The sequence below is a fragment of the Primulina tabacum genome, chromosome 12 (genome assembly GCF_025594145.1).
Source record: "Primulina tabacum isolate GXHZ01 chromosome 12, ASM2559414v2, whole genome shotgun sequence".
Lineage (NCBI taxonomy): Eukaryota > Viridiplantae > Streptophyta > Magnoliopsida > Lamiales > Gesneriaceae > Primulina > Primulina tabacum.
The window spans coordinates 32218928-32291016 of NC_134561.1; the positions used below are offsets into that span (position 1 = coordinate 32218928).

The following is a 72089-nucleotide window of genomic DNA, read 5'->3' on the forward strand; positions in this document are numbered from 1 at the left end:
GACATTGACACTATTTTTACTTGCTAAAAAATTTAGTTTGAAAGTTGATAATACACAAGTAAAAGTTTTCTTGAAAAATAGAATAGAATCTAAACTTGAGAATGAAATATTATAAAGATGACAAGCTTTGTGTCAAAATTATATTTTTTATATCGTTATTATTAAATCTTATGAAAATATTCTTGCAAATTTCTTGACAAGAGTTTGGCAAAATTGATGTCGATGTTCTCATGAAAATACAAAGATATTTGAAGGAACAGTTTGAAATGCTTCAAAAAGAGTTTAACATGCTTGCCCTAAATGTAGAAGTTGAGGGTAGACTACAACAAATATATAAGAGCACTATCTGTGATCGAATTACAGGATGTTTGTAGGTTTTATTCTTAGTTATGATTTATATCGTAAAAGCATATCCTCCATGCTATTAAGAAATCATTGGCTTCTCAAAAGAAGTGTTTTCGAGTATATGGCTATACAAATGGAGAAGAGGATTCAAGCACCCCTAGCACAAGTACTAAGACAAGAATATCTTTAGATGAATCGGCCCAAGAAAAATTCGAGGGTCTGAATCCTTAACTCGAGCCATCAAGTCAACCCTTCTCCTTGGAGATTGAGAGAGAGAGATCTACTTTAGACCTTAAACTGACAAGGAAAAAACTAAGGTTGATATTAAAAAAAAATTACAATTACTTCATTTCAGATATACCAACAAAATTGGGAGAAATTAAAAACTAGAATATGAATCAACCCAGCCACAATACGATTTGATAAAGCAAGAAAGTACCTGAGGGTATGGATGAAACTAAATTCATATCCCAAGGATGTCAATGCATGGTATGAATTTGGGGTTTTTGCCTCGGTCTATACTATATCATCAGCTTCCCAGAAATCTCAACACTACCAAAGTGGATCGAGGAAGCTGTTCATGAAACTTGGGCAAACTCTCTTCATTTTATTTCAAAACAAATTTTGTGATATTTCTTTCAGTTTATGTGTGTCGTAATTCCAACTAAATAAGTTGTTAAACAAGTTTTTCCTCCTCTACATAAGGTTACTATGTAATAATATTTTGTATGTTTGAATAAAAGAACCAAGAATTTCTACCCCTCTCGTGAATTATTTTTGAATTATCCATTTTTAGGTTCTATTCCAATATTTTGGAATATTTAAAACAAGAAAATCTAACCAAAGTTAGATACCAGAAACAACTAAGAATGAATAAAATTACTGAGATAAAATTATGGTTCAGAATAGTATAATCCTAGAAATAGTATTGTATTCCTATAAACTCTTAGAAGATCTTAGAGAGATTCAAAAGACGGTACAAAATTATGTCAATCAACTAAAACAATATAAAACGTAAAATTGAAGAAATCCTCGAAAAACAAGAAAATTTTGGAACTTTAAAAGACATTCAAACAATAATCCAAAACTTATAACAATAATCCAGCTCTAGTTATAGGATTTCACGTGGAAGGTTACTCCATCATTTGGTATTGAACTCTTATTACATCAAAGAAGGAAGTCCAAAGTAGTGGAAAAACCACTAACCTCTGATAAGAAAATTATCGGTCTTATAAAAAATTTCTCAGAAATGAAAATTGTAACGTCTACTAGTTTTAAAAAGTGCGGAAATAATTTTTTTTTTTAAAAAAAGAACTCATTTTGAAAATAACCATTTAATTAAATCGCATGCATGCAATCCTACTTAAAAACATCATTTAAAAATTATCACGAGCAATTACCAATAAAATATAACGGGGTAAAGACGAGTAAACTCCTAACATCGAATGTAAAATAAAACAGCGTATAAAATCATCGTATCCCCTCCAAGACAAAAAATCATGATGTGTCGAAAAATCATAGGTCCTCGGGTCGTGTCGTCCACCAGGTCTGCTGACTCAGAGTCCAGCACCTCCAGTCTCCTCGACATCAAACTCACATGCATCACATATGGCTAGTGAGTCTAAATACTCAACACATATGTACCATAAATATCAAATACCTATACATAGTACACAACAGTGAAAAATATCATATTCAACATAGCTTTCATGAACTTTAAAAGCATAATGTAAACGTGTCATATGCAGTAGTGACGTGTAAAAACAGCTCATTGTTAATCATCATTCATCATTCAGTTCATTAGAGGTGACTATCGTACATCATCATTTACGATGGATCCATCATACATAGAACTGCGGTATCCGGCAGCTGTCGGACATCAGTGACAGGATTACCCATCCACTGCGCCTAGGCCTCATCATCATCATTTACATATACATCTTGAACATTTACATATACTTCGATAGTCACAACTAATTCCCATCATTCAAGACTTCATCATTTACATTAGTTATAAAAATCATGCACAAATATAGTTTTCTTTAAATTCAAGCATGCAACGTATATTCTCATAAACTCTTAAAAATCGTGAATCATGATGGATGAACATTTAATATATCATAGATTTGTGCTCAGGGCGCTGCCAGAACCAAAATCTCACATCGGGTGCAAAATGACCATTTTGCCCCTGGAAACCCAAAAATTACCATTTTACCCCTGGAACTCTAAAATTGACCCGAAGGTTATTAAACTCCTTAAAATGTTCCAAAACACTTTTAAAAAAATTCCTAGACGTAAACTCGAGCTAAAATCACAACTTAATCGATTCTTTTTAAAACTTGGACCGGGGTCCCGGTTTTAACCCGAATCGACCCGAAACTTAACCAAAATTTTCCCAACTTTTTACCATACCTTAAAAACACCATAAAGCTCCTAAACATAATCACTAGACCCAAGATCTCGCTACTGATAATTCCAGAAGTTCCCAAATTCTCGGCCCTTCCTTGTTTTGCATCCTATTACCCTCAACTTCCCAACACTCGCTCCATCAGCCTAACCCCGACGTACCAGCCTGAACCAGCCCACCATTGACCTATACCAGACCCTAAAGAACCCACTTTAACCACTCAACCGGCCCCATGCAGCTTATGCAAGCCACAAAAGCTAGAAACCCAAAACGCACACCACCCGAGCCCCACTCTTCATAGCGTGCAGTCGGCTCTTCGATGGTCCAAGCGGTGGTTGGCCCTTCCAGGACCGTGACTCAGACCCATCAGGGTCAGATCCCAGCCTTGGTCCAATCCACACACCGCTCGTTCCACCCCAAGCCTGTGCACAGCCCCATCCGACCAAAAACCAAAACACCCCTCTCGATCTCTCCTCCTACAGCAATGCCGAACTGATTTCCTCTCTAGTCTCCATCGTGACACCACCATCAGACTCTGGACATCCCTAAGCCGCAGCCCCCTTGCACCTCAATTTAGAAAAAACGTGAGTGACAATACAAGAATGCATTACATGAAAAAAACTGAAAATCCTTTATGTTCTTGGTTGGATCAAAAGTTTTCTTACATTCCTACACATACATCAATAATATGAACGTGAATGATGCAAAAAGGGATGTTACAAGCGTGCCTTATGAGTTTGATGATAAAAAACGAGAAGAAGGAGACTTTCTTTGCATGAACAAGAGACCACCGAAGTTTTTCCTCAATGAACAGCTCTGAATCCGAGGGAGAATGCAGCTGGGGGAGGGTGTCGCCTGTTGAGGATGATTAGGTTTAGGTTAATGATAGGTTAGGTGCTTAATATAAGGTTTAAGATTAAATAAATGGGCCCCAAATGTTAATTAAAAGTTTAAAAAGATATTTAAGCCCAATAAGCTTAAAAGTAGAAACATTAAATCAAAACACACTCCCGAAAAATACTTCGTGTTGGAAAGATTTTGAAAATATTAACCGAATGCTCAAAAAGTCCCCCGATTCGATAAAATTTGCGTACCGTATAAAAATAAAATCATGCGGGTAAAAATACCCAATAAAATCCTATTTTTTAAAAAAAAATACTTAAATCACATTATATTAATTTAAAAAAATAAATCGTGTAATAAAAATAAATTTCCTTAAAATTCTCCGTCTCCGTTCCTCGTTCGAGCGTGAAATGCATCTAGAAACCCTATTGCATGAACTTCTAAAATTTCATGAATTAAATTCTATCATGCATGAATTATGCATAAAATAATTAAGCACAAAAAATCTAGATTGAATGTTTTCAGGTTACGTGAATTAAATTCTTGGACCTTACAACTCCCCCCTTAAACAAAATTTCGTCCTCGAAATTTTGAATGTACCGAATAACTCCGGGTAGCGACTCCTCATCTCAGTCTCGGTCTCCCAAGTAGCCTCCTCCTCGGAATGATTCAGCCACTTGACCCTGACCATCTGGATCACCTTGTTCCGGAGTCTCTTCTCCTGTCTGTCCAGAATCTGCGTAGGTCTCTCCTCAAAATATAGGTGCGGTTTCAGCTGAAGTGGCTCATAGTTAAGCACATGTGAAGGATTCGACATGTACTTACGCAGCATAAAGACGTGGAACACATTATGAACTCCCGCCAGATTCGACGGTAAAGCAACTCTGTATGCGAGTGTCCCAACTCTCTCTAGGATCTCAAATGGTCCGATGAATCTAGGGCAGAGCTTGCCCTTCTTCCCGAACCTCATCACACCCTTCATAGGTGCGACCTCCACGAAAACATGATCCCCTACTGCGAACTCAAGATCTCGCCATCTCTGATCAGTATAACTCTTCTGACGGCTCTGCGCAGTCCTCATCCTGTCCCTAATCCTGGCCACTAAATCCGATGTCTGTCTGACAATATCCGGACCCAACTCTGCTCGCCCACCTACCTCATCCCAATAAACTGGAGACCTACACTTTCTCCCGTAAAGTGCCTCGTATGGAGCCATACCTATCGATGCCTGATAACTGTTGTTGTATGTGAACTCCACAATAGATATATTTGGCTCCCAGCTGCCCTGGAAGTCGATCATGCATGCTCAGAATAGGTCCTCCAGAATTTGAATCACCCTCTCTGACTGACCGTCTGTCTGAGGATAAAAAGCGGTACTGAATAGTAGCTTCGTACCCAAAGCCTGGTGAAGACTCTTCCAGAACGTAGATGTGAACCTCGGATCCCTGTCTGACACTATGGACACTGGAATCCCGTGTAGTCTGACTATCTCTGATATACAGCTCTGCGTACTGAGTCATGGTGAATGTCTTCCTGATCGGTAAGAAATGAGCTGACTTAGTGAGCCGATCAACAATCACCAAAATGGCATTGTATCCCCCAGTAGTCCTCGAAAGCCCTGTCACGAAGTCTATAGTAATATTCTCCTATTTCCACTCAGGAATAGGGAGTGGTCTTAGCTTCCCTGCAGGTCTCTGATACTCTGCCTTAACCTGCTGACAAGTCAAACAGTCGGAGACGAAACGCAGAATATCCCTCTTCATGTCCAGCCACCAATACAGAGTCTGCAGATCCTTAAACATCTTTGTACTCCCTGGATGGATGGAGTACGGGGTGCTGTGGGCCTCGCTCAAGATATCTGCTCGGAGGAAATCACTGTCAGGAACCCATAGGTGGTCTCTGTATCTGACTATGCAGTCCACAACTGTATACAGTCTCTAGCTCTTAACCTCGTCCCTCTGTCTCCACTTCTGTAACTGCTCATCAGAAGTCTGTCTTGCTCGAATTCTGTCTCTCAGAGTCGGCTGTACTGTCAGAGTAGCAAGATTCGAGGCCTCGCCCCTGGCATAAACTGCAAGCTCAAATCTCTGAATCTCAGCCTGTAGTGGTCTCTTAACTGAAAGATGAGCAATCACTGCGTGCTTCCTACTCAGAGCTTCTGCAATTACATTAGCCTTACCGGATGGTAGCTAATGTCACAATCATAATCCTTAACCAGCTCAAGCCATCTCCTCTGACGCATGTTCAGTTCCGTTTGTGTGAAGAAGTACTTCAAGCTCTTATGATCTGTGAAAATCCTGCACTTCTCCTCATACAAATAGTGTCTCCAAATCTTCAGCGCAAATACCACTACTGCTAGCTCTAGATCATGAGTCGGGTAATTCTTCTCATGAACCTTCAGCTGTCTGGACGCATAGGCTATCACTCTGTCCTGCTTCATCAGAACTGTGCCCAACCATAGCTTAGATGCATCTGTATAAACCACAAACTCTCCTTGCCCTGATGGCATAGCTAGCAATGGTTCTGTGGTCAAGGCCTGCTTCAACCTGTCAAAACTCTCATGACACTCAGATCCCCAGATGAACTTGACATTCTTCTTCGTCAAGGCGGTTATAGGTACCGCAATAGAAGAGAAGCCCTGAATAAACTTCCTATAATAACCTGCCAGTCCCAAGAAGCTACGGATCTCTGTCACACTCTTCGGAACTGGCCAATCTCTGACTGCCACTACTTTACTGGGGTCGACCTCTATGCCATCCTGAGATACAATGTGGCCTAAGAACGCCACCCTGTCGAGCCAGAACTCACACTTTCTGAATTTGGCAAAAAGTCGTCAATCCTGTAGAGTCTGCACTACTGTCCTTAGATGACAACTATACTCCTCCCTGCTCTTCGAATAGATCAGGATATCGTCAATGAAGACTATGACGAACTGATCCAAGTACGGCTGGAATACACGATTCATGAGATCCATGAAGATTGATGGCACCTTCGTCAGACCGAAGGGCATCACCAAGAATTCATAGTGCCCGTAACGTGTCCGGAAGGCTGTCTTATTCACATCTGACTCTCTCACCTTCAGTTGATGGTATCCGAATCGAAAGTCTATCTTGGAGAACACTGAGGCTCCCTGAAGCTGATCAAACAAATCCTCAATCCTTCGCATCGGATACTTATTCTTGACTGTGACTCTGTTCAGCTCTCGGTAGTCAATGCACAGATGCATGATGCCATCCTTCTTTTTAACAAACAGAACTGGTGCGCCCCAAGGAGAAAAGCTAAGGTGAATGAAACCCTTATCTAGAAGATCCTAAATCTAATCCTTGAGCTCTTTCATCTCTTCAGGTGCTAATCGGTAGGGTGCCTTAGATATCGGCACTGACCCTGGCATGAGCTCAATAGGGAAGTCCACCTCTCTGTCTGGTGGAATGCCTGAAACATCGTAAGGGAACACGCTGGAGAACTTGCTGACCACATCTACATCCTCCTGCCTTTGACTGACTGGCTCTGCCACTGACACAATGCTGGCTAAGAATGCCTGGCAGCCTCTCTTGATAAGGTTCCTTGCACACAAGCAGGAAATGACGTACGGGAACAGCTGATGTCTAGCTGCCTCAAAAATAAACGGCTTCCCACTAGGCGGTCTGACGGAAACTGACCTCTGTCGGAAATCTATGACTGCACCGTGAGAAGCGAGTCAGTCCATACCCAGAATGATATCGAACTCCAGTAGTGATAACACTATCAAATCTGCGTGCACCGCATATTTCTGCAACCGAAGCTCCAATCTCTTCACTATCTATGAAGTGAACATCTGATCCCCGGATGGGATCAATACTCTGAAACCCAAAACCATCGCTACTGGTATGATTCCTAGTCGCTTCACGAAAGATTCAGATATAAAAGAATGTGTAGCCCCTGAATCTAGCAATGCATGCGTGGCTACACCTGCAATACATATCCTCCCTGCGACAAAACATACCATCAAATCTGGTAGAGTTGAACTTAAGGAACTTCTTATCGGCAATTAACCCAAAATCCTCGAAAAATCATTGAATTAACCCAAATATCAATCCCCAAAAGTTCGAAATTCAACCTCAGATAAATCACAAATTGCAATTTCACCCCTTAAAGTTCGAAAATTTCATTATGGTCCTTAAATTATCTGTTATTACAATTAGGTCCCTAAAATTCTCAGATCAAACAATAAATTCTTAATTCCCACCAAGTAGAACATGCATCCTAAATCTTTATAAGTTATAAACTCCACGATTAAGTCCTCACACAAGCATAAAATCCATGCAATTGTACATTAAATTAAAATCTTAAACCAAAAGGGTCACCAGTAATCAATGTCGAGTCTGATGCTGACTCAGCCTCCTCGGCATGCATCACATATGCCTTGCTGGTAGTGGAGCCCTTGATTTTAGGGCAATCCATTGGAGTGCCACAAACAAAACACCTGTAGGTCTCCCATAAGCACTTGCCGATATGGAATTTGTTGCACTGCTGGCAAGACTGACTCTCATCTGGCTTAGACGCCCCTGATGCTTGAGGAGGTCTCTGTTGCTGCTGCTGCTGTTGTGGCCTCCTAAACTGCCATTGGAGCTTCTGCTGCCCCTGCTGTCTCGGCGGTCCGGTAAAATGTTTCTTCTGAGGCTGGGAACCGGACTGAGCCTGATGCTGCTTCCGCTGCATCTCAAAATCTATATCCCGCAGAGCCTGTTCCACCTGAAAAGCACAGGCGGTGGCCTCATCATAACCTGCCGGCCTCATCAACATGACATCCGACGGAGGGTAGGTCTCAATCCATCCAAAAAGTGTCGCAGCTTCTGATCAGCATCCCTCGCTATCATGGGCACAAAGAGACAACCCCTATCGAACTTGTGGATGAACTCCGCCACAGATGAATCCCCCTGGCGGAGACTCATGAACTCCCTCGTCAGGCGGCCCCTGACGTCAGCTGGAAAATACTTCCAGTAGAATAGCTCCTTGAACCTGGTCCAGGTAAGGGTGGCCAAGTCCACAGCATGTGCGGCTCCCTCCCACCATAGAGATGCATCATCTCTCAGCATATAGATGGCGCACCTGGCCCGGTCGCCATCCCTCATCTGAAGGTAATCAAAGTGAAGCTCCAGTGATCTGATCCACCCCTCAGCTACGAATGGATCAGTGGTACCCCTAAACTCCTTCGGATTGAGCCTACGGAACTGCTCAAAAATATCTGTCTCCTGGCGAGGCGCCTGCTGGGCCTACTCCATGAGCCTCGCTATCCCCTCAAGTACTCGGGTAGCGTGGTCTCCCGGTGGTGGTGGTGGAGGAGGGCCCCTGCCACCCTCAGGAATATCATCCACTCTGGCCATCCTGGGCTTGCGTCTAAGGGGCATATCTGAATACAGTCCAGTTAAAACGTAACCCATCATGCAATTAATCTAGTCTTGAAAATATTGGATCTTAAATTGTAAAAATAGTTAAACATAAGAAGTAAATCATGAAATCATGCAGGTCACAACAATAAATCATTTAAAACATTTAAATCGTAAAAGCTTACAGACTTGAGGCTTTAAAGACTGAGCCGCAGAAGCTGGCGGCGGCACAACCCTATACAGGACCCTTGCTCTGATACCAACTGTAACGTCTACTAGTTTTATAAAGTGCGGAAATATATATATTTTTTAAAAAAGCTCTCATTTTGAAAATAACCATTTAATTAAATCGCATGCATGCAACCTACTTAAAAACATCATTTAAAAATTATCACGAGCAATTACCAATAAAATATAACGGGGTAAAGACAAGTAAACTCCTAACACCAACTGTAAAATAAAACAGCATATAAAATCATTGTATCCCCTCCAAGACATAAAATCATGATGTGCGGAAAAATCATAGGTCATCGGGTCGTGTCATCCACCAGGTCCGCTGACTCAGAGTCCAGCACCTCCAGTCTCCTCAACATCGAACTCACCTGCATCACACACGGCTAGTGAGTCTAAAGACTCAACACATGTACCATAAATATCAAATACCTATACATAGCACACAGCAGTGAAAAATATCATATTCAACATAGCTTTCATGAACTTTAAAAGCATAATGTAAACGTGTCATATGCAGTAGTGACGTGTAAAAACAGCTCATTGTTAATCATCATTCATCATTTAGTTCATTAGAGGTGACTATCGTATATCATCATTTACGATAGATCCATCATACATAGAACCGCGGTACCCGGCAGCTGTCGGACATCAGTGACAGGATTACCCATCCACTGCGTCTAGGCCTCATCATCATCATTTACATATACATCTTGAACATCTACATATACTTCGATAGTCACAACTAATTCCCATCATTCAAGACTTCATCATTTACATTAGTTATAAAAATCACGCACAGATGTAGTTTTCTTTAAATTAAAGCATGCAACGTATATTCTCATAAACTCTTAAAAATTGTGAATCATGATGGATGAACATTTAATATATCATAGATTTGTGCTCAGGGCGCTGCCAGAACAAAAATCTCATTTGGGGTGCAAAATTACCATTTTGCCCCTGGACCTCTAAAATTGACCCGAAGCTTATCAAACTCCTTAATATGTTCCAAAACGTTTTTAAAAACATTCCTAGACGTAAACTCGAGCCAAAATCACAACTTAACCGATTCGTTTTAAAACTTGGACTGAGGTCCCGGTTTTAACCCGAATCGACCCGAAACTTAACCAAAGTTTTCCCAACTTTTTACCATACTTTAAAAACACCATAAAGCTCCTAAACATAATCACCAGACCCAAGATCTTGCTGCTGATAATTCCAGAAGTTCCCAATGCAGCCTATGCAACCCGAGCCCCACTCTTCATAGCGTGCGGTCGGCTCTTCGATGGTCCAGCGGCGGTTGGCCCTTCCAGGACCATGACTCAGACCCATCAGGGTCTGGTCCCAGCCTTGGTCCAGCCCTCACACTGCTCGTTCCACCCCAAGCCCGTGCACAGCCCCATCCAACCAAAAACCAAGACAGCCCTCTCGATCTCTCCTCCTACAACAACGCCGACCTGATTTCCTTCCTAGACTCCATCATGACACCACCATCAGACTCTGGACAGCCCTAAGCCGCAGCCCCCTTGCACCTCAATTCAGAAAAAACGTGAGTGACAATACAAGAATGCATTACATGAACAAAAACTGAAAATCCTTTATGTTCTTGGTTGGATCGAAAGTTTTCTTACATGCCTACACATACATCAGTAATATGAACGTGAATGATGCAAAAAGGGATGTTACAAGCGTGCCTTATGAGTTTGATGATAAAAATCGAGAAGAGGGAGACTTTCTTTGGAAGAACAAGAGACCACCGAAGTTTTTCCTCGATGAACAGCTCTGAATCCAAGGGAGAATGCAGATGGGGGAGGGTGTCGGCTGTTGAGGATGATTAAGTTTAGGTTAATGATAGGTTAGGTGCTTAATATATGGTTTAGGATTAAATAAATGGGCCTTAAATGTTAATTAAAAGTTTAAAAAGGTATTTAAGCCAAATAAGCTTAAAATTAGGCCCATTAAATCAAAACACACTCCCGAAAAATACTTCGTGTTGGAAAGATTTTGAAAATATTAACCGAATCCTTAAAAAGTCCCCCGATTCGATAAAATTTGCGTACCGTATAAAAATAAAATCATGCGGGTAAAAATACCCAATAAAAAAAATACTTAAATCACCTTATATTAATTTATAAAATAAATCGTGTAATAAAAATAATTTTCCTGAAAATTCTCCGGTCTCCGTTCCTCGTTCGAGCGTGAAATGCATCTAGCAAGAAACCCTAATGCATGAACCTCTAAAATTTCATGAATTAAATCCTATCATGCATGAATTATGCATAAAATGCATAAAATAATTAAGCACCAAAATCCTAGATTGCATGCATTCAGGTTACGTGAATTAAATTCCTGGACCTTACAAAAATAATCTGATGACAACCATATTAATTATTGCTTTATAGGATCTCAATAATTTTATTCATCTTAGTTGTTTCTGATATCTAACATTGGTTAGATTTTCTTGTTGTAAATATTCCAAAATATTGGAATAAAACCTAAAATTGGATAATTCTCGAACATAGGTTTGAATCCATAATTTTCTGAAAATATCTCTTTCTTAGACATTTAATTACACAATAATAATAATATAGTATGTCAAGGATATTTTTTTATCACTTCTGTCAAGATTAATTTTGATGAGCTGTCAATCTGTCTTGAATGGCCTTGGTCCCAAATACTACCATATCTATCATGAACTCCAGGCCTGGGATGCTCATGTTATCTTTGAAGAGTTGTTTGAACAACTTCTAAGTTATGAGGCTCAATTAAAAAGCTTCACTTCGGTGCTGCCTACGACTCACGCCACCGCCCTTTTGGCCCCTACTCAAAGTGGCTTTCTATGCTATGATATGGAATTACACTTTTTTTTTTCTCCCGACATGTCAAGATTGTAGAACAAATGTTTCCGCTTGCACCGCACTCTTCTCCCGATCCACCTGTAGTAGACATCGACTCTATTTCTTTGGTATGGTCAGCCGATTCGTGGGACTCATCAGTGCTGGTACCGTGCCCATACATTCCACTTGCACCCTCTCTGCCCTTCGCCTATCCCGCCGCCTGACTTAGCTGGTTCGCCAGCGTCCACCGACGTCGTTACACCACCCATCCAGCTCCACGTGTTCTGCCCCTTCGCTCCTTAAACACTCACCAGATAAAAACTCGGTCCAAAAATTACATCCACAAGCCCAACCCAAAATACGGCTTGCACACTAGCCTACCTGCACAATGTGAGCCGTCCTCTCTCACGGTGTCACCCATGCACTGAAGGATTTGAATTGTGTCAAAGCCATGCGTGATGATTATGATTCTCTTCTGTGTTATCACGCTTGGAACCTATTTTCTCTATCCCAGGGCAAAATCTTGTGGGAAACAAGTGGGTGTTTCACTTCAACCGCAAACCTGATGGATCTTTTGACAGTTATTAGGCTCTTTTCGTTGCCAAGGGTTTTTCATCAACAACCTGCTGTAGACTTCCATGAGATTCTTAGTCGTGTGACTAATCCGGTTGCTGTTCTTCTTGTTCTTGGTCTGGCACGGGAAGTGGGGTCTTCATCAGTTCGATGTAAATAATGTCATTCTTAATGGTCGTTGATGCGATCCTGGTGAAATAAGTGCACAGGGTCGGGTGCTTCACTGGATCTGCTATCAAAATGATGAAAGAAATAAGAGCAATGTAGATATCTGAACCAGAAGCTTCTTCCCCGGTCGGAGAGGATTTTCTGCACTCAAGAAGGTAACCATGTGAATGGGCGCCGGAGGGGTGTCCGACGTGGCCACACCGATGCTTAAGTCAGTGAATGATTCAAGCCAAAAACCAATGTAACCAAGTGATGGTTGTGATATTGGTGTGTATGAATGAATGTAAATATAAAGAGAGAACCTGGTATTTATAGTAGGAGAAGTAATGATGACCTCGTTCTCCGTGCTACCTACAAGTTATAGTAGGACGGCTGAGCACACCCTATATTCTGACATGTCAAATCTCATACTGGTCACATCCAGCCCATCTGATTTTGTCAACCCATTGGCCTGGTGTCAGAGATGGGACAGTCGCCCACATCCTATTCTGCTAGTATACTCGAGTGCGGTGCTCATATCGAGGTGGCCCGGGTAGAAAGTTCCCGGGAGTTTGAACGAGAGCCCGGGCGTCCGGTGGCCCGGGGCCGGGAGTTTGAACGAGAGCCCAGGCGTCCGGTGGCCCGGGGAGGAGATGTCCCGGGCTTTCACAAGCCCGGCTCCTGATGAACCCTTCCTGCCGACTTGTCCTGATTCTGGCCATCCATCCAGTATCCTGGGTCGTCCATGCCCCGGGCACAAGAATCGTCCATGACTCGGGCACAACCCGGGCTATCCCGAGGGTATCATCACTCCCTCCTTAAATAATCGGGCTGGAGTCATACTCGTTGTCCCGATTAGTCTTGTGTGCCCGATCATGGAAAATATTTAATTTCTCTGTAAAAGCATCGGGGGCTTCATGTATCCCAGAGATGGGATGAAATGCCGGAGTCTCGTGTCTTATGGACTTGAGATAAGATGCAGGGACCTCACGTCCCCGGGCTTTAAAATAGATTGTCGGGGCCTCATATCTCCCGGACTTAGAAATGGTCGAGGTGCGGAGCCCCGAGTCAGGTTTGAGAACCCTGGGCTTATGAATAACCAAGGTGCGGAGCCTTGGGCCGGGGAGCATGTCCCGGGTCTTGGGAGTGGTCGAGGTACGGAGCCCCGAGCCAGGGTACGGATCCCTTGACTTAATAGACGATGTACGGGTTCCCGGGCCACGGTACGGGTCCCTGGACTTAAAAGATGACCAGGGTGAGGAGCCCTGACCTTCAAGAATGGTCGAGGTACGGAGCCTCGAGCCAGGGTACGGATCCCTGGACTTAATAGATAACGAGGGTGCGGAGCCCTGACCTTCATAAATGGTCGAGGTACGGAGCCCCGAGCCAGGGTACGGATCCCTGGACTTAATAGATGACCGAGGTACGGGTCCCCGGGCCAGGGTACGGGTCCCTGGACTAAAAAGATGACCGAGGTACGAGTCCACGGGCCAGGGTACGGGTCCCTGGACTTAAAAGATGACCGAGGTACGGGTCCCTGGGCCAGGGTACGGGTCCCTTGACTTAAAAGATGACCGAGGTACGGGTCCCCGGGCCAGGGTACGGGTCCCTGGACTTAAAAGATGACCGAGGTACGGGTCCCCGGGCCAGGGTACGGGTCCCTGGACTTAAAAGATAACCAGGGTGCGGAGTCCTGGCCTTCATGAATGGTCGATGTACGGAGCCCTGAGCCAGGGTCCGGATCTCTGGACTTAATAGATAACCCAGGTCCGGAGCCCTGGCCTTCATAAATGGTCGAGGTACGGAGCCCCGAGCCAGGGTACGGATCCCCGGACTTTCAAAAATATGCCGGGGCCTCATACCTCCTGGGCTTAAGAGAATGTGCCTGGGCCTCGTACCTCCCGGACTTTAGATAATGTGCCGGGGCCTTGTACCTCCCAGACTTTAGATAATGTGCCGGGGCCTCCTACCTCCCGGATGTGCCGGGGCCTCCTACCTCCGGGACTTTAGATAATGTTCCGGAGCCTCGTACCTCCCAGACTTTTAGAGAATGTGCCGGGGCCTCATACCTCCCGGGCTTTTAACTTTTTTGTTCCTCCTGCTATATTAGTTTTATTAAAAATAAAATCAGTAACATGGAAATATTGAATCCGAATTTATTTTCGGTAGAGTGAAACTTCCCTGGTTGAGCTAAATTAGGTGACTAATATAGATGTATGCTACTAAGTGCATAACAAATGCTCTTCATGCCAATCCGGGATAACTGCTGAGCTTTGAGCCCATATGAAATCCACATATAAGATCTGAGTGCCGAGCTGGTCGGACTTGTATGTTTGCCAAGCAGAGTTGGGCTTATTTTTGAATGGAAACCATATCTACGTCTTGAACTCAATTTCCCACAGATGGCGCCAATGATGCGATCTTGGTGAAATGAGTGAGCAAGGTCGGGTGCTCCACCGGATCTGCTATCAAAATGATGAAAGAAATAAGAGCAATGTAGATATCTGAACCAGAAGCTTCTTCCCCAGGCGAAGAGGATTTCCTGCACTCAAGAAGGTAACCACGTGAATGGCGCCGGAGGGGTGTTCGGCGTGGCCACTCCGATGCTTAAGTCAGTGAATGATTCAAGCCAAGAACCAATGTAACCAAGTGATGGTTGTGATATTGGTGTGTATGAATGAATGTAAATATAAAGAGAGAACCTGGTATTTATAGTAGGAGAAGTAATGATGACCTCGTTCTCCGTGCTACCTACTAGTTATAGTAGGACGGCTGAGCACACCCTATATTCCGACATGTCAAATCTCATACTGGTCACATCCAGCCCATCTGATTTTGTCAACCCATCGGCCTGGTGTCAGAGATGGGACAGTCGCCCACATCCTATTCTGCTAGTATACTCGAGTGCGGTGCTCATATCGAGGTGACCCGGGTAGAAAGTTCTCGGGAGTTTTAACGAGAGCCCGGGCGTCCGGTGGCCCGGGGCCGGGAGTTTGAACGAGAGCCCGGGCGTCCGGTGGCCCAGGGAGGAGACGTCCCGGGCATTCACAAGCCCGGCTCCTGATGAACCCTTCCTGCCGACTTGTCCTGATTCTGGCCATCCATCCAGTATCCTGGGTCGTCCATGCCCCGGGCACAAGAATCGTCCATGACTCGGGCACAACCCGAGTTATCCCGAGGGTATCATCACTCCCTCCTTAAATAGTCGGGCTGGAGTCATACTCGCTGTCCCGATTAGTCTTGTGTGCTCGATCATGGAAAATATTTAATTTCTCTGTAAAAGCATCGGGGGCTTCATGTATCCCAGAGATGGGATGAAATGCCGGAGTCTCGTGTCTTATGGACTTGAGATAAGATGCCGGGACCTCATGTCCCCGGGCTTTAAAATAGATTGTCGGGGCCTCATATCTCCCGGACTTAGAAATGGTCGAGGTGCGGAGCCCCGAGTCAGGTTTGAGAACCCTGGGCTTATGAATAACCAAGGTGCGGAGCCTTGGGCCGGGGAGCATGTCCCGGGTCTTGGGAGTGGTCGAGGTACGGAGCCCCGAGCCAGGGTACGGATCCCTTGACTTAATAGACGACGTACGGGTTCCCGGGCCAGGGTACGGGTCCCTAGACTTAGAAGATGACTGAGGTACAGGTCCCCGGGCCAGGGTACGGGTCCCTGGACTTAAAAGATGACTAGGGTGCGGAACCCTCACCTTCAAGAATGGTCGAGTTACGGAGCCCCGAGCCAGGGTACGGATCCTTGGACTTAATAAATAACCAGGGTGGGAGCCCTGACCATCATAAATGGTCGAGGTATGGAGCCCCGAGCCAGGGTACGGATCCCTGGACTTAATAGATGACCGAGGTACGGGTCCCCGGGCCAGGGTACGGGTCCCTGGACTAAAAAGATGACCGAGGTACGAGTCCACGGGCCAAGGTACGGGTCCCTGGACTTAAAAGATTGCCGAGGTACGGGTCCCCGGGCCAGGGTACGGGTCCCTGGACTTAAAAGATAACCAGGGTGCGGAGTCCTGGCCTTCATGAATGGTCGAGGTACGGAGCCCCGAGCCAGGGTACGAATCCCTGGACTTAATAGATAACCAGGGTCCGGAGCCCTGGCCTTCATAAATGGTCGAGGTACGGATCCCCGAGCCAGGGTACGGATCCCCGGACTTTCAAGAATGTGCCGGGACCTCATACCTCCCGGGCTTAAGAGAATGTGCCGGGGCCTCGTACCTTCCGGACTTTAGATAATGTGCCGGGGCCTCGTACCTCCCGGACTTTAGATAATGTGTCGGGGCCTCCTACCTCCCGGATGTGCCGGGGCCTCCTACCTCCCGGACTTTAGATAATGTGCCGGGGCCTCGTACCTCCCGGACTTTAGAGAATGTGTCGGGGCCTCATACCTGCCGGGCTTTTAACTTTTTTGTTCCTCCTGCTATATTAGTTTTATTAAAAATAAAATCACTAACCTGGAAATATTGAATCCGAATTTATTTTCGGTAGAGTGAAACTTCTCTTGTTGATCTAAATTAGGTGACTAATATAGCTGTATGCTACTGAGTGCATAGCAAATGCTCTTCATGCCAATCCGGGATAACTACTGAGCTTTGAACCCATATGAAATCCACATATAAGAACTGAGTGCCGAGCTGGTCGGACTTGTATGTTTGCCAAGCAGAGTTGGGCTTATTTTTGAATGGAAACCATATCTACGTCTTGAGCTCAATTTCCCACAGACGGCGCCAATGATGCGATCTTGGTGAAATGAGTGAGCAGGGTCGGGTGCTCCACCGGATCTGCTATCAAAATGATGAAGGAAATAAGAGCAATGTAGATATCTGAACAAGAAGTTTCTTCCCCAGGCGGAGAGGATTTCCTGCACTCAAGAAGGTAACCACGTGAATGGGCGCCGGAGGGGTGTCCGACGTGGCCACTCCGATGCTTAAGTCAGTGAATGATTCAAGCCAAGAACCAATGTAACCAAGTGATGGTTGTGATATTGGTGTGTATGAATGAATGTAAATATAAAGAGAGAACCTGATATTTATAATAGGAGAAGTAATGATGACCTCGTTCTCCGTGCTACCTACTAGTTATAGTAGGACGGCTGAGCACACCCTATATTCTGACATGTCAAATCTCATACTGGTCACATCCAGCCCATCTGATTTTGTCAACCCATCGGCCTGGTGTCAGAGATGTGACAGTCGCCCACATCCTATTCTGCTAGTATACTCGAGTGCGGTGCTCATATCGAGGTGGCCCGGGGCCGGGAGTTTGAACGAGAGCCCGGGCATCCGGTGGCCCGGGGCCGGGAGTTTGAACGAGAGCCCGGGCATCCGGTGGCCCGGGGAGGAGACGTCTCGGGCATTCACCTGCCCTGTTCCGGATGAACCCTTCCTGCCGACTTGTCCTGAATCTGGCCATCCATCCAGTATCTTGGGTCGTCCATGCCCAGGCACAAGAATCGTCCATGACTCGGGCACAACTCGAACTATCCCGAAGGTATCAGTCGTCTTACTGAAGTGGTTTTTATGTCACAACCTTCGGCTATACGTAGTGATGAATTTCTAGATCATGTGTGTTACTTGAACAAGGCAATCTATATATGGATTGAATCAGGCCCAGCTCCCTTGATATCTAGAGCTTCTTGCCTTCTTGGTTTTGTAACCTCTCGAGTTGACACCTCTATTTTTATATTGTCGGGATAGTTTCTTATTTATTTTCTGTTTATGTTGATCATCTAATCATTACATGTAATGATGTCTCTTTTGTTGACACCATAGTTCGCAAACTTGATGGAAAATTCGTGACTAAGGATCTTGGGGAACTTTCATTTTTCTCTGGTGTTGAGGTTCAGGCGACCTCTACTCGTCTTCTTCTTTCTCAACAGAAGTAGATTATCGTTCTCCTATCCAAGCATAACATGCTTGATTCAAAGCCAATGTCGACACCTCTCATTGTTGGCTCCTATCTGACCATGGTTCGCCGAAATGGGAACGGAACGGCCGGAACGGGCGTTCCGGAACCGGAACGTCAGCAACCTTGACGAGGTTCCGGGGTGTGTAGGTTGATGGCTTGTATCGGCGTTTCATATACCGAAAACGGGGATATAACGGTGGAACGGAACCGGAACGCAATTCGCGACGGTTTTGTTTCTAACTGTCGCTACTAGCGACGGTTTTATGTATGTAGCGACGGTTTTTATTCAACCATCGCCGATTTAACATCGGCGACGGGTTTCATAAAACCGTCGCTAACCGTCGCCAAATTAAAATCGGCGACGGTTGAATAAAAACCGTCGCTAAATTTAGCGACGATTTTTCATAAAACCGTCGCAAATTCGAATCAGCGACGGATTTAATATACATAAAACCGTCGCTACCATAGTCGTGACGATACATTATTAAATTCTCCCTCATTACACCATATACATTCAGTTTCAAATCCACTATTCAATGCATATCCACTAGGACAATTTAACACTGGTTTATATCAGCAACCATATGGGGGAGATCAATTTTCTCAACTGAATCCCGAAGAAGAATACACTAATGATTTTGTTCCTCCACGTCATTCCTCACGGTGTTAGTCTCGATGATATATAACATTTACAGGTACCTTTCTATATAAATGTTTGTTTTCATCAACTTATATTTCATTCTTAATTGTTATTATATTATCATATGATATGAGTAATTTAATAAGCTTAACATTAATTTCACTAGGAACATTGGAAAGCAAAGCACATCGGTTGATGTGAGATGGTAAATCTTGAGTCTTCTTCCCGCTGCATCCATCAATGAAAGACTAATAAAGAAGAGACCGCAAATCAACTATTTCTATTGAGAAATTTTCATTACAAAGTGTGAAAAAAAACTAAGTTAATTATAAAATATTTCTATTTTAATTGATGTCAAATAATTTGTAACATCACTTTATATAAGATTTGATGCTTATTATTAGTCCATCACTCTAAATTGATTCAAATTTGTGCGAACTTATATATATCCAATCGAAAATATTTTAAAGTTTTAATTAATTAAATACAAATAATTTTTAATAGTATATTTAATTTTTGATATGGTTGGAAATATTTTAAATATAATGACGATATAAATTGTGTTCAATAAATTGTTAATAAAATTTTAAAAATATTTAAATTTCTTATTTACATCAAATAATCTATTTAAATGATATTTATTTTAATTTTTATATTTCTAAATATTTTCCAAAATTTGTAATTTTTATATATTTATAATATTTTTTTTAAATACCCGTTCCGCGACCGTTCCGCGAAATTTCATTGTAACTGGAGCGATAGCATTCGTTCCGATCTTCGCGACCGCGACAGCGAACCATGTATCTGACCCTGCACGACGGTTCCGTGCATGCTGATGCAACTAAGTTCCACCAGGTGTTGGGAGGTTTACAACATCTCCGCATGACTCGTCCTGACAATTCCTTTTACGTGAATAAACTAACCCAATTTATGCATGTACCGTCTAAGAACCACTGGGAGCCGTGAAGCGTCTGCTTCGCTAGTTGCATTTGTAATTTTTCTGGGTTTATCTCATGGAAATCCACTAAACAACGCACTGTTCCCGCTCTTCCACTGAGGCCTAATAGTGCGCGATTGCATCTGCTGCTACTGAGATTCAATGGATCCAGTAGCTTTTCGTGGAACTGTGTTTTCCTATTCTAGTCTTGTTCTCTGGTATTAGATATACCACTTAATCAATAATAATCTAGGTTACTGATCCGCAACAATATCGATTCAAAATTAATATTTTCATAGAGCGAGAACGAATATAAAAGTTACTGCAAATGACATGCCGTCACGAGCGGAGCCACATGCATATAAGTGGCCCAAATTTTTTTAAAAAAAAATTATATTTAAATTTTGTATAATTTTAGAATAATATGATATTAGTCCGGGAAGATCAATTTTAAATATTAAAAGATTCTAGAATTTAAAATTATAGTCCGGACAGAATCATATTTCTGGTTCCGCGACTCATATCGTGCCGTTGTTTTTGGGCATGGTAAGTAAAGCGTAAAACCAAACGGGGTAAAAAAATCCGATTTTGTCTTAATTTGGATAGTCAAGGTCAATATTATTAATATTATTATTTTAGTCATTTCATTTGGAAAATAAGTACCACAGATCTGGAAGATGATGGACGACGTTTTTTTCAATTTTTAAAATAATAATAGTAACAAAACCATTTAAGACAGGGGAAAAAATCCGATTGTGGAAAATATTAGAAAATAAATTATATGGTCAAATTTTCTTCTTTATTACTATTGTGAAAAAGTAAAAATTTATGGTAAAAAGTAAAAATCTCAAACTCTCAAAATTTACCAAACTACACACTTTATAATATTTTTCTCTCTATTCAATTGTGATTTTATTCACAAATGAGAGATCTATTTATAGGAAATCTTTACAAATAATCCAAAAATAAAATACAGCATTACCTACATCATCACACACTAATTTTCAATATTTACAACTCTTATTTTCAACATTCAAATATTCAACATTCAAATATTCAATACACACATTTTAAATATATTTTTCAACACTCCCCCTTGTGATGATGATCATAATGATTGTCTTCAATACGTGTTTTTATACTGCCTCGTTAAAAACCTTACTAGGAAAAACCCATTGGGATAAAAACCATAGCAAGGGAAAAAGAGTGCAGTTACGTAAACTCCCCCTCATGTTGACACGAACAATTCTTCACAAATTTCGTAGATTGTGCATCCCAATATTATATATATGATTTCTGAATATTGACGTAGGAAGCGCCTTTGTGAAGAGATCTGATGAATTTTCACTTGATTGAATGTGACGAACATCAATACATTTATTCTTCTCAAGCTCCTTGGTGAATGCGAAGAACTTAGGAGGAATATGTTTAGTTCTGTCCCTTTTTATGTATCCTTCTTTCATTTGAGCAACATATGCAGCATTATCTTCATATAGTATCACAGGCTTCTCGTCGAATGATAATCCGCATGAGATTTGGATATGTTGGGTCATTGATTTTAACCACACACATTCACGACTTGCTTCATGTAGTGCAATAATCTCGGCATGATTTGATGAAGTTGTTACGAGCGTTTGTTTCTGTGAACGCCAAGAAATTGCAGTGCCTCCACGAGTAAAAACATATCCAGTTTGGGAACGTGCCTTGTGTGGATCAGATAAGTATCCAGCATCGGCATAACCAATTATACTTGGATTAGCATCTTTTGAATACAAAAGTCCCAAGTCTGTCGTTCCTCGTAGATAACGGAATATATGTTTAATTATGTTCCAGTGTCTCTTTGTTGGATATGTGCTAAATCTTGCCAACAAATTTACGGCAAAAGATATATCAGGCCTTGTACAATTTGTAAGATACATAAGGGCACCGATAGCACTTAGATATGGTACTTCTGGACCAAGAATATCTTCATCTTCTTCACATGGACGGAATGGATCCTTTTCTATGTTTAATGATCTAACAACCATTGGAGTACTTAAAGGATTTGATTTATCCATATTAAAACGTTTAAGGATCTTTTCTGTATAATTTGTCTGGTGAACAAACATTCCACATTCTTTTTGTTCAATTTGTAAACCCAGACAATACTTGGTTTTTCCAAGATCCTTCATTTCAAATTCTTCCTTCAAGTATGACACAACTTCTTGAATTTCCTTATTCGTTCCAATGATGTTTAAATCATCAACATATACAACAATAATTACGCATCCGGATGTTGTTTTCTTAATGAAAACACAAGGGCATATTGAATTATTTACATATCCCTTTTTCATCAAGTGATCACTTAGTCGATTATACCACATTCGACCAGATTGCTTTAACCCATATAATGATCTTTGTAATTTCACAGAATAACATTCTCTGGGTTTTGAACTTTGTGCTTCAGGCATCTTAAATCCTTCAGGGATTTTCATATATATATTACTATCAAGTGATCCATATAAGTAAGCTGTAACAACATCCATAAGACGCATTTCTAAATTTTCAGATACCGCCAAGCTAATCAAATACCGAAACGTAATTGCATCCATCACGGGAGAATACGTTTCTTCATAATCAATTCTAGGCCTTTGAGAAAAACCTTGTGCAACAAGTCGAGCTTTATATCTCACTATTTCATTTTTCTCATTTCGCTTTCGAATAAAAACCCATTTGTATCCAACAGGTTTTACACCTTCAGGTGTAAGGACTATAGGTCCAAAAACATTACGTTTATTTAGCGAATCCAATTCAACCTGGATGGCTTCTTTCCATTTTATCCAATTCTGCCGATTTTTACATTCACCAACAGATTTTGGTTCATGATCTTCATTATCATTTATGATGTCGATTGCCACATTATAAGAAAATATATCATCAATTTCTTCTATATCTTTTCGGTTCCATATTTTTTCAGTATTAATGTAATTGATAGAGATTTCATGATTCTCGTCAGTTTGTGGTTCTGACAGAATATTTTCATCATCATGTGTTTCTTCAGGACCACCATTCTCTATTTTGTGATCATCATGTGTTTCTTCAGGAACATCATTCTCTATTTTGTGATAATCGTGTTTTTCTATAAATTTTCTTTTTCGAGGATTTTTATCCTTGGAACCGACTGGCCTTCCACGCTTCAGGCGTTTAATGACATCATGAGTATCTTCAATTTGTTTCTTTGGAATTTCAATTCGATCAGGGGCATTTGCAGCATGTATATATGATTTAGTTACCCCTTTTGTGTCAGCAAATGCATCTGGTATTTGATTGGCTATTCTTTGCAAGTGTACAATTTGTTGTACATCTTTTTCACATTGTTTTGTTCTTGGATCCAGATGTAACAATGATGATACATGCCATGTAATTTTCTTTTCGGTATGTTTCTGTTCTCCCCCTAACATTGAGAAGATTTCCTCATTATAATGACAATCAGCAAAACGTGCTGTGAACACGTCGCCTGTCTGAGGTTCAAGATATCGAATGATTGATGGACTATCATAACCGATATAAATTCCAACCTTTCTTTGAGGTCCCATTTTCTTTCGTTGCGGTGGTGCAATAGGCACATACACCATACATCCAAAAATTCTCAGATGAGAAATGTCTGGTTCTTTACCAAATGCAAGCAGCAATGGGGAGTATTTATGATATGCACTTGGTCTGATGCGAATTAATGAAGCAGCGTGTAAAATTGCATGTCCCCATAAAGAAATAGGGAGCTTTGTTTTCATAATCATTGGTCTAGCAATCATTTGCAGATGTTTAATCAATGATTCAGCCAATCCATTCTGTGTATGTACATAAGCAACATGATGCTCAACAATGATTCCCATAGACATACAATAATCATTGAAAGTTTGGGAAGTAAATTCACCAGCATTATCAAGTCTAATTTTCTTGATTGTATAATCGGGAAATTGATTCCTCAATTTTATTATTTGAGCAAGTAATCTTGCAAATGCAACATTTCGAGTTGACAATAAACATACATGTGACCATCTGCTGGAGGCATCAATCAATACCATAAAGTATCTGAATGATCCACATGGTGGATGGATTGGTCCACAAATATCACCCTGAATACGTTCAAGAAACATTGGTGATTCAGTTTGGATTTTGGCCGGTGATGGTCTTATAATAAGTTTTCCAAGAGAACATGCTTTACATTGAAACTTATTATTCTGAAAGATCTTCTGGTCTTTCAGCGGATGACCATGTGTATTTTCTATAATTCTTCGCATCATTGTTGAACCACGATGTCCCAATCGATCATGCCAATTGGTTAATATTGAAGAATTATCAACTACCATGTTTGATTCAATCGGACTTATATGTGTATAATGCAATCCAGTAGGGAGCATTGGTAGTTTTTCAATCACATATTTCTTTCCTGATTTATATGTGATAAGACACATATATTTCTTATTCCCTTCATTCATTGTTTGAGTATCATACCCATGGGAATATATATCATTAAAACTCAACAAATTTCTTTTCGATTGTGGTGAATATAAAGCATCATTGATCAAAAATTTTGTACCATTAGGTAACAAAAATTGTGCTTTACCACATCCTTTAATCAAGTCTACAGGACCTGATATTGTATGCACCGTTGTTTTTGTTGGTTTTAGTTCCCAGAAATATCTTTTATCTCGGAGGATAGTGTGCGTTGTATCACTATCGGGTATGCAAACTTCAGCTTTGCTCATAGCATTTTCCATTTTTTGAACTTCAAAAAAATATGCAATGAAATAAAATTACTGGCAATATATATTTAAATATAACACATATCATAATTATACAATAAAACATTATATGGATACATGAAAATAAATTATTGTACATTTATATTCTACCACTATATTGTTCATTTTCAGAGAAATCATTGAGAAAATCTGCAGCATCAATATTGTTCATTTCTATCCCACCAACATATTGATCATTTCTAGAGAAATCATTCATAAAATCACCAGCATCAAAATGAGTTGAATCACTCAAATGGTCACTGCGTTCAGTGAAGTTGGTCTCCTTTTCTTTCCCCTTTAATGATTCTTTATAAAGTTTACAAAGGTGTTCAGGGGCTCGACAAATTTTGGACCAATGTCTTGGAGTACCACATCTGAAACAAGAACTTTCATATCTTTTTGAGTGATTCTCATTAACACTTGTATTCTCATGATGTCTTTTCTGTGGATGGTTTGGGACGCTCTTTTGAGATGAATTATAAAAATAATTATCTCTATTGTTTTCAAAACCACGGCCAATTCCACGTCCACGTCCACGACCTCGACCTCGACCTCGACCAAAACCTTGTCTTTGAATTTGATTTTGGTTTCCAGGTTTAAATTCATTTTTACTTACAGCATTTACTTCTGGAAATGTTGTTGATCCAGTGGGTCAGAACTGATGATTTCTCATTAATAGCTCGTTGTTTTTTTCCGCCACAAGAAGACAGGCGATGAGTTCACAATATCTCGCAAATCCACGTACTCTATATTGTTGCTGTAGAGTAATATTTGATGCATGAAACGTGGAAAATGTTTTTTCAAGCATTTCCGATTCTGTGACCTCATGTTCACAAAATTTTAGATGCGAGATTATTCGATACATCGCTGAATTATAATCGCTGACTTTCTTAAAATCTTGGAATCTTAACATATTCCATTCATCACGGGCGGTCGGAAGTATAAATTCCCTTATATGTTCAAATCTTTCTTTCAATCCTTTCCACAAAGCCATGGGATCTTTTTCAATTAAATATTCACATTTCAATCCCTCGTCGAGATGTCGACGCAAAAATATATATGTCATTTTCTTTTATTGTCTCACTTAGACCCAATGACTCAAGATGCATTTCTACATCGAGAGTCCATGGCATATAATTTTTTCCCGTGATGTCGAGCGCAACAAATTCGAGCTTTGTCAAATTTGACATGGTGGTACTAAAAAAAATTACGATGCATTTTATTAGTTAATGAATATTGCAATACAAAGTAATGGATAAACAACAAGTACAAGCATTTGTAAAAATAAAGAAAACACACGAGGAGGATATTCTCCGATAAATAAAAGACTCGTGAGTATGATAACCAAAATAATTAAAAATAACCTTGAGAAAGCCATCTTCTTTTTTTTCGAAAATTTAGTGAAGAATAATTTTTAGAGAAGAAGAGAAAGTTGGAGTGATTGAATGTGTTTATGAGATCATATTTATAGGGCAAAAACTAGCCGTTTTGTTACCGTTTATGACCGTTGGTGTATAAAAAAAATAAAGGTATGTATTTGTATAATTTTATGGTAATAATATGGTGTATATAATATTAGACATATTTAAATAATTATGTATATCATATCACATTATTATAATGATGTATCATAAGTTATTTTGTTTAAAAATCTTATAGGCTTTTATACTTGTCGTATCCCTTACCGGGAGTGTGGGATGTCGTCTTAACATCCTCCCAGGATTTATAACAAGTTTTTGAAAAATTTATTTTTATTATTAATAATAACATTATATTATATATTAAATATATACACAATAAATAAATAACAGTAAAATAAATATTATTACTTTTGTTACCTTTTCTTTTTTTGGAGCTTGGAAAAGGATGGAGGACTTTTAGAGCTTCGTGCTGATAACGTGTAGTGAAAAAGTAAAAATTTATGGTAAAAAGTAAAAATCTCAAACTCTCAAAATTTACCAAACTACACACTTTATAATATTTTTCTCTCTACTCAATTGTGATTTTCTTCACAAATGAGAGATCTATTTATAGGAAATCTTTACAAATAATCCAAAAATAAAATACATCATTACCTACATCATCACACACTAATTTTCAATATTTACAACTCTTATTTTCAACATTCAAATATTCAACATTCAAATATTCAATACGCACATTTTAAATATATTTTTCAACAATTACTACATTTGTCTCAATTATATAGGTATATTTCTTTTCAACATTAAGAAATTAATTGAAAATATCAATTATATAAACAACTTTCTAATTTCACTTGCTTATATATAAATGGTTTGTTTGTATTTTTCTTAATATTTACTTAATTACAATACCTCAAATTAAATAGAAGTATATTAAAAATAATAATATAAAATATTACTAAATATAAATACATATATAAACTTGGAACAAATAAAAAAATAATAGCTTATATAATTGGGATCGATGAATTGTATTGTGTAATAATTATTTAACAACTTCTCATGAGTAGTGGAGCACTTGATGAAGCGAGTGTTTGACCAACGGTTAGGAGTTCAGTTTCTAGTGTTATATATTTTTTTGGGTGAACCCCTCACACAAAAATTTTCCAGTTCGATTTACATAACTAATATAATTTGTATGCTACTGTGTTAATCCATAAGTTTTACACATTATGCATCGAAAGATATCAATAACGAGTTCTATCATAATAATAATAAACATATATATATATATATATATATATATCACGTTTATTATTATGATTATGATTACTATTTTCGGTCATAAAGAATTTGAGAATAATAAAAACTACCTTTCTTAAAAATTATGTTAGCTTTTAAAAATCAATTTTATACTTTTATTATGTGAATTTTTGACAAATTATGTTACCTGAAATTTCACTTCTATCCCCTCTAATAGATCAAAAAAAATACTATTCTTTTCGTTGGATAATATTAATTTATATTGATTTAACACTTAATTCTAATTTCGACCTCGATCTATAACCTAAAAATCCCAGAAAAAATAAATAAATTTAAAATCATCCTGTGAATTAGATTCAGAGATAATCTTCACATGTGTGCCGCAATTGATCAAGAGTGAATTTTGAAAAATCATAATTCAATTCAAAACTTGAAGTGTCAAAATTCTATGAGAAAGCGACTTAATTAATCTAACGCGTTTCCCCTTATTTTTACTTCTTCGTCAGAACAATTGTGAGATTTCACACTCAGTCAGCAGTCAAGCTTAGGGATGTAATCGAATCGAGTCGAGTCGAGTCGACCAGAACCTTTGAATGATTGAGTTTCACTCGTTTATACTCGAGCCGAGCTCAAGTTTTATTTAACGAATATAAGGCTCACGAGCTATTCTAACTTTTATCGAACCTGAACGGGCTAAATAATTATAAATTATAAATTTAAATCTTCATTAAATTCATTAAAAAGTAAATTATATATTTATAGAAAAATGTAACATTCTTATTAAAATTTGTGATTTCATTTTAATAAATAAGTTTAATAGTTTTTTTTATATATTTCATAAGCAATATGCAAAATCAATAAATCAAATGTAACTCATAAACATACCAACGAACATGTTCACAAGCTAACAAGCCGAATATTGTAAAGTTTGAGCTTTGTTCGTTTATTTTATTGAGCCTTATTAAACGAGTTTTTATCGAATCGAGTGTCAAATAGCTCACAAATAGTTTAATTCATTTACATTCCTAGTCAAGCATCCCTAAAATTAAGTTATTAAATCTTCATATCTGAATTTTTATAGGATTTATTAAATTTAAAACAATCAAATTTATTTACAGCCAAAGTCAGATGTCAACTTCTAGAATATTTCATATAAATTCGTAATTTAAACAAATCTAATGGAAGAGTTGAATTATATGCTAAAATTTCTTTAATCTATATCTATTATTGATTTAATAAAGTATTTATTTTGAAAAATATATTCTGAATGGTCTTTAGAAGAAAATATTAATTAATTTCTTGATAATTTGGAGAATTTTTTTAATAAAACATACTAGACATGATTTTAATTAAATGTTGTGCAAAAATAGATTTAAAAACATAAAAACTAAAGTTAATTTTCTTCATGGAATAAGTACTTAAGATAAAAATATTCAACAACAGAATATTACTCATACAACAGCTCAAACATCAAATGTCAATCTTTGTTCTTCCAGCGAGAGGTGTAAACGAATCGAGCCAACTTATCGATCCGGCTAAAAAAATATTTGATTCGTATTAGAAATATTGAAATCAAACATGGGCAAACTTTTTTCCGAGCCGAATTCGAGCCTGTATCATTTTGTTCAATAGTTCAATATAGCCCTCCACAAACTTTAATAATTTACTAACATCATATAATAATATATCAAATAAGTATATTTCAGGCCTCTATTTTCGAGTAACTTACAAAAATATTCAAATATTTCGACTCGAACTCGATTCTTGATTTGAATCGAATTCGAACATGAAATATTAAAACTTTCGATCTCCAAATCGAATTCCAGCTCATATATAAATAATGTGTGCCTTCAAATTTTCTTTATATTCGATTTTATTCGATTCATTTATGTTCCTAACACGTAGTTATTGTACCAACGCAATAATTGTTGTAGTAATTTAATTTTAATATTAGTTGAATATTTATTCATGGATTGGGTTATTTTTAACGGCTCGTGTATTAATATTCGAGAGTAAGTTCATTAATAATTAGAGGGTTCTAACATTAATACCAGGTCAAGTCGTTGTCCGCATATATATTTTTGACAATTACATAATCTAATCTTTTCATCTATAAATTTCTCCGTCGTCATTTCCAAATTATAGAATTCAAATCCAACAATCTAAAACGGATTCGAATTCCAAATATGGAGGCGACAGGCGATCTGAGATCCATTGACTCAGACAATGATTTATGTTCAGAAACAAAGCTAATCCAAGATTCATAACACAGATGAAGCTTAGTGATGATTCACATCAAGAACATGAAGAAGAAGATCATGATTCTGTAGATAATCATGAAGATGATGATGAAGAGGAAGACGACGACGATGATGATGATGAGGAAGAAGAAGAGTTTACTTTCATGTTCGAAGGAGCAAAGACACCATCAATGGAAGCGGAGGATTTGAAGTAGGTCTTCCCCTTATTCAAACGGGATGTATTCTTTAAGCCTTCGCAAGAGAACTTGCCGACGAAGCTCCCGGTGAAGAAAGTCTTTGTGGAAACAGACAAAATATCAGACGATGAACATCTTGTGTCGTCAGCTACAACCGGAAGTGACGAAGTAGCCGGACCCTTCTGCGAGTGGTCGGGGTCGAAGGCCGTGGTGGCGTCGTCGGTGGCATGCAAGAAGAGTAACTCAACCGGGTTTTCGAAGTTCTGGCGGTTCAAGGATTTGGTCGGGAGGAGCTGTAGCGATGGGAAAGACACATTCGTCTTCTTGAACAAGAGCCCTGCGCCGCCGCGCGCGGTCGTGAAGAGGAGGACTAGGGAGGTCGGGCCGCCGTCTCCTAAGACGGAGATAGGAAAGGTGAGGAGGAGCGGGAGGGGTACGACGGCGCCGTTGTCTGCCCACGCGGTGTACCTGAAGAACAAGGCCAAGCAGGAGGACAGACGGCGGTCGTATCTGCCGTACCGGCCGGAGCTGATGGGTTTTTTCACGAGTAGTAACGTTGGATTAACGAGAAATGTCCATCCTTATTAACAAAGTCCAAGGATGTCTCATAAATTGCTGACGAGAAGATTAATCTTTTTTTTTATTTAAATTTTTTGTTGATTTTTTTTCCTTGGTTTTATACATACAAGTGAAATACAAGATTTTACTATAAATTTACATGGATACATTTATTATTGGACAAAAACTTGTTTGAGACGATCTCAAGGGTCGTATTTTGTGGACAGATATCTTATTTGGGTCATCAATGAAAAAGTATTACTTTTTATACTAATAGTATTACTTTTTATTGTGAATATCGGTAAGGTTGACCCTTCTCACGGATAAAGATTCGTGAGACCGTCTCACAAGAGACATACTCTTACTATTGTGATTGACGTTGTAAATATAATGAGCTCATATAACAACTATACGAAACAAATTCAAAAATTCCATATAATTTGATATACTGAATATCATATCAAATCAGTTAAAAAATATATCGAAAGTTAGCGACTCTCGATTTTCACGACTTAAAAAAGTTAGAAATTTAAATGAGGTGGTGAGAAGAGATAATTTAACATATTTCAAGGATAAAATTATATCACAATAATATTATATATAAAATTTGAGGTTTAGGGTGTTGGATCTCGGTTTTCTACGCGTCCAAACGCAGCGGAAGTTTTAAAAATTTTTAATTTTATTTTGACAATCAAAATATGTTTTGCTTTGGGCCCTCGTATGATTTTAACAAAAGCATTCATAGGGTGTAAAGAATTTTATACATTTGTGAATTATATCACTGGACTCCAACTAATCCGGTATTAGCGGATGCAGCTCTTGTTGTAAATCCCTACGAACATTCTTCGATCTCCTAATCCGGTCCACGACTGGAATATTTGTTCCTCTTCTAAATTACACTAGAAATTTAGAAGATATTTTTGCGTAGAGATAGAACACGTAAGGAAAAATCAATTTCTTGCAACAAGAAAGAAAATTTCGAGAGCAGCACTTCAATCCCCTTTGGAAGAGCCGGATTTTTCATTTTAAATCTTGGAGAGAATCTCTCGAAAATCTGTACCATTTGGAATAAAGAAATCTTTTTTTTTTCTTTAATCACGATTTACTTAATTAATCTCATTAATTAAGTAAACTAAATATTTGGATGAATAATAGGTGATTTTCGAAGATCATGAGGATGGAGGCTAGGTTATTTTAGGTCAAACTCTTATTATTATATTTAACCCATGACCTAATTATCATAGTATAATAATTGGGCCCTTTAATTAACATTAATTGGCCTGATTAATTAATTGAGCTAGTCACACTAGTTTAATCCATTAATCAAGGCCCATTTAAAACTTTAATTATTTAATATGTTGGACTTGTACTCCTACAAGCCTATTAAACATATTACCAACCATATTTAATTTATTAATTAATCAACTCAACTCTTGAGCTTAATAAATTAAATACATTATAAATTCAACATTTGAATTTATTATTTAAATGATAAATTCAACTCCTTGAATTTTTATCACCTCCAAAATTTAATATTTAATAAACCCAACATTTGAGTTTAATAAATTAAATTCTCAAATTTTTATAAATTCAACTCCTTGAATTTATATTCTCTCCAAATTTCATAAATTCAACTTCTTGAATTTACTATATCATAAATTCAACTCCTTGAATTTATTTTCTCAAAATTTAATTATCATAAATTCAACTCCTTGAATTTATTATATCATAATATAAATTCAACTCCTTGAATTTATTCTCTCAACGGGAACAAACAATCCAGTACTTGTGTGACCCTCAATGGTTCAGGGATACAGCTAGCCGTGGGTTCACAACCCTTTGTGATTTGGGACATAATCATTTATTCGGGCTTACCCTAGTTAGCCTCATTCTTTTCATCAACACCTTGATCAAGAATGTCAGAACTCATTTCTGATTGCACCCATCGGATCATGGTAAGAGCGTCTAGTAGCATCGCCCCATGATCCCCTAGGTATCACTGATAGTGCCTGCAAAAACCAGTCGATTATGATTAATGTACAGTACGGTCCCTTCATCTCATATATCCCGATCGAATCTGCAACCATTGGTTCATCGAAGGTTGCATATTAATTCGATAACTATGTGATAACTATAATAGTGGCATCGCGTGTACTATTGGAGAACTCCTTCTCCAACGTACATCTCATACTCTGGCCAGAGATTCCATGCACTATTATTACATTAGATCACATAGGATATCCACACCCGTAGTTGAGCGGTGAATCCCCGACTACAATGCACTGGCTCCTATATGTGTCGCAACTGTACCCAACCTCGCCACCTGATGACTCTCCTGGAGCCGGTAAACGAGTCAAAGCACAGCCCTAGCATATAGAGCCTCAGTGTTGTCCCGGGTCGTAAGGACTAATGGTGTACAATCATAACCACGGACTTATCCTCTCGATGAATGATAACCACTTGGAAAATTCGAGGGAGGGTTGTTCGGTATAATCATCATATGACTACCCATCTGCATGTTTGGACATCTCTATGCCCTTACCAAGAAACGCAGTACACAACATCACAGATGCTAGTCTCGAGCTCAAGCGACCTTTATCCAAGTTTTAGGCGGCTGAATCGACTAGGAACGAATTTAGAATATGCAGTGTTTACAAATGAGTTTCAACATCGAATGACGATTCATTTGTATTAAAGCATAATCAAGGACTTTATCTATGCTGATTGCATGGATATACAGATAAAGTATAACGAAACCATTAAAAAGTAAATTATATTAAAATAAAAATTGTTTATTACACTTGAGTCAATAAATTCCCTAGCCAACCGTTGGCTTGCAGGACATCTACTCTAGCATAGGGACCATTCATCAAAGTTTGTAATAATTTATTGGTAAATTTGTATTTTGGATTGTGTTGGAATTCCCATTATATTAATTTGTCAAATGTGCTGGTCAAAGAGAGCAGCATGAAGTCTTTAACGAGTTGGTTTCATCACTTCACACGCAAAGCAAATAAAATTCGTGAGAATGCTTTATATATATATTTATATATATATATATAATGAAGGAAAATTATGTTTAATTTAATTACAAACTCGTAATTTACATGGAATCTATTTCTAATTTAATACATGTTGAGAACTCCTATTTATTATTTTGGAAGCAAGATTAGTCATATCAACGCTACGTAGAAAAATTCGGTCGAGTTCTTAATACCCGAAGACTAGGTGAGTTCCGTTCCAGCTTAGTCCTCGGCTTAATGTGTCGACGTAGTTATCGGGTTTATATAAGCAGATGTCTATATGTAACGATCTTAATTCATGTATTTATTTTCATTCCAATTCTACATATCTAGTTCTACACAGTGTTGTATAAGTAGATTTGATTTATTCTTTATATGCATATAATTTATATATTTACTCAATTTAGTTCTACATTTTGTATGTATTTGTACATGTTGATGTCATTATAAATATATATTTATAGAAATATTTGAGTAATCTAAAAATATACAAATATTAAACAAATTAAGAGAGAATTTATTTTAAAAAAATGTATAACTAAATTATTTGATTAATAATATATGCTTTGACTTATTCTATTTTATCTAAAAAGTTCATTACATATTTATTTATTTATTTATTTATTTATTTTTTATTATGTATCATGATAAATTAAATTCTTAAGATTTTTTTTTCAAATACAAGTGTTATTGATTTTTAAAAGTAATCATTTTCATTTTATAAGAAATATAACATAAAAACAAGAAAATTATATCAGGTTACTTTTTGGATTGATAGATTTGAATTTGTGAGGGAATTTTAAAATAAATGGATTTGAAATGACTATGTTGAAGAGTGAATTTAAAATTGAAAAAAAATATACCTAGCTAATATAAGATATTTCAAATTTTTCATTCTAATTTTGAATAAAAGAGATACAATGGATGCAAGAACTCAATTCTTTCAATCCAAATGCAATCTTAGAAAACATTTAAATTTTTAATGTCCAGCACTTTGTTAAGAAATCTGAGCTAAGCCCACATAAGGGATACTCGATTTCAATTTTCCGAGTCTAAGACCGGAAGATTATTGATGTACTTTTCTGCACGAGATAGTAGATCTTCGAAATCTTGGGGCAACTTCTTTACGAGGGACCCGAAGAAATCCCCTTCCCGAAGCCCCTGAGGTTTCGGGGGCACAAGATGGCATCTCCAGGACTGCTTCGTTGAACTTGCGGATATACGCCCGCAATGATTCATCCCCACTGTCTATACCTGGAACATACTAAAATCAGTCTTCTGAAATGATTTAAAAAGCTGCTCTTGAAATCTTTGAAAGATTGGATACTCTAAGGCTCAAGCTTCTCGAACCAACGTTGGGCTGAGTCCACAGAGTGGTCAAGAAAGATTTACCCTTGATTATGTCCTCGTAACAATGCAACTTGACAATGTTCTTGAAACGGGTCAGATGTTCCTTTGGATCTGTGTTTCCATCATATTCTCTGATTTTGGCCGACTTGTAATGACCAAGTAAGGGCTCATTTTCTATTTGGATGGATAAAGGACATCCACTCGGCTGATCCTAGGGAGCTCGGGATGAGCTGGTTTGTCCTTCCAGTCTCTTCACTTTCCTTTTCAGGTCTTCCAACTCCTCGGCCACGGTAAGATCCTTAGAACACTCCTAGGAACTCTCTCACTTCTTAGTCTTGTCTCGAGGATGAGATTCATCCTCCAACTCTTCTTTTCAGTGCACATGACTATTACTAAGAGGTAATTTCTCCATTGTGGCGTTTTGCACAACCACTGCTATTCACTGAATCGACTGTTATGGAGTGATAGTAAAAGTTTGCTGTGGGAGTGGATCTCCTTGGGGAACCTATGAATCTGTGGTCTTCCTTCTGGAATTTACCCTCACAGTTGATTTTCGAGTGGAAACCATATCTGCGTTTATAGATCTTATTTCCACAGACGGGGCCAACAACCTAGCCTGGTAAATTGCCCACCAGCTCTCTCAATTTACCCGGGCCGCATCAATAGTGTATAGTTAAAAACACGAGTATGCTTACAAAAAACTGACAAGTTTAATGTCATCTCAAGTCACATTTTTCCAACCTCAGATTTGGATTAAAAAGATATTCGAACAATATCTCAATGATTTAGAAACAATCTGGGAGAAAAACTCGTTACCGGGAGACAGTGGTAATTGAAACAGCAGTAAAATGTAAGAGAAGCCATATTTGAAGACCTTGATGTCTCAGTTGGAGCCATGACAATGCCTACAGCTTCTGGTACCATCACTTTGAAGCCAAGATTTAATGAGAGATTGAAAAACTTGATGGTCAGGAAATTGAATAAAGATCAGAAAACGTTATTATTTCTCATGCAAATGGTCAAACTTACAGGTAGCTGTAGACCTGTAGTGATCAAGTTACTTCGTGTTGATCATAATAAAACTAGATGCAATGTGTAATAATGTTAGTCGAAGATTCCGAGAAACAGAGACACTACAACAAAAACGCTATACGACAACGGTTGATAACATAATAAAACTAGATGCAATGTGTAATAATGTTAGTCGAAGATTCCGAGAAACAGAGACACTACAACAAAAACGCTATACGACAACGGTTCATTAAAATCGTTGTCGTTTCTCCAAAAAAACACGCTAATCCACAACGATTTTAGAAAACCGTTGTCGTTTGTCCAAAAAACACGTCAATCCAAAAACATGATAATAGACAACGATTTATAAAACTGTTGTCTTTGAACCCCAAAAACACGCTAAAAGACAACGGTGCGTATTTTTGGAATCAAAGACAACGGTTTTCTATTTGATGCTTTAACAACGGCACTAAAATCGTTGTTAAAAAGTAAAAGACAACGGTTTTCAAAGTGGTTGAAGGCATATTTTGTTGTGGTGATACGAGAGTGAGCACCTGGTAGGTGATAGGGTGTGCAGATCACCTGAAGACATGAAGCAGCTCTGGGAAGGATGCGTCTACAAAATCTATCTGAAGAAATGTAAATTGTCGTATGTGCATCAATTTTTTGCCCTCTCTAGTAGCAATTCAACTTTGAATTGAACCTTTTTCGACAAACGATGGCAAGTTCAAGAAAGAGAAGTAGCAAAAAACTTACATTGATCCATCCGATAGGGAGAAGAGACTCTTCATTTTGTATAGAATAAATCTCCACCTTGTTTATGTTGGATCTGGGTTTTCTATACGCCCAAACGCAGCAGAAGTTTTAAAAATTTTAGATCTTGACATTCAAGATGTGTTTTGCTTTGGGCGCTCGTATGATTTAAACATAAACATTCATAGAGAGTTTAAAAGTTATACCTTTGGTGAATAAATCACTGGACACCAACTGATCCGGTATAACAGATCTAGCTCTTGATGAATCCCAACAAAATTTCTTCAAGGGACTCCTTTCTTTCTTCTAATCAGGTCCACGACTGGATTGTTTGATCATCTTCCAAATTGTACTAGAAATATTGGAAGAGATTTAACGTAGGAGAAAATTATTTGAGAGACGGCTCAAAATCTTTCTCAAGGGGATGTGGCCGATTTTTCTTTTTGGAGGTGGTGTTTTTCGAAAACTTGGTTGTAGGGGGTGGCTAGGGTTATGACTTGCATTCTTTATTTATATTTGTGAGGACCCGGGCTCTAACTCAGTTTTTTTCAGGATTAATAGGATCTTTATTCAAAAATGAGGGTCAAAATTTTGTTTTCTAACATTAATTCAAATGTATATAAATAAGAACAAAGTCTGTATTTATTTCATTACAACAATCATAATATACATGTCTTGTTTCATCCATATTCTACCAACCAGTAACTAAATACATTACATATCAAATGTACAAACTACTAGTGATCTTCTGTGCCAGTAGTCACCACGCTATCTCGATCTCATCTCTGTCGCGACCCAGATCCTGCCCCACCTATTGTTACGCACACATACAGACATAACAACAGCCGGAAACTCCGGTGAGAATAAATCCCAGTATAAAACATGTATGCATGCTAATACATACGTCACACAATCTCTGTCGTAGTCGAAGTCTCGAAGACGAATCTTACCGATATCAATCTGAAATGGCAATTGTTGAATGTTCAATATCAATTCACAACTCAAATCGATACATGTACACATCAATATCCAATCTCGGTACATTTCGACGGCATAACAGTGTAGTTTCTCGATACCGATCAAATCAACACAATATAATCAATATCAACAATTCACCATTCTCTTCATAACACACTCTAAACTCTGAAATCTGAACATGTTCAATCATAACTACGCTGGAATTTCATAACAATTGCATGCGATAATATTTCTTCGATCCGACTACGAATATACGATCACCAACTTCACAAGCACACATAATCTAGTGAAATTCACAATTTCCCCAATCACAATATCTCAAATCATGCAGGAAATGAATGAAACTTACATCCTTAGCTAGCCCTTGAAGATAGGAGCTCAAAACTGAAATTGGATTTAAGTTTGGATGGCTAAATCTTGCACAAACTCAATTATAGAATGGAAGAAACTTTGAAGCTTTCCTGCTAATGGTCTCGGTCCTTTGGTTGCTGAAATGGGAAGGAAAGAATGCTAACACCTCATATATATATCATGCATGTTGAGGGGCAAGTGTCATATTTTTCAAGTAACACGCATGACCGCGGGTGCGGTAGTTCATGAACCGCGGCTGCGCTCAAGCTTCGGCAGTCCATCCAAATTTGCATAAACGTCGACCGCGGGTGCGGTCAGTTCTGCACCGCGGGTGCGGTCTTGCTTCGTACCAAAATTCCTACCCTACTGGCCATTCACCGCGGGTGCGGTGTCAATTGTTCAAAAAGCACACCCTACTGCCACTCAACCGCAGGTGCGGTATCAAAAGGGACGCGGGTGCGGTCTCTTCTTCAAGCAACATTTCATCATAGCATTTTATCTACAAACAATCTAGGGCATTACAATATTAACCCTTGACCTAATTATCATAGCATAATAATTGGGCCCTTTAATTAACATTAATGGGCTTGATTAATTAATTGGGCTAGTCCAACTAATTTAATTAATTTAATCAAGGCCCATTAAAACTTTAATTAATTATTATATTGGACTTGTACTACTACAAGTCCATTAAACATATTACCTATCATATTTAATTTATTAATTAATCAACTCAACTTTTGAGCTTAATAAATTAAATACATTATAAATTCAACATTTGAATTTATTATTAAAATTATAAATTCAACTACTTGAATTTTCATCACCTCCAAAATTTAATATTTAATAAACCCAGCATTTGAGTTTAATAAATTAAATTCTCAAATTTTATAAATTCAACTCCTTGAATTTATTCTCTCAAAATTTAATTATCATAAATTAAACTCCTTGAATTTACTATATCATAATATAAATTCAACTCCTTGAATTTATTCTCTCAACGGGAATAAATGATCCAGTACTTGTGTGACCCTCAATGGTTCAGGGATACAGCTAGCCGTGGGTTCACAACTCTTTGTGATTCAGAATAATATTTATTCTTATTCGGGCTTACCCTAGTTAGCCCCATTCTTTTCATCACCACCTTGATTAAGAATGTCAGAACTCATTTCTGATTGCACCCATCAGATCATGGTAAGAGCGTCTAGTAGCATCGCCCCATGATCCCCTAGGTATCATTGATAGTGCCTGCATGAACCAGTCGATTATGATTAACGTACAGTACGGTTCCTTCATCTCATATATCCCGATCGAATCTGCAACCATTGGTTCATCGAGGGTTGCATATTAATTCGATAATTATGTGATAACTATAATAGTGGCATCGCGTGTACTATTGGAGAACTCCTTCTCCAACGTACATCTCATACTCTGGCCAGAAATTTCATGCACTATTATTTCATCAGATCACACAGGATATCCACACCCGTAGGTGAGCGGTGAATCCCCGACTACAATGCACTGGCTCCTATATGTGTCGCAACTATACCCAACCTCGCCACCTGATGACTCTCCTGGAGCCGGTAAACGAGTCAAAGCACAGCCCTAGCATATAGAGCCTCAGTGTTGTCCCGGGTCGTAAGGACTAATGGTGTACAATCATAACCACGGACTTATTTTCTCGATGAATGATAACCACTTGGAAAGTCAGAGGGAGGGTTGTTCGGTATAATCATCATATGACTACCCATCTGCATGTTTGGACATCTCCATGCCCTTACCAAGAAATGCAGTACACAACATCACAGATGCTAGTCTCGAGCTCAAGCGACCTTTATCCCTGTTTTTGGCGGCTGAATCGACTAGGAACGAATTTAGAATATGCAGTGTTTACAAATAAGTTTCAACATCGAATTACGATTCATTTGTATTAAAGCATAATCAAGGACTTTATCTATACTGTTTGCATGGGTATACAGATAAAGTATAACAACACCATAAAAAGTTAAATTATATTAAAATAAAGATTGTTTATTACACTTGAGTCAATAAATTCCCTAGCCAACTGTTGGCTTGCAGGGCATCTACTCTAACAGTTTACAGTTGTAAAAATTTGAGAAGGCAACACACTGTGTTTAACAAAGCAACCAAGAAATAGTTTCACTCTTGAATAGGAACCCCTTGGAAAAAAAATGCGGAACCCATGAAAATATCGAATTCTTACAGAATTAGAGGAAGACTCTTGTTTCGAAATTATTAGATTTGTTACATAAAAAGTTCCGGATTCCTAAATCGTCCATAGCAGTTGTTATCATGGTTCGCCAGAACGGTCGCGGTGCGGTTGGAACGCCCGTTCCGGAATGGGAACGGTCATTGATGTTCCAAAGTTCCATGGCAAATCGGTGATTGCTTTGTAGCGCTGTTCTTTGACGTTATAGCGGCGCTTAAACGGTGGAACGGAACGTGAAAGTGCTAACTAGATGTACCATCTTCAGCAAGGCTCGCCTGAATCCACCGATCAGAAGGTTGTCTTTGTGTTTTTACTCCAGGTCTTTTAATCATAAATTGTATTTAATGAATAACGTCATTTCTTGGAAAGTTTATCAGAATTCTATAGTGCCAGTGATCATGGTTTGCTGAAACGGTATCGGAACGGTCGTTCCGGAATAGGATGAGGCCCACCTTGACGAAGTTCCGGTGTGTGAACGTTGATGCTTTGCGGGGTCGTCACGTAGATAGAAAACGTTGTGTTATCGGTAGAACGACACGGATCGACGAAACAGTATGGAACGGAACGGTAAAAAGAAAAAAAAGAATATAGGAGCAAAGTATTCTGCAATACTTGAATACACAAACAAAAAATTGCAAGGCTCGCTTTAAAGAATATTTAACTGTGAATCTCGAGTCTATTTCCCGCTCCATCCAACCCAAAAAAGAAGAGTTACACTGAGATTTATATTGGGAAATTTTCATCAGAATGTGCAATAATAAAATAATTAAATTGATTGTAAAATATTGATTTTAGTTGATGTATTTTAGTTGATGTTAAATAATATTTAACTCTAAATTAAGCTTCGAAGAAATTTGATTCCAATTGGATTAATATATGTACCTCCAATTGAAATTTTTTCAAAAGTTTAATTGATTATAACTCAAAATTTTCTTAATAGTATATTTTAATTTTGAGAGGGTTGTGAAAATTTCGATATATAATAAAGATATGCTTTGTGATTCAATAAGGCGTGAATAAAATTTAAAAAATATATTTACTATATTGTTTTAATCAAATAATCTATTTAAATGATATTTATTTTGATTTACATATTTTTAAATATTTTTCCAAAATTTTCAATTTATATTAATTTTTAAAAAATATCCGCACTGTGACCGTTCCGCGAAATGTCATGAGAACTGGAACGGTGACATCCGCGACCGTGATTGCGAACCATAGTTGTTATAGGCGCCAAGAACTCCACATGTTTCAAGATTCTTGCTTATGTTTTCACTTGCAAGGTCAAGAAAACCCTCCATCAACCGTGCTTACTGGCAACCTTTTACATATAACAAGCATTCATAGAATCATCGAGTCTTTGATTATGATTTTCCAATTGCTGGATTTGATTTTGTGTAAAAGTGTGATCCAGAAAGTTAAGAAAGACCCACCATTTCCATCTGAAAAGATAAGATATAGAATCCTTATCTTTATTTTATCAGCGAGTTTATCGCTTTTGATGATGAAGATGATGCTTCGGACGTTGGTTGTTTACGATTTTATCAGCTGTCTTTTTCTGTTTCCCAATGGGGAAAAAATCGATTCTTTAACTGTGATCATAATTTAAACTACAAATATTTTCAATCTTATTATAAACCCAACTCGATTATTGATTTTTCTTGAATCACAATTTTTTTATGTATAATAATGATGATTAAAATTAGATTTAGCCAATATAAAAACAATAATCAAGTACGAATTGCTCTGAAAAAAGACTGGAAATATGAGTTGCTGCTGGAATTTCAGGTTCTCACAGCTTATGTTTTAACTTGCAAGGTCAAGAAAACCCTCCATCAACTGTGCTTACTGACAACCGTTTACATATAACAAGCATTCGTAGAATCATCGAGTCTTTGATTGTGATTTTCCAATTGCTGGATTTGATTTTGTGTAAAAGTCTGATCAAGAAAGTTAAGAAAGACCCACCATTTCCATCTAAAAAGATAAGATTCAGAATTCGTATCTTTCTTTTCTCAGCGAGCTTATCGCTTTTGATGATGAAGATGATGCTTCGCACGTTGGTTGTTAAAGATTTTATCAGCTATCTTTTTCTGTTTCCCAAATGGGGAAAAAATCGATTCTTTAACTGTGATCATAATTTAAACTACAAATATTTTCATCCTTATTATAAACCCAACTCGATTATTGATTTTTCTTGAATCACAATTTTTCATGTATAATAATGATAATTAAAATTAGATTTAGCCAATATAAAAACAATAATCAAGTATGAATTGCTCTGAAAAAAGACTGGGAATATATGAGCTTACATTTGCTTTTGTTTTTTCTGTTTTTTATAGAGTGAGCTTTCATTTGTTATTAAGTTAGACAAATTCATCCAGCATGCCATTTGTATGATATTTATTCTTTATTAAATCACGATCCCTTTTTCCTAGTAAATATTTTGCGTTTTCTTTTTGTTGGCTTACTGTTTTCTTGCACTTGAGGAGCAGTGGAAGTTTAAAATTTTTGTTTAGACATGTCATATGATTTAATCCATCATAGGGTGTTTTAAAATAGTTTACCTTCGCGTATATAACGATAGTTCTAATTATTTCGGATTTTAAACTGAGCTAGCCATTTTTGTAAACTTGTACAAACGGAATTTTCTTCTTCTTCAATCGTTTAATCGGGTCAACGATCAGAAATTGAATTCCTCGTATAGATAGCACTAGAAATCTAAACGAAATTTACGTCGAGAGTTGTCCATCGGAATTTCAAAAATCTAGTGGCGATGCTGTGGAGGAGCGGTCGTGAGCTTCCAAGAAAGAGGTGGCTGATTTTCTTGTGTGAAGGAGAGAGACAAAAAATTTTGGTAGATGTGTGTAATTCAACTATTGATTACACATATACTAAAAGCCTTTTCCCGCTCTAATCATGACTATTCTTTTATTATGATATTGTTTCATTATTCAAAAACTTTTATGTATGTATTTTTCACTCTTAAAAATATCAAGCATAATTAAATTATTATGAACTTTTGACCCACAATAACGAAGTCTGATTGCACCCATCGGATCATGATAAGAGCGTCTAATAGCATTACCCATGATCCCCTAGGTATCACTATAGTGCTTAGAAGAACATTAAGTTATGGTTAGGATACAGTACGGTTTCTTCAACTAATATATCTCGATCGAATCTGCAAGCATTGGTATATCTAGAGTTCTAAATGAATTCCATAATGATGTGATGTATCTTTTAATAATAATAGTGACATGGTATATACAACTGAGAAAATGTCTTTCCAAAATGCTCATGTCTTACTCTTGTCAGAGATTCTTTGTACTATTAACTCGTCAGATCACATAAGATATCTTCACCCGTAGGTGAGCGGTAAATCCCCAACTACAAGGCATTCTCCTACGTATTTCTAAACCACACTCAACATCGTCACCTGATGACCCTCAATGGAATTGATAAATTGATCAAAGTGCATGCTAGTACGTAGAGCCTCCACATTTTCTCGGGTCAAATGACTAATGGTGTATAACCATAATCACATAATATTCCACTCGATAAGTGATAACCACTTGAAAAGCCCGATAGATTTAGTGCATCATCAAATGATCATCCATATGTATGAATGGGCATCTTTATGCTCTTACCAATTAAACATGATGTTTACATCATAAATAACAGTTTCAAACTCTAGCGACTTTTATCCTTATTTTAAGCAGGTGAATCGACATTTGAACCAATTTAGAAAATACAATATGCTTCCTAATGAATTCATGATCTTACGTTGAGGGGCAGACCTCATTATACACATTGTATATTCAAGAACTTTATCTATGCAGCTTACATGTGTATATAGGTAAAATAAATGGTATAATTGAATAAATCATAAAATATTATTAAATAAATATTGTTTTTATATAAGTTTTATCCTTATTTTAAGCAGGTGAATCGACATTTGAACCAATTTAGAAAATACAATATGCTTCCTAATGAATTTACGTTGAGGGGCAAACCTCATTATACATATTGTATATTCAAGAACTTTATCTATGCAGCTTACATGTGTATACAGGTAAAATAAATGTTATAATTGAATAAATCATAAAATATTATTAAATAAATATTGTTTTTATATAAGAGTCAATAAAGTTTAAGCCATAAGTTGGCTAGCTTGGCACTTATTATAACACTTTTATCGTGTTTGGATAGAAAATTTTGAATTTATGACAATATTTGATATCAAAATTTTTGAAATGGATGGATTACAAATGATTAAGTTAAATGATATACTTGAAGGAAAAAAGATTCTTTAATACGTAAAAAAAAAAATAGATACAATAGATATGAACTGTGTAAAAAATCTCCATATCGAAAAATCTATATTGCATATCGTACAAAAAAATTACGGTATTAAAAATATTTATTTGACTTCATATCGAAAATTTCGTTATAATATAATTAACATATCGATTATACCGAAATACTACGATATACATAAATTTCGATACGGTCTAAAAATATATCATTTTATAACAATAAAAAAATATCTTATATTTTTAAAAAAATTAATTTTATTATTTAAAAATATTATATATTTTTAAATTTATATATATTATTTTGATATTTTAATATATACCAAGAATTTTTAAATTTCATATTGTTAACGTACTAAAATTTTTTGCTAAATTCCATATTTTTTGATATAATAAGTTCGATATGCCAAAAATTCGATATTTTTACCACCGCTAATCAAATCTACCAATCTAAAACAACATATTTCAAATCTTTCATTACAAATTTACAATCCGACCTAAGGTTCGATTAAATTGCACCAATATTTTAATATAGTCTATTTCTTTAATAAGTACAAACAATTATCATCTATACACATTATCTATGCACATAAACATTAGCATCATACAAGAATCATACGCATATGCTTTTTCTAGTATTTCTAAATAATACAAATATGCAATTTTTATCATTAAATAAATATAGATTTTGTAATGCAATATGGTAACCAATATTTAATGTAACAATTCAAATAACATAATCAAAATTCAAAACTAAACAAAATGTTTGCAAATGTATATGACAAGCCATTTAGTTATACAGCCAATTTGAAAGTTCCTAAACAATTTCCAACAGTTGAAAAGTAAAATATAACAAGCCACACGGAGACCAGAGACGTAAAACATAGAAATCCAGAACCGGACAAAACAGCACTATCAAGATTTATGCCTTGTTAGCAATGTTGTTAGAGAGCCAATCGAGTCCCTCGTAAAGCCCCTCCCCAGAGGTAGCACAAGTGCTCTGAATATACCTGGGCACAAAGATAACACAATATTAAAGGAAACGCTGTCGGTATCTTAGAATAACAGATGATCGAAGCAACTAGATCGAGAGTGTTTTACCAGTGGCGCTGCCTGAGTGAGTGCAAGCCAAGCTTGTCAGTTATTTCAGCAGCATTCATTGCATTAGGAAGATCTTGTTTGTTAGCAAATACAAGTAAGACTGCATCTCTCAGCTCGTCCTGAAAAAATGGGGCCAAAGTTCGAGCAAAATGATCAGAAGGAGCTTTGACTATTAACTTGAAGGCAGAGTAATAAAAGTATAAAACTCAGAAATCTTATGGCTAAAGATGAAACTGCTTCATGGAAAGAGTCCCACAAGAGGCAGGATTTCTTTTGTACCCACCTATCCCTAGGGTAAAACATTACTATTGCAAGGAAACAAAAATTGATATGTTCGTTAAAATGACTCATAAAACATTACTATTACAAGGAAACAAAAATAGGAATGTTCATTAAAATGACTCATTTATGGGTTTCATATTTGTCACTTAATTGTACCAAGGGAGGTTAATACACAGTAAATTCGTTGTCATTGAAGTGCGTGATAACAGGGGAAAGCCTTCTAGATCAGGATGCTAAGCAGTTATTCAACTAGTTAATCATGCACTTTATGCAGTATTGTTTTTAAAGGCCAAGATCATAATGGCATTTGCAGTGATATATTTGAATAAATAGTTCAAGTCATATCCATGAATGTAAGTGTAACATTGTGTAAACAAACAAAAACTATAAATCTCTTGTTTATTACCTAGAGTATTTAACATAGTAGACGATACAATTACAAATAACCCGCAGTCCAGGACTGATCTTAGCCCTTAAGAAGCAGAAATGTTGAAAAGATCAGCCTTTGATTTCTATCCCAACCAATCACCATGACCATGAAGCATGAAATACAGCTATAAGATTTAACATATAATTATGGTCAAGCAAACTGCAGGAAAAGAAATCCCCCAAATGTTCATCTACTTCCCTAATAGAATGCTGAAAAGCAAGAATGTTGAGCCTCAACGATTGTTTGATGTTTTACTTATTGAAACAGATTGGAAAAAGAAAAAGATTGTCACCTCATTCAACATCCTATGCAGTTCATCCCTTGCCTCCACAACACGGTCTCTGTCATTGCTATCTACCACAAATATGAGACCCTGAGTGTTTTGGAAGTAGTGCCTCCACAGTGGACGAATCTGTCAAAGAAATTAAACAAAACAAGAACTCTTTTGTCATTTGATGCACGAATAATCAATCATTATGTGAAATAAAAATGGCCCACAAAAAGACAGCAAGTGTTGAAGTTTCTTTATTTAAATAAAAAGTAAACAAATAGAGTGGTAAACAAAAAACTAAACATAAGGCTCACCTTGTCCTGACCTCCAACATCCCAAACTGTGAAGCTGATGTTCTTGTACTCAACAGTCTCCACGTTGAAACCTGAAAATAGAATGAGAACCCCATAATGTTAACAACAAATAGAAGTTCAGCTTAAAAGCAAAAGATAAAATGGGGATAAACCGGATAGGATGCTAAAGAAGGTCATGAAAACTGAAAGATACAGCAACATTCAAATTGCAGATTCAAGGGCCATACCAATTGTAGGAATAGTAGTCACAATCTCCCCGAGCTTGAGCTTGTACAGAATGGTTGTCTTACCAGCAGCATCAAGACCAACCATCAGAATTCGCATCTCCTTCTTGGCAAAAAGCCGACTAAAGAGCTTAGTGAATGTCAGCCCCATTTTTCTTTCTTGCCTTTGATCCCTAAAAACCATTATTGCACAAATAGATTCAAAAAAATAATACTATACAAAGATAGATATGCAAATGCATGAATCAGGACAGCAAAAATAATGTGCAATGGAGGCATGTTGATGTCTTCACACTAATTCAAAGATGAAATTCTGATTAGATGCATTGAGATGACTGAAGAACGATTTACAGCAACATTACTCTTTGTGTTCAATTAAACATCTTGGTAATATGAAAAATTTGTATGCCTACAGATTTATCCATAGCTAAAGGAAATCAACACACAAAGACCAAAACAAACTTCTTACTAATTGGCCATGCATTCAAATTCACGTAAATTTTCAATCATTGAAACTATTTTTGCGTCTTACATGATTTCATTGAATCAATCATATATTAAGTAACGATGAAAAAATTCCAAACAAGAAATGCGCATCGAGCACCTATAATTTTGATTTTAGGCTCCATGAAATTAAAGGCCCACATCACGCATACAATCATATTCGAAAACAGATTAAAACTTAGAAAACAGAAATTAAAAATTCAAGATACTGGTCGAGCTAGAGGCTAGAGCTCACAAAATCGAAATTTTCACCATAATTTTTAGCGGATCAACAGATCCACAAGCAAAATCAGATATTTTCCACAATCTCCTCTGTAAAAAGAAAGGATTTTAACTTCACAAAACAATTTACCGAGATCCTCAAGGTAAAATCTTCAGATCAGACCAGATCAGATCACAACAAAACCAAAATCTAACACCGCCGACCGCACATTCTCAAAATCCACCAAAAAACATTCAGTCGATCCATACGAAAAAATGCTTCATTTCAATCAAATACCTCCGCATCAGAACAAAAAACACCAAAATCCACATCGTATACCACAAATCTAAACATTAAATCAACAAAAAAATACAAACAAAAAATCACATCAAACAGCGAATCCACGAAAATCAATCACAAATTCGCATGCGATTCAGATTTCTCCTCACCGGAAAGTACAGATCTGGCGAAGTGCTGGAGAGAGAACGTGGAGAAAGATAAATGGAGCTGCCTCAGGACAACGCGAAGAGATTAATAACTTCTTTCTGAGAGACATTGAGAATCTGTAGCCATTGGTTATTTATATTAATCCCGTGCATGATTTTTTATATTGTCCGAATTTGCCCCTCGATGTTTCATAAAATAACGGCGTTGCCCTTTTGAGAAAGTGGCCGTTGTGACATCAGTTTGGGGAATGTACCGTTGGATATTGTCCACATGCTGGCGGGCGAGTTAGATCTCGCCACGTCATTTATTTAATATACTAATTTTTTTTTACCAAATTTTAATTTAATTTACTAATTTTCGGCCCTGATTTAGATTTTTTGGCAGAGAAACTGTGCACCGTAGATCTCCACTTGCAACGATTCGATAGACGGCTTATTGAAATAAACAGATGTAGATGAAGAATATGTAATTAGTGGAACTTTGATACACTGAGCATATTAAATTTTAATATAAATTAGAGTATAAACGTATCGAATCGAGTTGAATATTATAAAAATAAGATTTAAGTATCGAATCCGAGCTTGACTTGTTGAATACTTCAGCTCAGTCAGGACCGACTCGAAATATTCGAGCATATTTTCAAGATATTTGAACTAGAAAAAGTTTCGGAATATAATTATTTAATATATGATTGTACTAAGTAATAACATATTAAAGTTCATGAGCTAAATGAGTGGCTCTAACTCAGCTCGAAAAATTTTTAAGCTTGTTTGAATATGAAAAGTTCATGGACCAGCTCTATTTCTTTACACTGTTTAATGTGTTGTGTGTTTCCCACGTGCAAAGTTCAATTCGATGATAACATTCTTAATCATCGATATATAAACGTTGACTAATTATTCCGATCGACTCGTGAGATAGATATTTCAATTCTTTCATGGTGACACTGTGATAAGTTAGATTTGTTCATCGACCCTAAATTGAACCCTTTGGTATGCTTTAATTGTATTCAATTTAATTGGTGGACGAATATTTTTATAAAAGGTGAAGGAGAGTGATCATTACATATTCTTCTATTTTAGGAGGAGAAAAAAATTAAGGCGTACACTAGCACGAAGCTTGGCAACTCGAATCTTGAATCTTGAAACAAACAGATTTGTGTTATTTAGTTATTGGAGAGACTAAAATTCTAACCAGGCATCGTGCTTGACTCATGTGATATGACGATAAAATGATATGAAGTTTATGTAGTGTAATGTTCGACGTGTGGGTTGATTGTCTGTCGAATGATTCATACTTATCTTATCAATCACAACAAACAGTGCCAAAATCATGATTTTCTGCCCTTCGTATTTCTCAAATTGTCACACAAAACTCATAACCCATAAGCTTAAATTTTGTTATATCCAAGTATATTAAGATCATTGCAGAAGTGGGAATCTTGAGAAATCTGGTTTTTTTGTGTTGCAAGTATAAGTTCTTCCCCTCTGAACCTTCCTCAGTGCCGTAAAATAGAAGTTTGCTGCAAGAAATTAAAGTATGTATTAAGAATTATTATTGATCAAACCTGGAAATTTCATATATCACAATGTTAATTCATCGGTTACAACTTTTCTTGAAAATAAAAGGATCGCATCTTGATAATCTAGGTTGAAACTATACATCAAACTCCTACGAGCGCAACCCGGTTTGCACTCATGCAACAGTGTTTTTGGTGCACTTGAGCAAAGACACCTGAAATCTTCTGCAAAAGGTTCATCAGTAGAGTAGGGATAAGAGTATTTGATAGCTTAAACTATTGATAGAGCTTCGGTTTCGACAATCCAATCGCTCCGATGGCCCTGGATGCACCTTCCTTTACTGCCATCATTTCTGCCAAATGGGGCGAAAATCGTCCAGGTATACATCTACCAAAAGCAAACAAGACAATGACAGAAGCATTCTCGTAGCACTTTAAAATATTCCTGATGTTTGTACCGTTGGAGAAAGTAGAGAAAACAATCAAAAACACAGAGAATCAGAAGGTAATAGTATGTATAACACTTGGATGTGAGGCGTTTTGAAATATTGTTCTTTAAGGTCTTATTCAATGTCACTTCTCAAAGTTTGCTAACGAGTTTTATCAATAAATTACCTCAAGATACAACAACCCCTTTAACACAATATCTAGCAATAATATTGAGTTGCATAACATATTTATATATTTATATAGAATTGCAATGGAGAGTTGTGTCTCTTCATGAATCAATGTGTGTTTATCAAACGATGAAATCATTACAAGACACCTTTTCATTTGAATAACTGGAAGTAATATAGCAAACTAATGAAATGATCCAACCAAGAGACATATTGATACAAAATAAAATAAAAGTCTTGGTCCGGACGTTGCCTGGAATATCCAAGCAACAAGTGCAGTGCGGAGGCACCCAAATCGGTGGCCCCTGCGAGGTGCCTTTTACCCATAATCATCTGGATAGATAGAGGAGCGCGGGTGATCCCATAAATGGGCGGCCTACGCTCTGGCTTTAGCTTTTGTTTTGTTGTGTCTTTTCAATTACAATCTCTTGCAATCCCCACTAGATTGTAATATGTCTTCCATATTAATTCCCACAGACACGCATACAAGAAGGTGTCTTTCGATTTTAACTTTCAATTAGTGAAATACTTCAAAGTATTTGCAAGAAGGTAGTGAGCTTTTGCTTAACTTCACCTTTTAATAAAACACGATAAGTACACCACATATGAACTATCCCAGATTTCAAATATGTTCAAAAAATTTTGCAATATTATGGCCTTTCGCTCGATCTTGGATTCATGAACATTTACAAGATTAAACCACCGTCTTGTTAGAAACAAACCAATTTTTAGTTCAATAGGTAAAGTTTCAAATCATGTCTTTAGCTATTTGATACTTGATCTTCTTTAAGAGTACTATGCTGCCTGCGACGAAGTTTATATAATTCTTCCCATTCACATGAATGATAGTCACATTATCAGTTAACACACTTACAAAGACCTTTTTCCCTTCCAAGCTCACTGAGATGTGATAAAATTTGCAGCTTAACTGTTGGTAGTTTTTCTTATCAATCATGTGTATCATGATTTTATTGATTACATTTGATATGTTGTATCAGACATCCTATGACAAGGTAACTCCCCCGTCACTCATTGATTTGGGGTATGATATCACGGTCTTCCATTTACAGCGAGGTCTGTGATCAAGGGGAATCTCCATTTAAACTTGTACTTGTATTTCATTTGATTGACAAAAGGCGTACATCTGTTTGAATAGCACATTTCTTTCTTATAGTCTGTGCAATAAATTTTCATTGCACAAACTTTCATTCACTTTTAAAGAGTAAATAAACTAAATCACCAGAGTGAGGAAACCAGATTTGATAATGCAATAACTTGTTTTAACTTTTTCTTCTTTCTGATAACATTAATCTATTTTACTTCTACCAGTTGATTTCAGATATTTATTTAATCAAAGTCTATATAACTTCTGATTTCGCGTGTATTTGTGCTTTTGTTCTACGTTGACATGGAAGCCCCTATTTGTTATGAGTTGCTGAGAGATATGCTTTTAGACTGTGTTGGGCTTTGAGAACATAAGTAATAGGCTATTATTTTTTACCTAAGCAATTTCGCTACTGGTTTGAGTTTGCTGTAGTTTGTATGTTCCAAAGACATAATTTTCGTAGTTTGTGCTTGAAAAAATGTTTGATGAAAACCCTTTTGATGCTATTCGAATAATTGATCATCCTTTGTTGTCATGCAGCCTACTTTATGTCACGCCTCAAAACTTAGGGTTGACACCGGCGTTCTTTCACAATCACACAATTGAAAACAATCAGCCTCGTAGCACAGTATCACCGAAACCAGTTTATATATCATAATTCAAATGAAATAACAATTTTCTTTACAATACCGAAATCTCAAAACGACAGAGTTTAATGTGGAAACGTAAAACTGAATAATCATAATAAACCTTAAACTTAATATAAAATCTTGATTATTCACCAGCCTCAAAACCGGTTCGATTCCTCTTCCTCGAGTTCCTCCTCGGGTTTATCTGGGAAGGGTTGTAAGGGGGTGAGTATTTTGGGAATACTCAACAAGTGGGGGCGTATCAAGCACAATAACACAACATGCATAAATTTCGAAACACATGACTTTCATATAATTCAAAAATCATGCATAACATTTACCAAGCACTGAGATTCATCTACTTTCTATGGTTTACTGATATCAATCCCTAATTTTTACTCATCTAAGAGGGCGAGGTCGTATAGCGATTATATCCCTCACCTCGTAAGGGTACGTCAGGGTTGAGATTCCCACTCATATACAGTCGACTCATCACAGTGCTTAAAACCGTATGACAATCGACACAAGAAAGGAGTAAGAGAAGGATTGTACTCGACTAATTTTTGAAAACGACATATGCATAAATTCGAAATTTCAACTTTAAAAACAAGCCCATGATTTACAGTATTTTTAATTGCGAAAAACGTGGATGCTTGGCTTCGGGAATAGGGTCGCTTCTCGTTCTTGTTCGGACAGCGCTTCGGCTTCGATTTCTAGCCTACTTCGGGATGATTTTCGGGCAGAGTTTTGGTTAGGGCAGCTGCTGAATTTTCGAGATTTTCAGAAAGGCATTTTCGAAAATTTGTGTAGGGAATGCTAGGGGTTGATGGACTATTTATAGGGGAAGGGAAGGGCAGGGAGCTAAATTTGGTACTCAATCATGCCCAAGATTGGCCTCAATCTTCACGTTTTTGGCTTCAAATTTCCATCCCATATTTGAGTTATTTAGCTACCAAAGTGTAGGATTTATTCCTCAATCCATTGCTCTCAATTTGTGTAATGCCTGAAATAAATATCACAAGTTGTTGATTTAGTAATATAGATTACTAAATAATTAATGCTTTTTAAAGAATGAAATATGACATATGTCGGCCATATGAAGTCCAAATGATTTGAAATTTGGATATAACCCAGAATACTCAAAGATATAGAAGTTTCATGTTTTGAGTTTTGAAAAATTTAATCGTTTGACTAGTCCAAAAGGATATACCGGTGTTAACATGTTAAATATTATATATTATATTATATTATATTATTTTATTAATATAAATAATATAATATAATAAAAAAAAAAGAAAATAAGAGGATAAATTTGAAACTCAACGTGAGTTCCATTCATTTTGTACAAGACATTTGACAGAAAATAACGAGAGAGGTGAGAGAGGTGAGAGTTTTGATTTTCTTTTCGATCGTGCGATTTATCGGTTTATCCAATCGACGAACCGACTTTAGTTTTGGGATCGTTGACACGAGGTCTTCGATTTGAGATATAAATTTTATAATTTTGGGGATGTTTAAAATTCATCGATTTCTGGAATAAATCTGATAAATTGTTAAATCATACAGAAATTAAAGATTGTTGAGTAGTGTATGATTTTAACGAAGTAGAAAAGATTATAGTGGTGTTATTTTGAATTATTTTCAATTTATTATAATTAGGGATTTTTAATCGTTGGATTGTGATGGGAGAGTTGTTTGTCTGTTGTTATTAATTCTGATTATATATTCGGAGTCTACGAAGTATAGGCTACACGTTGATATAAAGTTTTCGTAGTTTAACGGATGTTGTAAAATAGCCTATTAATTGGAGTTAATTTATTATGGTGTATTTTATGTTAGTATTGTGAATTAAATACACCAGAATATGAAATTGTTGAACGATAAGAAATTATAATCGAGTTTTATATTTTGTTGAATTAATTGTTGTTGGGCTATTTGATGTTATATGTTGAGGCTGTTATGATTGTGTTGATACGGTGACAATGATCTGATATTGTTGTTGAATTATTTAGATACATCACAAGCCTCGAGATCAAAGAAATAGCCAGATTTTATATATACTCGATTATCAGGTACGTGTTGACGTACGAGCATACGTTGTTATTGTTTAGTATTGATAAATACTATTGTGTTGAACGATGATAAATCACCGGAATTGGGTGATTTGATATTATATTTGTTGTTGTTTATTATTGTTGATGTTGTTGGCTGTCGTTGTTGGTAGACGTCACGTTGATGTTGTTCATTCAACGATATTGTTGTCGCCGGAGTTGGGGTGCGACGTATCGTTGATGTTATTCGTTCGACGATATTGCTGTCGTTGGTGTTGGGGTGCGACGTATCGTCGATGTTGTTGTTCGTTCGACAATATTGCTATCGCCAGAGTTGGGGTGCGACGTATCGTCGATGTTGTTGTTGTAGTGTGATGTTTTTGAGTTTTTTGATGGCAGATTCTACAGAAACGACAAAGAGGGTATTTCTGTTATGATTTCAGTTATATTTTATGTTGTTAATATAACTGTTATGTATTACGATGATGATTGTTGTGTATGCTCACCCTTTGGGGGCTGTTTCTATTGGACATGTCACAGAACTATGCAGTGAGACATGATAGAGGAGAAGGACTAGGTGTGTCTAGTCAAACAGTCCTGTAGTTAATAGTAGATAGAGATATTATAGTTTATTGTCTTATTTGAGTTGTGTGTATGTATTTATTATACTATTTCTGCTGCACTGATGTAGATAGTGTGATGATTGCACTATTTTGTCGTATATGCATTATATTATTACGTCGTTGAAAAGAAAATTTTTATGCATATGACGTCACATGTTGTATGATTACGTGGCGAGATTTGGGGCGCTACAATTTGGTTCAAAATCTAGGTGCAAGGGATGGGATGATTTTTTAGCAAACTTTGTTTATTTGCTTCTAAATACCTTGAAAGCTTCCTTGTATCCAAGCATCACACCCATTAGGCATAGGATATCATAAAATTTCGAAAATTTGATTACCATATCATGCCTTAATCCTTTAGATCTTGTAGGATATCTCAATCTTGTAAATCTCCTTCCCAAAATTTGAAATTTTCATGTCTTGGTATAAATATTATTGACTTGATAATTAACGTTTTCAATAATAAGATTTCAAATACAAGGATTTCGAATATATTTTCCCACTTCATACCATAATCTAAGATCCTAAGCTCTTAAATTTCTTACACATGAATAATTAAAAAGATTACAAAAAATCGGTTCTTACATCCTTCCCTCCTTATGAGAAGTTTTGTCCTCGAAACATGATTTGGCTTGGTCACTAAAAAGGTAGGGATATTCTTTTCGCATCTTTTCTTCAACTTCCCAAGTGGCTTCTCGCTCGGTGTGGTTGGATCACTGCACTTTGACGTAGGGAATGATACGTCGTCTAAGAACTTGTTCCTTGGTGTCCACAATTCTGATGGGACATCTTCGTATTTCAGTTCTTCTCCCAAGTTTCCTTCGGTCAAGAGTGGTTCTACTTCCAACACGTGACTTGGGTCTGGAATGTACCTCCTAGATTGGAACACATTGTGGATTCTTGACATGCTTGGTGGTAGTGCCAGTCTGCATGCTAGCGCCCCCACTTTTTCCAAGATTTCAAAGGGTCCAACATATCGAGGGTTCAGTTTCCCGCCCTTACTGAATCGGACAACTCCTCTCATAGGAGAGACTTTTACATAAGCCTTCTCGCCCACGTTGAAATTTACAGGCCTTCTTTTAAGATTTGCCCAGCTCTTCTGTCGATCTTGAGCTGTCTTGAGCTTTTCCCGAACAATTTTAACCTTGTCCACGGTCATCTGCACTAGCTTTTGTCCCACCACGGCTTTTTCTCCCACTTCATCCCAATACAGTGGTGATCGAAATTTCCTTCCATAAAGGGCTTCGTATGGAGCCATTCCAATGCTGCTGTGATAGCTGTTGTTGTATGCAAATTCGATCAAGGGGAAATGAGTGCTCCAGTTGCTATTGAATTCAAGAGCTCATGCTCGCAGTATATCTTCTAAGGTTTGTATGGTTCTCTCAGTTTGCCCATCGGTTTAAGGATGATAGGCCGTACTTAGGATTACTTTCGTTCTCATGGCCTCTTGAAAGCTTTTCCAAAAGCACGAGACAAACCTTGGGTCTCTATCAGATAAGATGCTCACTAGCACTCCATGCAGCCTCACGATGTTGTCCATGTATAGTGAAGCCAATTTGTCGAGATTGTAATTCATGCGGATGGGTAGGAAGTGTGCAGTCTTTGTGAATCTGTCCACGATCACCCATATACCGTCGTGGCTTTGCCTAGACTTCGGCAATCATACCACAAATTTAATGGAAATATGCTCCCATTTTCACTCGGGAATTTCCAGAGGTTGCGGTAATCCTCCAGGTCGCTTGTGTTCTGCTTTGACCTGCTGACATATCTGACATCTGGAGACGAATTCAGCTACATCTCTTTTCATGGCATTCCACCAGAAATTATTCTTGAGGTATCTGTACATTTTTGTACTGCCTGAATGGACTAAGAATTTTGACTTGTGCACCTCTGCCATTATCTCTTGGCGAAGGTTATCACTGTCGGGCACACACAGTCTTCCTTTCATCCATAATATTCCCCTGTCATCAATCTGATGATCATGAGACTTCCCTTCTCTGACTTGCTCCTTAAGTTTGGTCAGCACCGGGTCTCGATCTTGGTTTAACTTGACGGTCTCCTGCAGACATGGCTGGGCTGAGAGGGAAGCTAGAGTCACTTTGCCTGGGCCCTTCCGACTTAGTGCATCAGCCACTTTGTTTGCTTTACCCGGATGGTAACTTATGGTCAAGTCATAGTCCTTCAGAAGTTCGATCCATCGTCTTTGCCTCATATTCAGCTCCTTTTGGGTGAACAAGTACTTGAGGCTCTGATGGTCTGTGAAGATTTCACATTTAGCACCATAGAGGTAGTGCCTCCAAATCTTTAAGGCGAAGACAACCGCTGCCCGTTCCAAATCATGAGTAGGGTAGTTCTGCTCGTGCGGTTTCAACTGCCTTGATGCGTAGGCGATCACTCTTCCTTCTTGCATGAGTACGCATCCTAGACTTTTCTTAGAGGCGTCACTGTAGATAGAGAAATCTTTATTTTCTGCGGGCAAGATCAACACTGGCGTGGATGCGAGTTTCTCTTTCAATGTCTGAAAATCTTCTCACAACTCTCACTCCAGATGAATTTAGAATTCTTCTGTGTGATTTTCGTCAGTGGCATGACTATCGAGGAGAACCCTTCGACAAACTTCCGATAGTAACCTTCCAATCCAAGAAATCTTCTGATGTCGGTAGCGTTCTTAGGTTTCGGCCACTCTGTAATCGCCTCTACTTTCCTTGGATCCACTGACACTCCTGCTCTCGAGATCACGTGTCCTAGAAAGGACACACTCCTTAGCCAGAATTCACATTTGCTAAACTTAGCATAGAGCTTATTCTCTCTTAAGGTTTGCAGAGCAAGGTGAAGGTGCTCTTCGTGGCTCGTCTCGTCAGATGAATAGACGAGGATATCGTCGATAAATACCACTATGAACTGATCCAGGAATGGCTTGAATACTCTGTTCATCAGGTCCATGAATGCTGCCGGTGCGTTGGTCAGACCAAAAGACATCACTGTGAATTCATAATGTTCATATCTGGTTCGAAAGGCTGTTTTGGGGATATCTTTAGCCTTAACTTTCAACTGGTGGTAACCTGTCCTCAGATCCAGTTTAGAAAAGACGGCGTCTTCTTTAAGCTGATCAAACAAATCGTCTATCCGAGGTAGTGGGTACCTGTTCTTGATTGTGATCTTGTTTAGTTCTATATAATCGATGCACAATCTCATACTCCCTTCTTTCTTCTTCACGTAGAGTACTGGAGCTCCCCACGGAGACACACTCGGTCGAATTTGTCTTTTAACTAGTAATTCTTGGAGTTGTTCTTTTAGCTCCTTGAGTTTGGCTGGTGCCTTAGAGATTTGTGCAGCACCGGGAGCAAGATTGATCTCAAACTCCACTTCGCGGTTCGGGACCGTCCCCGAGAGTTCTTCCGGAAAAACATCTGGGAACTCTCTCACTATCGGGATGTCATCCAGTTTCAACTCGACTTCTTCTTTAATTTCATTGACCATTTCTAGGTAGATGTTTTCTCCGGTTTTCATGGCTCTCCAAGCTTGAGATGTGTAGAGCAGCGATTTCTGTTCCTTGGATTTACCGTGAAACACGACTTTTTCTTGATCTGGGGTTCGGAGTTTGATTCTCTTTCCCTGACAATCTACTATTGCGTTGTTTCTTGCTAACCAATCCATCCCTAAAATGATGTCGAAATCGACCATGATCAACTGTATCAAGTCTGCGCTAAAAGTCCGATTACTGATACTGATTTTACAATCTTTGTAAATTTTGTGAGTTTCAATGGCCCTAATTGTAGGTGTGGCTATTCGAAAGGGCTCAGTTAGTTTCTCGGGCTTACATCCTAACTTCTTAGCAAATCTCTTAGACATAAAGGAATGGGTAGCACCACAATAAAATAATGCATAAGCAAGCACTTGCTGAATAAGTATGGTACCTGACACGAATTCATTGGCGTCGTCTGCCTCTTCCTGAGTGATGGCAAAGATCCTGGCGTTAGGTTTGTCCTCCTTTGGTTTACTAGGGTCTGCTCCCGCGTTTGGCTCGGTTCCTCTGTTCGGCCCTGCTGGTCAGTTGGTGGCGGTAGGACACTCTGCAATTCTGTGCCCCGATTTTTCACATCCAATGCATACACCGCTAGCCCTTCGGCATTCCCCGGCGTGTCTGAAGCCACAAGTTGGACATGGCTTGAGTCCTTGATAGTTAGTGGCGGGGGATTGCCCTGAGGGAGGTTCACCTGACTGATTGGGCCTCTTGAACATTGGTTTTCCTTGAGAAGGCCGGCCGCTAGGGGGTCGCTTGTTCCTGTTTTTCCCTTCTCTTCGACGAATGTCAGCTTTGGCTCGGATAGCCATGCCCATCAGGTCTGAAATGTTGCCAGGTTGGTAGACTGCTAGATCTAATTGGATCCTGCTGTTCAACACCTTCTTAAAGCGGTGCAATTTCAGAACTTCATCCGCCATGATTGCTGGAGCATATGATCCAAGGGCGTTGAACTAGGAAGTGTATTCCACAACTGACATATCTGGAGCTTGACTGAAGTTTTCAAACTCACTCAGTTTCTGCAGTCTGACCTCGGCTGGATAATACTGTTTTAGAAAAGCTTCTCTAAAACGCTGCCATGTGATTGGTCCTGCAGCTGGCATGGCAAGCGAGATTGCTTCCTACCACTTGCCTGCTTTATCCTCCAGGAAAGGCACTATCACATCAACTTTCAGTGCCTCGGGGACTTCCAACAGTCGTAGCTGAGTCTCCACGCTTTTCAGCCTGCTCTGGCTAACTTCAGGGTCGGCAGCTCCACTGAAGTTTGGACACCTGTTCTTGCGAAGTGATTCATAGTGGAACTTAACTCCGTGCTGTGGTGGAGGTGGTGGTGGCTGATTTGCGTTTGGGTTCCCTAACCCTTGCAGTGTCATTGCCACGATCGTGGCTATATCCATCAGGTCTGCTTGGTTAAGACTGAACCCAGGTGGTGGTCCATTATCTCTTTCGTTGGCATTGTTGTTGTTAGCATAGCGGAGGCTGCGGTTTTGTCTTGGAGGTCTACCGGCCATTTCCTACCATTTAAACGTTTCTAAGAATTTGTCGTTCATAACGATAAGTTTGAATGAATAAGTTATGCTGAAACAACCGAAATTAATAAATAAACATAACTTTATAAATATATTTTTTTAATATAAAGGAACAACTGAATGGAAACAAATAGTACTGAATGAAAACAAATCGTACTGACTGAAATAATATAGCAACAATGGGAAAATAAACTCCTAATAGTAAGGAAAGGTCACTAAGACACTCTAGTCATCTATCTCTCCATCCCAACGGCTGCTATAGGCTCATCTATCTCTATAGGCTTTTCCTCTTCCGGATCCTCCTCTGGCTCGTCCTCATGAAGTAGCTCTATCATCTGCGTGAGCTGGGCGTTCTCCCCCGTGAGCTATGTCACATGTGCCTTCAGCTCCTCTATCTCTACATTTGTCGCATCCAACAGATCACTGGCATGTTGTTGGTACTGCTCCCGTTCATACTTCTTCTGCTTAACCTGGTTCTTCAGAGTTTCCACCTGTTGGGTCAGACCGTGGGTCACCTTCACCAGGCTGCTCATAGCCTCACATGAATTTTCCAGTCTCCTCTTGCCCCTGGCATTTTGCTGTCTCTCCTCCTCCAATTCCTTACGGTACCGATCTATATCCTCTCGCAGCTTTCCCTCTCGATACAGGCTCTGCTCTATGACCTCCCTCAAGTCCATGTTGTCTCCTCTCACCAACTCTCCGTGATAGATCGACTTGTTCAGCTGAACACATATATCTTCTTTTTCAGTGGCTAGGGTCTCGACCTCTCGTCTCCTCTCACCTAGTCGGGCTCTAAGTCGCTTCAGCTGGCGCGACTGATAATCAAGGGCAAGCTGCTTCATGTGGATAGCAGCCTGGGCACGAGTACGGAATCGTCGGGGAGTCGGTGGAGCCATTTCCTAAAAGAAATGGCAACGCTCAGAATCGGAAATAGACAATATAAAACAAGGGACAATATGCAATATACATGCAATTTTTGAAAATTATATATAAATATTTTTTTCCAAAAATGAGAAGTTTGGAAATAGACACATGGGTTCGAAGCATATGTCGAGAGGATTCCAGAACAAATGACGGAATCGAATTCGGAATTTCCTATGAGAAGTTATAGGGTCTACGAATATTTCCTAAAACAACAAAAACGACGTTTCGAAGGCATAAACGAAGGAATTTCGCGATTTCAGCCCCTACCTCACGACCAAGTCGTGAGTTCCACTCGTTGGACCGTTTCGGAGGGGATAGCATCGGCCTTTCTAAAAAATTCCTCAGAAAATGTTTTTTTTTGTAAAATTTTTTCTCAATTTTCCCCAACCGGATTATGAACCTGGCGGCTCTTATACCACTTAAATGTCACGCCCCAAAACTCAGGGTTGACACCGGCGTTGTTTCACAATCACACACTTGAAAACAACCAGCCTCGCAGCACCGTATAACCGAAACCAGTTTATATATCATAATTCAAATGAAATAACAATTGTCTTTACAATATCGAAATCCCAAAACAACAGAGTTTAATGAGGAAACGTAAAACTGAATAATAATAATAAACCTTAAACTTGATATAAAATCTTGATTGTTCACCAGCCCCAAAACTTGTCCGATTCCTCTTCCTCGAGTTCCTCCTCGGGTTTATCTGGGAAAGGTTGTAAGGGGGTGAGTATATTGGGAATACTCAGCAAGTGGGGGCGTATTGAGCACAATAATGCAACATGCATAAATTTCGAAACACATGACTTTCATATATAATTCATAACACATGCATAACATTTACCAAGCATTGAGATTCATCTACTTTCTATGGTTTACTGATATCAGTCCCTAATTTTTACTCCTCTAAGGGGGCGAGGCCGTATAGCGGTTATATCCCCCACCGCGTAAGGGTACGTCATGGTTGGGATTTCCACCCATATACAGTCAACTCCTCACAGTGCTTAAAACCGTATGACAATCGACACAAGAAAGGAGTAGGAGAAGGATTGTACTCAATGAATTTTCAAAAACAACATATGCATAAATTCGAAATTTCAACTTTAAAAACAAGCCCACTTGCAGTATTTTTAATTGCTAAAAATGTGGATGCATGGCTTCGAGAATAGGGTCGATTCTCGTTCTTGCTCTGACAGCGCTTCAGCTTCGATTTCTAGCCTACGTCGGGACGATTTTCGGGCAGAGTTTTGGCTAGGGTAGCTGCTGAATTTTCAAGATTTTCAGCCAGGGATTTTCGAAAATTTGTGTAGAGAATGCTAGGGGTTGATGGACTATTTATAGGAGAAGGGATGGGAAGGGAGCTAAATTTGGTACTCAATCATGCCCAAGATTGGCCTCAATCTTCACGTTTTTGGCTTCAAATTTCCATCCCATATTTGAGTTATTTAGCTACCAAAGTGTAGGATTTATTCCTCAATCCATTGCTCTCAATTTGGTTCGAAATCTAGGTGCAAGGGATGGGATGATTTTTTAGCAAACTTTGTTGATTTGCTTCTAAATACCTTGAAAGCTTTCTTGTATCCAAGCATCACACCCATTAGGCATAAGATATCATAGAATTTCGAAAGTTTGATTAACATATCATGCCTTAATCCTTTAGATCTTGTAGGATATCTCAATCTTGTAAATCCCCTTCCCAAACTTCGAAATTTGCATGTCTTGGTATAAATATTATCGACTTGATAATTAAGGTTTTCAATAATAAAATTTCAAATACAAGGATTTCCAATATATTTTCCCACTTCATACCATAATCTAAGATCCTAAGCTCTTAAATTTCTTACACATGAATAATTAAAAAGGTTAAAAAAAATCGGTTCTCACACTTTACGTGGCCTATGTGATGATCTTGGTATTCCATTTGCAGCTGCGGTGCTCAAGTAAGGCAAAATAATTCCGAAGTGTAATCATAATATACAACCTAATATAACCTCCTGTCTGAATTCATCCTGAGAAGCTTCTTCATATTTTACAAACTTCTGCCTTGTATCCATAATTTAAGGAAGAATATGTAAATATGTGCTTTGTGGTGATAGCCAAACCTTTAGGTGATAGAAGAAAACAAGAAAGACACAGAATGACAGATAGGACACAGAATAGTTATAGATTAATGTCATAAAGTATACATGAGAAGAAGTGATTTTCTAATAAGAATATGGAAACTATGGCCTACAGCTGAGGGCACTATTTCATTTTTTAGTTCCCTGATTGGATGTAGTCGTGTTTCATATGTAGCAAATACTTGTGCGCCATGTCCCTGTTTTGGCTTTTAAATGTCCCATTTTGTTTCAGAATAAGTCAAAGTGATTCATCAGCTTTTGGCTCATTAATGCAAGGGAAACGAAGCTATTTCAAATAATTAGATATACCATTAAAGACTATATCTCCAAGAATTGCTGATTGGACGGGGGCATTGAGGTTGTAAAAGTCTTAAAAGATCTTTGTTTTATGAAAGAATCTTCTTCGTTTAGCTTATTTACACTTTTCAAGTTGCCTAATGTTTCTCTACTGGAATTATGTTGTGCCTCCAAGAGAACAATTTTATGTTTTATTCCAGACAGACCCAAGCCACTGAGTGATCTTAAGTTTTATTTTACAATTATGTTGTTTAGTGAGTACCTTTGATTCCTTTTCTGTCTGAGAGTTAATTGTTAGTGGGAACAGTTAACTAGAAACGGTGCATGCTACACAAATGGTCTGTTGATTATTCAAATATTCAAGTAATAGCATATGTTTATGCTTTTTCCACCATCAATAGATGAGACCAGCTTGACCTCGTGTTCTCTGGCCATGTTATCATTATTTAGCTTCCATTAAGCAGTTGTGTTTGATATTGTTGTCCTTCATTTTGCAATTCTGGAGACCTTCTCTCTGGCACCATCACTATTTTTTTCTTTCCTGAAATTTCAGTTTATTTACGTTAGTACTAAAATTGACCGTATAGCCATGTGAATTGTGTGTCGATAGACTTGACACTGATATTTCTGTCTCCAAGAAAATATATTAAGGATACAGGGGAGCTAACCATGATTATTTAAGCACAACATGTTAGATTAGATACCATGTAAACCAACGGTTGAATAGGAAATTTATTGACTCAGTTGTAATAAACAATCTTTATTTTAATATAATTCATTATTAAATGGTTTCTTGTTTTACTTTATCTGTATACCCATACAATAAGCATAGATAAAGTCCTTGATTATATTTTAATATAAATGAATCGTAATTCGATGTTTAAACTCATTTGTAAACACTGTATAATCTAAATTCGTTCCTAGTCGATTCAGCCGCCTAAAACATGGATAAAGGTCGCTTGAGCTCGAGACTAACATCTGTGATGTTGTGTACTGCATTTCTTGGTAAGGGCATAGAGATGTCCAAACATCCAGATGGGTAGTCATATGATGATTATACCGAAAAACCCTCCATCGGACTTTCCAAGTGGTTATCATTCATCGAGATGATAAGTATGTGGTTATGATTGTACACCTTAGTCCTTACGACCTGGGACAACACTGAGGCTCTATATGCTAGGGTTGTGCTTTGACTCGTTTACCGATTCCAGGAGAGTCATCAGGTGGCGAGATTGAGTACATTTTCAACACATGTAGGAGCCAGTGCATTATAGTCCAGAATTCACCGCTCACCTACGGGTGTGGATATCCTATGTGATCTGATGAAATAATAGTGCACGAAATCTCTAGTCAGAGTATGAGATGTACATTAGAGAAGGAGTTCTCCAATTGTACATGTGATGCCACTATTTATTCTCAAAGATATGTCACATAGTTATAGAATTATTATGTAACCCTCGATGAACTAATGGTTGCATATTCGATCGGGATATATGAGATGAAGGGACCGTATTGTACGTTAATCATAACCGACTGGTTCTTGCAGACACTATCAGTGATACCTAGGGAATCATGGGGCAATGCTACTGTACGCTCTTACCATGATTCGATGAGTTTAATCAGAAATATGATTTCTGACATTCTCGTGATCAATTGTTGATACATAGAATGAGGCAAATTAGGTTAAGCCCGAATAAAAGAAATTGTCCCGAATCACAAAGAGTTGTCAACCCACGGCTAGCTGTATCCCTAAACCATTGAGGGTCACACAAGCACTTGTTTACTTGTTTCCGTTGAGATAATAAATTAAATGAGTTGAATTTATAAAAAATAAGTTTGATATGATCAATCGATAAGCTTATAAATAAAGTTTATAAAAGCTTATAGAAATTTTGAGAGCATGACTGCTAAAGACAGTCAAACAGAGTACACCTGTCTTATTTAGATATTGGTGATCTTAAAATTAAAGTGTGCATCATAATAACAAATAAGTTGAAATTGTCACATCGATAATGATGGATCGTCAATCGGGATTATGATGATATTAATGTAATGAGAGCATTGATCATGTGCTTGTAAGAGTATAAGTACATCATGCTAATTTAATTTTTAAAGTTCAAATGAACTTTAATAATTAAATTATATTTAATTGAGTTAAAATATAGCCCATTAAGTTTTTATAAAATATGGTATTGATTTATATAATATGGAAATATTCATGATACTATAATTTTAGTAACTTGCACACAAAACAAAATAATGTTAAGGCATGATATTCTCAAAATATATGTATTAATATTCGAGATTGCATTTAATATGGTATGGATTTATAATCTTTAGTTGACTTAATTAATTGGATTAATTAAGTAAAAAAGAAAGGTTAGAAAATAATTAGAATAATTTTTTTCTAATTAAATGGCATTCAATCGAGATTGGCAAAAAAAATATGAGATGCATCTAGAATCCTTAATTAACTTGATTAATTGGATTAATTAAGTAATTATTGGTTAGAAAAAAAAATAATGATTTTGATTATTATTTAACATATATTGCATCCGAAACTTTGGTAAGACACAATTGAATTCTTTCGGCTCTTGCAATTTCAAAAGGATTGAAGTGCTGCTCTCGAAAAGTTTTGTTTCTTTTGCAAGAAAAATTTCGCTTGAGTCGATTTCTTCTTCGTGTTCTATCTCTACGCAAAATATCTTCTAATTTTCTAGTGCAAGTTAGAAGATGAACAAATAATCCGATCGTGGACCTGATTCGAAGATTAAAGAAGGATGTTCACTAAAAGACTTTGATCAATACAAGACTTGTACACTCCCTTCAGCTTTGACTTAACAATGCCAAACTGAAACTCTTAGTTTCAATACAGTTTATCAGTTCTCAACTGATATGAAATTACTTAACACAACTGACTCTTTAAGATCGAATAATACAACGATATAGCCCTTGAATGCTATGAATATATAGGCTAAGTGTGAGCTTTTGAAATCTTTGAGCATGAACAGAAAGCTTAGTGAGGATTTCAGCAGAATAACAACTTGGTTATATGTGACACTTGTTTTCTCAACTGCTCTTCTCGGCTATTTATAGGCTTTGATTCCAATGGTACTAATGAATGTGTTTGAAACTTTCTAGCCGTTGTTTGCCACGTCAATATCCTTCTGACAGTCGTACACTGTAGCATTTCTGATATGCGGCGTTCGCATTACATGTTACAGTCTACTTTTGTACAGTTGTCGGTTGATAGTTGTATTAATTTCGGAAGTTTGACAAACAGAGCAATTAAAGATTAAACTAACTGATCAAGAAGACTAAATATAACTTATCCAAAATATACGCAAACTATTAGTTGCCTAACTGAAGATCAGTGCGCAGGCAAGGCAATTGAAATAAGCTAACTGAATTGTGTAGTAGACTGGATGATCAGTTGGAACTGATAAGTCTTACTGCAATCAGTTGAGAGCTATCAGCTAGTTCCATCGGCTGTGTCAAACTGATAGTTTGACACGTCATCAGTTAAATAATGTAACTATCAACCGACAACTGTACAAAAGTAGACTGTAACATGTAATGCGAACGCCGCATATCAGCAATGCTACAGTGTACGACTGTCAAAAGGATATTGACGTGGCAAACAACGGCTAGAAAGTTTCAAACACATTCATTAGTACCATTGGAACCAAAGCCTATAAATAGCCGAGAAGAGCAGTTAAGAAAACAAGTGGCACATATAACTAAGTTGTTATTCTGCTGAAATCCTCACTAAGCTTTCTATTCATGCTCAAAGATTTCAAAAGCTCACACTTAGCCTATATATTCATAGCATTCAAGGGCTATACATTGAGCTTACAAGAACAAACATATATCGTTGTATTATTCGATCTTAAAGAGATCAGTTGTGCTAAGTAGTTTCATATCAGTTGAGAACTGATAAACTGTATTGAAACTAAGAGTTTCAGTTTGACATTGTTAAGTCAAAGCTGAAGGGAGTGTACAAGTCTTGTATTGATCAAAGTCTTTTAGTGAACATCCTATCTTATAGATAGAAGGGGTGACGTATGAGTGATTGAAATCTTCGAACATCCATAAATCTTGAGTCTCTTAATTTCAGTTATATTCTATTTGTTAGTCAGTTTATTTCCGCACTTTCATAAGTTAACTGATTGATATTGACATAACAAGATTCCCGAGTTCAGTTTATAACTAACTGACTCATCATTCGAAAAGGTGTTATAATTGTCGAGTGTTTATTCAAACCTCCCCTTCTAAACACACTTTCACCTACCAACCGATCCTATCAAGTGGTATCAGAGCAGTTGAATCTTGTTCCTGAATATTCCTATCTACCAAATCTGATCACCATGCATTCCTTCAACAAAATTCCAATGTTCTCAAGAGAAGAGTTCGATGACTGGAAGATTAGGATGCAGACTCATCTAGTTGCACAAGATGATGACATGTGGTATATCATTACTGACGGACCCAGGAGAATACTGAAAGCAAATACTGTTGTGGCCATAATTGATGGTGCACCCCATCGCATTGAAAAGCCAAGAGAAGAATGAACAGCAGAGGACAAAAAAAAGCAAATTTGGACAATGTGGCCGAAGATATCTTGTACAAAACGCTGGATAAAATCACTTTCAGCAAAATAAAGATGTGCAAGACTGCAAAAGAAATCTGGGAGAAGCTGATCCACCTCTGCGAAGGAAATGAGCAAACCAAAGATAATAAACTCTCAGTTGTTGTTCAAAAATTCGACAACATCAAAATGAAGATTGGTGAATCTATGCACGACTATGATGAAAGAATCAGTGGCATAATGAACGAAATGAATTCAATTGGAAATGTGTATTCAAATAAAGAAGTTGCACTGAAAGTTGTTCGAGGTCTTCCCAAAGAATGGGATGTTAAGACCATGGTCATGCGAGAATCAAATGACCTAAATAAGATCGAACTTCACGACCTATTTGCTGATCTAAAAGCCTACGAGTTTGAGCTACAAATGAGAGAAGGAGAATCTTCAACACTTATCAAAAGCCTTGAAAGGAAGCTCGGCGATGAGAACTGTGAGAACCTGAAATTCCAGCAGTAGCAGCAGCTAGCAAATTTCAGCAGAAGCTAAAAATTCCAGCAGAAGCTAATATTTCAGAAGCTGGTATTTTTCCAGCAGATTAAAATCCAGCAGCAGCAGCACGAAAATTCCAGCAGACAGTTGATTCAGCCATGACTTGTAACTGAAGCATTTAAAACAGAATAAATATTGTTAATGGAAGATTATGGACATTAATTGGGAGGTTAACAGTCAGAATTTTGCCTATATATAACACTCTCAAACCTCTGAAATGGGTTACACAAATCTTGAGATTATCACTTGAATTTTCGAGCTAAGAAAGTGCTGATTTTCGAGCAGCAGAAACCAGTAGCAAGAAGAAGCAGATTTCAGACTTCAACCGAAACACTTTTAGCAAATTACAGTAAGTGGGCTTATGTATAAATATCTTGAAACCCGTTTGATGATTTCTGTTTTAAAGCAAAAGTATATTCTTGATTTCTGATATCTGATTTTGAAGCATTGAAACTTAGTGAACTAATGATAGGAATATATATTCTGAACATTACTGATTACTGATTACTGGCCTCACCCCTCAGAGGAGAGAACATATAGGGACTGATATCAGTTTAGCCATGAAATTCACGAACGTGCTCAGTGCTTACTTGTTAAATTTCTGATTCCTGATTACTGAATACTGATTACTGATTTCCAAATACTGAATACTGATTTCTGTTATGAAAATGAGAATTTTTGTATATCATTCGTATTACTGTTTCTGTATGAAAATGATTTCGAAAACTGGGAGTTATTCCCGCCCCCGCTTACTGAGTGACAATCATATCACTCACCCACCAAACTCATCTCAGATAAGAACGATGAAGAGTTGTTAGAAGAAGAGGAGCAACTTCAGTTTTGGGGCTGGTGATGAAGATCGTTGTTCTTAGTTCTGATTTATATTCCGCTGCATCTGTTCAGACGTTGTATTTTCTGGTTTTACATTTCCGTCGTAAAACATTTATCATTGAGTTTGTATCAAACAATGATTTTTATGAATAAAAGACTGGTTTCTGAATTTTGTACTTCTGAGGCTTGTTGTTTTCGAATGTAAATTTGAGAGCAACGCCGGTGTCAACCAACCCCCGTCCCGGGGCGTGACATTGAAGTGGTATCAGAGCAAACCAGGTTTCATAATCTGGGGAGGAGGAACTAGAAATAATTAGTTCTGATAGAGTTCTGAAATTAATTCCTGAAAGTTACTGAAACAAGCTACTGTAATAGACTTCTGAAAATTTACTACTGTAAAAAATACTAAAAATATAGACTAACTATGTACAGTTGGGAAAAATCAGTAAAGGAAACCAGTAGCCCGAAACCAGAACTAGTAGATGGAAACCAATAGACCCAAAACCAGTAGCCCGAAATCAGAACCAGTAGACGGAAACCAGCAGATCTGAATGCAGAAGACTGGGTCAGTAGACTCGGAATGCAGCAGATTGGTTCTAACAGTGCCGAAAAAGCAGCAGACTGATTGCAGTAGACCGCGAATTCTAGTAGGCGCATGCAGTAGACCTTGCAAATGGCATGGAAGTTGAGGTGTTTTTTGCGCAAACTTCAAACGGCCATAACTTTTGATCCATGAGGAATTTTTACTGTTAAAAGTAGGCGTTGGAAAGCTCTCGACGAGGAAAACCTAACCTAGAACCATTCAATCGTTCCAAAATCCTTCGTTAAGATAGTGATATCATCATTTCCGTAAAATTTTCTAACTTTTTGAAACTTTGAGGAATTTTCATTTCCAAACGACTTAGCATTTTTACACCAAACTTGGTACCATTCATGTTCTTGATGTGAAGGATTTTTAGTAAATTTTTCACGGAATTCTGAGACCGAAAAATTTTGAGCTATTTTCTTTCATTGAATGCATAGACAATACTGATTTTGTTCATTCCAGTAATTGTCTATAACTCAACCTGTACTCTTGAGATCAATTCTGAACATTCACTCTCCTGTTTTAGATGAAGATTATGACTGATCAGAGTAGCTACATTAAGAGCTTAGAGAAGAAGAAGTATCTATAGATGTAGTGGAAAAAGAACAATGATAATGGAGAGATGATAAGGTAGACTAGATTGGTATTATCATACGAAAAGAAAGAAGTGTAACATTCTTTGGAAATGTACCAAGATAAGTTGAATCATATTGGGAATGTACCTATCTGATATAAGTTGACTTACATTTTTGGAAATTTACCTATCGAAGATAAGCTTCTGACTTAAGATGAATTGTTTGACCCGCAGATAATATATTATTTATGAAAATATGAGATAAGGATTATATAAGCTTTGAAATTCAGATGTAGAAAAAAATTTTGTGTCAATAATTAATGATATGTACATTAAATTTGGGATGCTAAGTAAAGGACCTCCAATGAAACTTGTTAAAACATGCTAGACTCATAGTCTTGATTAATGAAAGATTTAGTAAAAGAAGAATTGTCTGAGGATTTAGTTTCTTCCGTTCAAGGTTGAAAGAAATTTTAACTAAGTTATAATTATTGGGACTTGAAACAATCGGCTGATAAGGAGTTATATTCTAAGATTCTATATTGGTTTCAAGATTTGAGTTAGTAATCGTGTTAATTTTAAGATAGAATAAAATAAGTATGGATACGCATATATTCAGGCCGATCTTATATAGTGTACTTTGGAAATTGATTGGTTGAACAAGAATCAAGTAATGGTAGATTGTCGGAGTAAGAATGCCAAACCCCAATCCAAGAAGAAATCGTACTTCGTGGTAAAGATAAGGAACAGAAATACTTCCTTTCTACTTCTCAGACCTAGAAAGTCTAACTAGCAATGATCGATCAGCGAGATAAATAAAAAAAAGTTACTCTAAAGATAGAGGATATTCCAGTTATTCAGGAATTTCCGGACGTCTTTCCCGAAGAACTCCCTGGCACAATCCCCGAACTTGATTCCTAGGGCTACACCAATCTCAAAAGCACCATACCGTATGGCTCCAGCAGAGTTGAAAGAACTCAAAGAACAACTTCAAGAATTGTTGGATAAGAAGCAAATTCGACCAAACGCATCTCCGTGGGGAGCTCCTGTCTTGTTCGTATAGACGAAGGACGGAAGCATGAGATTGTGTATCGATTACATAGAACTGAATAAGATCACAATCAAGAATAAGTATCCGCTTCCAAGGATAGATGACTTGTTTGACCAACTCAAGGGAGCTACGGTCTTTTCCAAGCTCGACTTAAGGTCAGGCTATCACCAACTCAAGGTCAAATCAGACGATATTCCGAAGACAGCATTCAGAACAAGATATGGACACTATGAGTTCACAGTGATGCCGTTCGGGTTAACAAACGCTCAGGCAGTATTCATGGATCTCATGAACAGAGTGTTCAAACCATTTCTTGACAAGTTTGTTGTGGTATTCATCGACGATATTCTAGTATATTCGTCAAGTGAAGAAGACCACAAGGAACATCTTCGTCTCACCCTCCAGACGCTGAGAGAAAAAGAACTATACGCCAAGTTCAAGAAATGCGAATTTTGGCTAGAAAGCGTCACATTCTTGGGTC

The 72089-nt window shown here is 37.6% G+C and overlaps 2 protein-coding genes across 2 annotated transcripts; one reads left to right on the plus strand and one right to left on the minus strand.

Annotated features, from left to right (window-relative positions):
* The first annotated feature begins 29982 nt into the window (after nt 1–29982).
* On the plus strand, nt 29983–30735 carry LOC142520352 (uncharacterized). Its single transcript, XM_075623349.1, has 2 exons — nt 29983–30036; nt 30202–30735. The coding sequence occupies exons 1-2, from the start codon at nt 29983–29985 to the stop codon at nt 30733–30735; spliced, it is 588 nt and encodes a 195-aa protein (XP_075479464.1).
* A 14736-nt stretch (nt 30736–45471) lies between these two features.
* Nucleotides 45472–48611, minus strand: LOC142520719 (ADP-ribosylation factor 2-like). Its single transcript, XM_075623822.1, has 6 exons — nt 48495–48611; nt 47343–47512; nt 47116–47186; nt 46823–46942; nt 45819–45937; nt 45472–45727 (listed from the first exon to the last, which is right to left on the minus strand). The coding sequence occupies exons 1-6, from the start codon at nt 48599–48601 to the stop codon at nt 45640–45642; spliced, it is 675 nt and encodes a 224-aa protein (XP_075479937.1). The 5' UTR covers nt 48602–48611; the 3' UTR covers nt 45472–45639.
* Nucleotides 48612–72089: the final 23478 nt, after the last annotated feature.

Coding starts and splice junctions, on each gene's coding strand:
- LOC142520352 (XM_075623349.1), top strand. CDS start 29,983: ATGAAGCTTAGTGATGATTCACATCAAGAACATGAAGAAGAAGATCAT. Junction 30,037..30,201: donor AAGAAGAAGATCATGATTCT/GTAGATAATCAT, acceptor GTATTCTTTAAG/CCTTCGCAAGAGAACTTGCC.
- LOC142520719 (XM_075623822.1), bottom strand. CDS start 48,601: ATGTCTCTCAGAAAGAAGTTATTAATCTCTTCGCGTTGTCCTGAGGCA. Junction 47,513..48,494: donor CGCCAGATCTGTACTTTCCG/GTGAGGAGAAAT, acceptor AATGGTTTTTAG/GGATCAAAGGCAAGAAAGAA. Junction 45,938..46,822: donor TGCATAGGATGTTGAATGAG/GTGACAATCTTT, acceptor CCATTTTTTCAG/GACGAGCTGAGAGATGCAGT.